General features: G+C 46.8%; 1 long non-coding RNA gene and 1 pseudogene across 1 annotated transcript; one reads left to right on the top strand and one right to left on the bottom strand.

The window, feature by feature from the left end:
* Positions 1-16927: 16927 nt before the first annotated feature.
* On the bottom strand, positions 16928-19948 carry LOC144368208 (carnosine N-methyltransferase-like; annotated as a pseudogene).
* A 686-nt stretch (positions 19949-20634) lies between these two features.
* Positions 20635-26950, top strand: LOC144375170 (uncharacterized). The gene is made up of 3 exons (XR_013434651.1): positions 20635-24491; positions 24817-25794; positions 25892-26950. It is a non-coding gene; the product is annotated as an uncharacterized LOC144375170 (long non-coding RNA).
* Positions 26951-60948: the final 33998 nt, after the last annotated feature.

The raw sequence follows: 60948 nt of genomic DNA, 5'->3' as shown, positions 1-60948 counted from the left end.
AGTTTTGATTTCTCAAGGGACAATTTTTCACCTTGAGCCCCGGCAGACACAGACATGCTTCCTTGTCACCCAGCTGTACCAGTGCACAGGACTTTTCCTAATCTATATTCTCCCTGGGGGTGTGACCTCCAGCATACCAGCTAAAAGGTCTAGTTCCAGCTGACTTCCCTCTACAGGGCCCAGGACCCTTCTCCTGCTACTGTGTGAGTATGAAGCCCTATACCTGAGTTTCAGGAGCTGTGATATCATGACCACCATATGCTTCTCCATCATCAATCTCTCCCAGCAGCTCCTCCCAAATTCTCCAGGAATAGGCAGATCTCAGTCATGTCTGGAAGAGCTATCAATTCCCTCCTTGCTTGTGGTGCTGGTGTTCTTCCTTTCTGACTTATGCACTTGTCCATTTATTTTTAATAACTCTGGTAATGTCTTATCTAGTTATGTGGGCAGAAGAGTTTATATTATCCAACATTTCCTATGGTCCTTTTTCTTCCTGGGCCTTATGGTGATTTATATCACCACTCTAGCTTCTGTCTGTCCAGGACATGTTTGAAAAACACAAGTTACTATTCCTTATGAGAACTGTAGGGATGTAGGCTAGTGGAGAATCTCACTGATAGTTAAAAAACACATGAAATGTTAATTTTGGTGGCTGTTATGGTTCCTCTAGTTGGACCAGAAATCCAATACATCTATTTTCTCATCTCATTTAGCTACTCTGTCCTCCTTCTATGATTCTGGTTAAAGAATCATGTGGATTGTGGCTCTTTTACTTAGTCATTCAACATCCATTGTCAAAACATCCAAGGATGATATCAGTAGAGAGATACTCATTCAATCTCAATGTTTTCAGAGGGAACAGAAGGTCAAGAGGGTGTAATGAAATACTTTAGGCCACATTGGTGGGGCTGACCTTCATCAGAAATGAGGAGCTCTTTTTGGCCCTGACTTCAGCAGATTGGGGTTTTGATGAACAGTTGTGCCCTTTCATTCTTTATCATGATGTACCCAAGTTCACTGTATTCAACAGGACAAAAATCCCTGTACTCCTAGAACATTTGACTCTCAATGGATGAGGGACTCATGCATTGTTGCTATCTCCTAGTTTCTGATGAGGACTGAAGTATTCATTTCTTATTCTGGAGAGCTTTTGGCGGCCCTGTTCTGTGTGAAACATGTCAGGGTTTGGGAGAAGTGACAAGCCACTTTAGAAAGAAGAGGGCTTAAACCTCTCCTCATGGGGCTGGAGGGCTTATTAATGAGCCGATGCCTCTCATTTCTCCTAAAAAAATCAATTTCTGCTGGTCAGCAAGTGAACTGTTGTTAGAGTGATGGAAGTAGTTGGCAGGGGCAGGGGTCACTGAAAATAGAATAAAATTGCAAACTGTTCAGTGATCATGTGACTTCCAAAGTGAGCCTTTGTTGTAATGTTACTCTGAGCCAGGCTGGGGTCACCCAGTATGAAGCAACCTCATGACATTAGGAAGATTTTTCTTCCTCTCTCTCTTTCCAGAAAAAATGGGATATACAGTACTCAGATGTGGTGCTGTTATCAGGAGAGGCTGTGGTACCTCTGCAGTGAGGGCAATCCAGGGCATCTCCAATCTTGCTTTTTGGTAACTTTAGAAAGCTGCTTGTAAGATATAAAAGCAATATAAATTTTTTTTAAAGAACACAAAATTTTAACAACCCAGAGTCAACAAGGAAAATGTAACTTTAATAATAGAATTTGAAAAGTTATTTGCATACCAAAAGAATATTCACCAGAATGTTGCTGCTCCCTGTTAGGTTTCTCCATCATGTCTGCACAGGAGAGATAAATACTGAGCTAACTCATCAGTCCTCACGATAAGGAGCAGATGTGCCCTCCAATTATCCTGGTACTTAGGAGAACCAACCTGGAATGAGAGTATGACATCCGCATAATCAACTCTGAGTGCTCAATGTTCTTAAATCCACTCCCTCTGGGAAGCTGAAAGGCAGGCCACTATAAATTGAATAAGATGGAAGTCATTTGATTTTGTTAAGTTCCTTACAACACATGGAAATAAAGAATCATAAAATCTTAAGGTTGGAAGAGAATTTAAAGGTCATTATTCCCATCTCATTAGTGATCTTCTTCATTATATCCCTGCCAATGGCCCTACCAGCTCAGCCTCACCAGCTTCAGTGACAGGGCCCACCCCTCCTCCCAGCAGGCTGGAGGGATTACCTGTTGCTCACCAGACCACAGTTTCTCGCACATCAGATTCCCTATAATTTGATGCTGAGCTATTGGCACAGGCTTCTCTGCTTTGTTCACCATTGACTGATTTCCTGGGAGTTCCCCCAAACATTTTCCCTTTGTCTCAAGTCCCGTCACATCACTTTGTCCTGCCTCTCACTGGGCACCATTATTTCCAGAGGAAATTAAGACCACAAACAAAAGTCATTAGCTCTCTTTCCCTCTTGCTCTCATCCATTGTTCATCTTGTACTTTCCTACTTATACCCAAGTACTGTGATCTGTATGTGTCCTCCAAAGTCAGCTGTTGAAAGATCATTCCCAAATATGGCAGTGTTGGGATGTGAGGCCTTGAAGAGGTGATGAGGGGACTAAAGCCCTTATAGCATACATGGGCTGAGTATCACAGAAGTACATTCTCTTCAACCCTATTTCTCTCTTGATCTTTTTCTCCCACTTTCTTGACTGTTCTCTGTGGGATGGCACAGCAGGAAAGCCCTAGCAAAATAAGTGCCCCTTGACCTTGAACTTTCACCCTCCAGAATCCTAACAACTGTCTCTTTTTTATGAATTACCCAGTGTCAGGTATTCTGTTATAGAAGTACAAAATAGACCAAGACACCAAGAAAGAAGTGTCTCTCTTCTTAAGGCAAAGTAACCATTCCTCTTTGGGGGGGAATTGTATACCTGCTGTCATCTGTTAAATTTTCATGACCAGGCAAGCCTTCTTCTCCATCTCTTGCAGATCATTCTCAGTACAGAAAAATTTTCAAGCCTTTCCTATACTTAAGAATGCCTCTCCTAGGGAGTGTGACAATTCAAATGGCTTCTCTCAGGGAAAAGGAACAAATAGAGAGGTAGAAATGGTAACTAGGAAGGTTGTTTTCATTCTTGCGTGTTCTTCAGGTGTGCTCACTCTCCCATTCATCACCTCCTCCTTCCCTCTATCCCCACTGCTCTACTTCCTGTCTCTGTTAGTATGAATATTCTAGGGATCTCAGATAAATGGATAAATTATACAAGCTATCCTTTTGGGTATGGTTTATTTCAATAGTATAATAGTAGTTTTTAAAAAAAGCTCTTCCTCATCCTATTAATCCTCTCAGCAAGGCTCTGTCTGCTTTAGTTAAAATAGGCTGCATTATGCTGCTATGTCAAACAGCCCCACATTGAGCACAGAAATGCCCCAAATCTTTCTTCATTCAGGCAATTTCTTCTATAGACTAAAGTTACTCCTTAGAGCAACTGTCCTTGGCTCAGGCACCCAGAGATACAAGCTACTTTAATCTGAAGTGCCCACCATCTTCTCAAAGCCAGGCTTCCTCCTCTTACTACAGAAGGAGAAGAAATAACCACTTCTAAGTCCAAGGAGCTAAGAAATGTTTTTCCTGTGTGCAAGGAGCAAGAAAAGAACAGAAAAGAGATTAGAGTTTTACCAACAGCCTTAAATGCACATCCATTGTCTGCTGCCCTTGCTTTTTACTTCTACCTTAACCTCCTCTGGCTTTCACCCCTTGTTCATCAGAGTGTGCTCAGTCTCCCAGTGACTGATGGTGAACCTGGGAAACCTAGCTTTTCTTCTGGGATCACAGGAATTCAGTCATCTACAAGATCTTCTTCCTAGACTATGCTTTAATGTTTTACCTTGAGCTTTTTTCTTTTCCTTTCCTTTTTTTCCTTTGTTTTTTAAATTTTTATTTTAAAATTTTAATGGCCAGGCATAGTGGTGCACACCTGTAATCCCAGCAACTAAGAAGCCTGAGGCAGGAGGATCACAAGTTAGAAGCAAGATTGGACACATTCTGGTGTGGATGTGCTGGGATTTTCTTTTCTTATCATGGTAAACATATCTAACATAGAATTTACCATTTTAACCATTTATAAGTGTCTTGTTCTGCAGCATAAAGTACCTTTCCCTTGTTAGGCAACCATCATCACCATCTACCTCCAGAACTTTTTCATCACCCCAACAGAAACTCTGTGCCCATTCATCACTTCCTCCTTCCCTCTACTTGCACTACTCTACTTCCTTTCTCTGTAAGTGTGACTATTCTAGGGATCTCAGATAAATGGGTAGATCATACAAAATATCCTTTTGGGTATGGTTTACTTCATTAGCATAATAGTTTTTTCAAGTTTGTCCATATTGAAGCATAAGTTAGAATTTATTACTATTCAAGCTGAATTATACTCCTTTCTATATAGATGAATACAATAAATAACATTCCATTCTATATCATATTTTGTTATCCATTCATCTGCCAATGAACATTGCAGTTGCTTCTACATTTTGGCTACTATAAATAATGTTGCTGTGAACATTGATATGCAAACACCTGTTCAAGTCCATGCATTTAGTGCTTTCAGATGTATCTGAAGAAGTGGAATTGCTGGATCATATGGGAATTACCTGCTTAATTCTTTGAGGAATTGCCATAGTGTTTTCCATGGTAGCCCTACGATTTCATATTCCAATTACCTATGCATGAGGGATACCATTTCTCCACATACTTGATAATACTTTTTGTTTCCTCGTGTTGGTTGGTTATTTGATAAAAGCCATTCTAGTGGTAGCTCATTGTATTTTTGACCTAAGTATGGGTTTCTCTTTTTTAGTTGCTGGATCACTTTTTATTTTAATAGTTTTGTCAATTTTTTCAATTGTTTCTTTTGATTCAATTTCATTGATTTCAGCTCTGATTTTAATTATTTCTTGCCTTCTACTACATTTTCTGTTGTTTTACTCTTCTTTTTCTAGGGTTTTGAGATGGAGTGTGAGATCATTTATTTGTTGTTTTTTTACTTTTTTTGAGAAATGAACTCCAAGCAATTAATTTTCCTCTTAGAACTGCTTTCATTGTGTCCCATAGATTCTGATATGTTGTAACTGTATTTTCACTTATCTCTAAGAATTTTTTTATTTCCTCCTTTATGTCTTCTGTAACCCATTGATCATTCAGTAACATATTGTTCATTCTCCAAGTGATGTAGGATTTTTCTTCCCTTCTTTTATTGTTGATTTCCAGTTTAATTCCATTATGATCAGATAAGATGAATGGTATTATCTCCATTCCTTTATAATTTCTAAGAGTTGCCCTATGGCATGATATATGGTCTATTTTTGAGAAGAATCCATGTGCTGCTAAGAAAGAAGTATATCTGCTTGATGATAGTTGATATATTCTCTACAAGTCGGTTAAGTCTAGGTTATTTATTGTGTTATTGTATTCGATAGTTTCTTTATTTAACTTTGGTTTGGAAGATCTGTCCAATGGTGAGAGAGGTGTGTTGAAGTCACCCATAATTATTGTGTTGTAGTCTATTTTACTCTTCAACTTGAGGAGAGTTTGTTTTATGAATGTAGCAGCACCATTATTTGGTGCATAAATATTGATAATTGTTATGTCTTGTAGGTGAATGGTTCCCTTTAACAGTATGTAGTGTCCTTCTTTATCCCTTTTGATTGACTTAGGCTTGAAGTTCATTTTATTCCATATGAAGATGGCCATCCCTGCTTGCTTCCGAGGACCATGTGAGTGGAATGATTTTTTCCAACCTTTCACCTTCAGCCTGTGTATGTCTTTTCCTATCAGATGAGTCTCCTTAAGGAATCATATTGTTGGATCTGTTTTTTAATCCAGGTTACCAGCCTATGTTGCTTTATTGGTGAGTTTAAGCCATTAATGTTTACGGTTACTATTGATATATGGTTTGTACTTCCAGTCATGTTTGTTGATTTATTTATTTAATTTGGTTTGTTTTTCCCTCTTTGATTAGTCTCCCCCCCTTTACTGAGGTACTTCCCACTGTTGGTTTTTGGTTGTTGTTTTTCATTTCCTATTTGTATATTATTTTGCCCAAAATGCTTTCCAGTGCTGTTTTCTGGCTGCAAATTCTTTTAACTTTTGTTTGTCATGAAAGATTTTTATTTCATTATCAAACCTGAAGCTTAATTTTGCTGGATACAATATTCTTGTTTGGCACCCATTATCTTTCAGCTCGTTGTTCCAGTATCTTCTTGCTTTCAGCATCTGTGATGAAAAATCAGCTGTTAACCTAATTGGTTTACCCCTGAATAAAATCTGCCTCCTTTCTCTGGTTGCTTTCAATATTCTCTCCTTGTTCTCTATGTTGGATATCTTCATAATAATGTATCTTGGGTTTGGTCTATTGTGGTTTTGTATGTTCAGCATCCTGTAGGCTTCTAGGATTTGAACATCCATTTTATTTTTCATGTCTGGAAAGATTTCTAAAATTATTTCACTCAACAGAATTCTCATTCCTTTAATTTGGACTTCTATACCTTCCTCTATCTCAAGAACTCTTAAGTTTGTTTTTTTCATAATATTCCATATATTTTGGATGTTTTGCTCATGATTTCTTACCAGAATTTCTGAATTGACTAGACTCTGTTTGAGATGATATATTTTATCTTCATTGTCTGATGTTTTGACTTCTACTTAATCTACTCTACTAGTAATACTCTCATTTGAGTTTTTTTATTTTTTAAATGTTTTTATTATTAGTTGTTCGAAACATTACAAACCTCTTGACATATCATATTTCATACATTTTATTCAAGCAGATTATAAACTCTGGATTTTTACCCTATATACATATTGCAGATTCACATCGATTCCACATCCACTTTTTTACATACTGCCATACTATTGTCTGTTGTATTCTGCTGCCCTTCAAATATGGTTTATAGTTTTTTAATTTCTAGGATTATTGTTTGATTTTTTTATAACCTCTATATCCCAGTAGAGTTGTTCTTTTGCTTCTTGAATTTATTTATGTAATTTGTTGTTGAAGTGTTCTTTCATTGTTTGCATTTGCTGTATAATGACCTCTTAAAGATTCCATTCCATCTGAGTCAGGTATGTCTTGCATTGTTTGTAATCCTTTTTTCCTCTGTTTTTTTTTTTTTCATGATGTTCACATTAATTTCCAGCTCTGTTTGACTGCTGTGTTACTATTTACTCCTATAGATTTGTTTTGGTTTGTCTATCTCTGGGATCTCTCCTTTGTGATTGGAGACTATGTCTAAAGATGGTGGGTTTTATTGTACTTTAAAGCAAATACATTTATTTCAGAAAAGGCATACAGATTCTAAAGGTATATAGTGATCTGTGGTTTGGTTTTAGGAGTTTATGTTTAGGTCAGATTATGTGATGGTATTGGGGTTGGTATACCTTAGCAACTTTGGAAGATTGCTCTACTGAATGGGGATATAAACAGGAGAATGGACCGAAGTATTTGGGGGTAGCTAGGTACTTGGGAGCAGTATAGACTCCCTCTGAACATTCACCAATAAGCATTTAGTAAATTACACATAATAGAAGTCATAATGCTTGGGAGGAAAGGTAGGAGAAGGGGAAGGACGAAGTCACTAAAGAGAAAGAGAGAAAGAAAAGTAGGAAAAATAAAAGAAAATGGGAAAAATTAAAAAGAAAAGAAAAAAAGATAAATGCAGTATTAGAGTTCCATTATCTTTTCTTCCAGTAGGTGGAGCTGTGCCCTCTGGGCCAAGCTTCTGCCTTCAATACACAGGAAACAATCCCTGTGAGGCAGCTATTGTTCCCCCACTGGGCGGGTCTCCAATCCTGGTCTCCAGAACCCCCTCCCGCTTCTCCTACCAGCCAGGCCCCACTCCCCAATGGTGGTCTCCACAGAACTAGCTACACTTCTAGCCTGCAGCCCCCTGGGTGCCCTGTTCTCTTGAACGACTGGGCACTCTCTCTGTTTACCATTCACCCAGACCCCAAGGTTGTGGACTGTGGGGGCTGGGGGCCATCAGCCTATTTTGCCTGATTCCCCCCTGTAGCCACGCCCCGAGAGCTGGCGAAAAAGGCCTACTCAGCTGTCAGTGCTGGTGGGAGGGGGAGTTGGAGGTCAGGTGTCCCTCCTGATTTCCTCGGCTCTGATAATCATGCTCATGGAGGGCTAGGGAGAGATTTTTGAGATTTCCCAGCTTTATGGAGAGGGAGAGTAGAGGGTCAGAAACCTGTGGTCACCAATTTTGCTGCGGAGCAATCCATCCACAGAACTCTGGTGACATCAGTTCTCTGCCAGGGTGTATTTCGGTCTCCTAGTTGGGCTGTCCAATGGGAAGGATGAGTCTGGTCTGCCTACATACAGGCCCAGCCACTGTACCTCAAAGAAGGACAATTTTGAAAGGCCATGTGACTTTTGGGTGTCCTGAGATTTGTTGTGCCCCTACCTCAGGTGACTCCCCTCTGCTCAGTCTTGCATCTTCCCATCCCCTTTCCTTCCTTCCATGGGTGTTTATCCCCAAATCATTCCTTGTAAATATCCTGAATATTAAATTCTAGGTCTGTGTGTGGATGTTTTGTTTCATTAATTTATTGATCTTAGCATCATATATTTTAAATTTTTTTGTAGTTTTCAAATACAAAAAGTTTTTTGAATTCTTGGTTGTTATCATATGAATTCATAGAGTTATTATGTTATGTAGTAAACAAAGCCCCATACAAGGACTGTGTCATACTTAAGTGGTAAATCACTTGCCAAGCACATGTGAGGCAGGATCTGGGTTGGGTCTCCCTTACCACATTAAACCACCCCCTCCACACACACGTACAAACCATAACATAAAAATACTTGTCAACTCAAACATTTTCTTTCATTTAAAATTTGCATCTTGAGCCAAGAATGGTGGCTAGGCCTATGATCCCAGCTACTCAGTGGCTCAGACAGGAAGACCACAAGTTGGAGGCTAGCCAGAAAAGTATAGTGAAACTCCATCTCAAAAATTAAAGCAAGGGGCTGGAACTGTAGTTCAGTGGCAGAGCACTGCCTAGTATGTGTGAAGCACTGGGTTTGATCATTAGCACCTCATTAAAACAATAAATTTAATACAGGTATTGTGTCCATCTATGATTAAAAAATATAAAAAATATATTTTTGAAAGCAAAAGTAAAATAAGCCAATCCCAGAAAACCTCCCATAAGAGGTTATGATGAGCAAGGAGGAGGGGGAAAAAAGGGAGAGAATTAAACAACAGCAGAGGAGGCATAGAGGGAAGATGAGAGGGGAGGGGAGGGGGGATAGTAGGGGATAGGAAAGGTAGCAGAATACAACAGTCACTAATATGCCATTATGTAAAAATGTGAGTATGTAACAGACGTGATTCTGCAATCTGTATTGGGGGTAGAAATGAGAGTTAAAAACCCAATGGAGTCAAATGTATGAAAGATGATTTATCAAGAGCTCTATAATGTTTTGAACAATCAATAAAAAAATGACAAAATCATAGAATTTGGAGGGAAATGGATGGCATTAGAGCAGATTATGCTAAGTGAAGCTAGCCAAGCCCTAAAAATTAAATTCCTAATGTCTTCTTTGATATAAAGAGAGTAACTAAGAACAGACTAGGGAAGAAGAGCACAAGAAGAAGACCAACATTAAACAAGGATGAGAGGTGGGAGGGAAAGGGAGAGAGAAGGGAAAGTGCATGGAAATGGAAGGAGACCCTCAGGGTTATACAAAATTGCATACAAGAGGAAGTGAGGGGAAAGGGAAAAAATAATAAAAGGGGGAGGAATGAATTACAGTAGAGGGGGTAGAGAGAGAAGAGGAGAGGGGAGGGGAGGGGGGATAGTAGAGGATAGGAAAGGCAGCAGAATACAACAGACATGAGTATGTCAATATGTAAATCAATGAAAGTGTAACTGATGTGATTCTGCAAGCTGTATACGGGGTAAAAATGGGAGCTCATAACCCACTTGAATCAAAATGTGAAATATGATATATCAAGAATTATGTAATGTTTTAAACAACCAACAATAAAAAAATTTAAAAAAAAGAAATACTCCAGATTTTAATCAACAAAAGTGGCCTGTTTGTGATCTTTTTATGTGTGTGATGTTTGATTTATTCATCTTTTAAAAAAGCGCTTATGGAGAAACAAGCAGATTTTTGTTTCTAAGAGTTAAAAGTACTCTTCAAAAAATTAAATAAAAGAACATGGATTACATGTTTTTCTCATAAGCACTTAAGTGAGTGAATGCACCACAAGGAAGCTATCACAGGTATATTGGGATACTCAGGACTGCAGCTTAAGCCAGGTGATGCTCACTGTGGGTGGGGGTCTGCACTTGGGTACAGAATTGGGTTTCTGTTTATACCCAGGGGTGCAGGAGGTGTACAAGACTCACATCCACATTAGAATACCAACAGCATCCTCTGGATACATGGTAGACTCTGCCTCACAGCTAAATCAGAGTTGCAGAACATTAGGTGACTGGAGGACATCAGTGGCCAGTGTACCCTGTTCCCTCAGTGACCATGGATAAATTAGTACCACAGGGCAGAAGGTAAGAAAACCAAGGCAGCAACACCTGGCCTTGACTCAGGGGACCAGAGGCCATAACCTACAACCAGCACCTTTCTGTCCCAGGAGGTGGGCTGCAGGAGGCATTGACAGCACTGGCTCTGTCAACGGTCAGAGCCCTGACTGGGCTGCAGCTCCTGGATGGCAGGTGTGGGGATATGCAAGGCAAATGAGCACTGAGCTCTGGCCAAGTTGTCTGTGGAACAAACCACCCAATTGCTGTACTTATTCACTTCTGTGCACAAATCAAGAAAAGGACAGTTAAAATGCACATGCGGTGTGATCTCTTAGAATCATGATCAAAAGAGGAGAAGAGCAGCTCTCCTACAAAAAGAGGTTTTTGTAGATGTTAGAATCACCTAGTGACTGCAGGAGACTGGACACAGAAGGACTGGGCTGCAGAGAGAGCCACTGTCTCAATGGGGTCTCAAGAGGCACACACTGGCTGGTCAGTTTGCTTTCTAGTCACTGTGCTTAGAAAATTTTACTAATCCAAGGATGTGATTACAATTTTAAGAGGAACTGCTCTGGCTGCCAGGGACCATCGTGTCTTTTATTAAAAGCATTGTTCTGGGAGCTTCTGACAGACACTAGGGCATTTTAGTGCTTCCTAGAAGGCGGCCACTGCCTCCTCAGCCTTGAGCATCTGACCTACCAACTGACCAGAGTTCCAGCCAGGGTGACCCTCACTGTGAGGTTAAGAATCAAACTGCATGTCTAGCAATGGCTCCTGAGTGGACCACAGAAAGCTGCAGTTAGGAACACCCTCCAAAATCAAAATACAACATTTTCCAAAAAATATTTTTTACAGCAGTATAACTAATTTACAAAAGCTATAAAAATCATATTTACCCGGACACATCTGTTAAATAAAAACATCATGTTAGTGTTCATTTGTGCAGGGCTATGTACAAGGATTCTGGTTCTTGTTCTCTTTAGAACAATAGCCCATGCCCAATGGGGCCCAGCCTGGCAGGGCTGCAGGGAGGACAGCGGAGGCAAAACAGACCCTCCACACCGTGGCACCCTGCCCACCCTGTGTCCCCCCAAACTTACCCCAGCATCATGCAATGTTCCTGGCAGCCCCATGGAGGCCGGCGGGAAACAGGGCTCAGCCTCCCCAGTCAGGGTGAGCAATGATGACTCCTTTGAGCAGAGCATCCAGGCAGAAATAGAACCATTTCTGAATGAGAAAAGACGACATGAAAACCGAAAGTGTGACAGGTCTGTAGATAAGAAAGCAGACTCAAATGAAAATTCTGCCCAATCCACACTGAAATCCACCCAGGAGCCCCCTGTCATGCGCTGCCTGCCACAGTCTGATGGAGCCTGTTAGGAGTTTGTCTTCCATGAACTTTCAGGTGAGCAAAGATGAGCACAGCACCCAGCAGCCTCAGGCCTAAGGTTACCACAGAGCTGAGAACCTGGGCAGCACAAGGCCTGTTGTCCCCAAATCCCAGGCAGCACAGAATAGGGACACGGGCAATAGGAACTGTGGGGCTGATGGGAGGGCTGCAGCAGCTCCAGGACCCTGGACCCCCAGCACAAGGTCTCTAACTCCAGCAGCAATGATGGCATCTAAGATGCCATCCAGCTGTGTCAGTTGGAGAAAACCAGGAAGGAGGCCAGCAGAAAAGCCACAAAGAGCCCAGCTCAGCAAGAAGGGGCTGAAAGTTGCTAGAAGCCTGGGCACCTCACTGAAAAGTGCCTTCCCTGAAGCTCCCAGGAGAACACCCAGCAAGAGGAACTCAGCAGTCCCCAGGGACACAGACCTCATCCCAAGGAGCTTGGACTCTTACCACCTCTCCAAGCCACCAAAGGATGCCACAGCTGCTGCACCTCCAGGAAGCACCACCACCAGGAGGGAGCCTATGGAAGTGACCTTGGCGGGGCAGACACTTCTGCTGAGCAGATGTGCACTGAAGCAATCCAGGGTATTTCCACGACCACCCGTGGAGGGCAGCAATGGACCTGCATCTGTGAGCACACTCTTCTGCTCCTCCAATATGCCTTCCCATCTAATGGGAACAGCAGCTTTGTGGACCATTATGACAGCATAGAGCAGGAGATCCAGATGTTTTTGGCTCTGAAGGCACATTCAGGAAGCCTGCTGCTGAACTGGAAGAGATGCCTTCCCACTCATCCCTGGCCTCTCCTTCCATGGCCACTCACATCATCCCTTAAGGCTCTTTGATTATGTTCAGTAACAGGTGGAGGAGGGGAGAGTTGGGCCCCTTCCCTGGATGAAGCATGCACAGCCTCCTTGAGGAGACTCTGCAGAGTGCTCTACAATCTTATTTGCCTCAGGGCCTCAGGTATGATCATGGGCCTGAACTTGCTTAAGTGAAAGGATCCTCTTTGCTTAAGGGATATTTATACACCTACCTTCCAGAGATCCCTTCTAAGGTACTGCACCTCAGCTTTGTGTCTTGTGTGATTTTCAGCCCTACAAAATTTACTGAGGCTGATATCTGAGGCCAGGTTCCTCCAGTGCCTTTCTTAGGTGAGTCTTGTTCTATGTCCTGGGCTTCTTTAAATGTCCTGGAGAGACCCAGAGATCTGGCCCTCAGACTCAGGTTATAGTCCAGGGCATAGGATGGACTGTCCTGACTTCCAGTTCAATGCCTGACTCTTAACCTTCTGTTCTAAACCCCCACCCTGGCCTCCTCTTTGTCTCTCTTGGGCAGCTCTATCCTCTGACCTGGAGTAGTACCTCTGCTGCTATCTGTTGATGGAGGAGACCAAGAGCTTTCCTTTCCCTCTAGATGACACCAAAAGCCTCTGTCACCTGCAATAATGTGGACAGGAGTGCTGCCTCACTGTGCCAGCTGCACCCTGTCCTGCACAGCACAAAGAGGTAGCTTCTGTCCCATGCATGGAGGAACACTGGTGTATTTCCTGTAACTGAGTCTTAGTATGAAAATCTGTCTCTCAGCCTTGTGTTTAATAGAAAGTGGAGCCTATTGAATAAACTATAGCTATTCTTTAGTGTATCCAGGGCTACAGAAATTTTTGTGACACATTTTGGTGCATTTACCACCTTCACATTTTATGCAGGAATCAAGACTGATGCTTTCCTCTGCTCCAATAGCAGTAGTAGCAATGTCATCAGAAGAAGTGTTGCTCTGGCACAGCAGGCCAACTGTGTGTATATCACCATCACCATCACCATCACCATCTTCTTCCTCCTCCTCATTATCACCTCTGCTACAACTATTTTACTCCACCACACACATTTGCAGTGCATAGTGGAGGACTTCCCCATCAACTCAGTGTGTCCTTTCTTCAAACTGGGGACTTCCTTCCCATCTCTATGGGGGAAGTGTTCTCTCACCACACATAAAAACAACTATTTGTTGATCCCATTTTCCAAATTTCTCTAGAAGAAGGTCAAGACTCCAAAAATCATCTCACTCACTGAGATCTAGGGGAAACTTTTCTCAATTAATGAGACCCTTTCTGTTATTATATCATTTAATTTGAAAACAAAATTAAAAAGCCATACATGTAGATATAGTTGAGGCTCAAGGAGACTCTATTGACAGGATAACTGAGAACATTTCTTTCAAACTAAGAAAATTATGCTAAACATAGGTATTGATTTTGTTGTAGCAGGATTTGTACAGGTCATCTAGGGTAAGGGGAGGGCATGAGGCCAGGATGGGAGGCACAGCTGGGCACACACTTTATAATGATGCACACATATACATATATGCACACACTCAGATGCACACAAGGGCAGTGATGGTTTTATTATGTGCATAGGCTAGAAGAGGGTCCCTATGTCGTGAGTAGATGGTTTTATGTTACAGGGACCTGGTCCTAGTTCTAGAGCCATCCCCAGGATGTGTACAAGAAGACCTATAGCCAACTTCTTTGTCTTGTCCACTCTGTGATGAGTGTGTAATTTCTCTAGTTGCCTCACTAGACTTGATGCTGCTGTGACATCCAGATTCTGGGAGGAGGAACTTACCTATGCAGTAAGTATAAACATGGTTAACACAGCCTTAATAAGTTATGTCCTCTGACCTATTCACTTGGGCGAAGGGGTGGAGAATCACCACCTTTAGAATCCAAGATCATGATCACTGAACAGATGTCTGCCCCTGATTTTCCTTTTGGTCAGGTTGTCTTTTGTGCCTATGCCCCAGCCTAGAAAATACCAAGACAGAATGGTCCTGCCACCCATAAATCAACACCTCATCATTTTGAAAATTATTCATTTGTGGTTAAAGCTAATTTAAGAAAGAAATGTTAAGGCTTACAGAGTTTAGCAGCTAGGACTAAACTTAAGAAATACAGAAGTAAGTAAGTCCTCCAATGACTCTTCTATATACCACATTTTTGAGTTTAGAATATCTTAACTGAAAAGCTACAAGAAAAAAAGTGATGCAAATATTTATAGAACATTTAAAATCAACACTCATGAGTGAGAAATTAAAACAAATAAAATATCTAACTTCGGAGTTAACTAATATTTAGTTAACTAATATCTATAATTTGAAAATGTAGGTAACATTATTAAAGGACAAAACCTGATAGTAAAAAAAATTAGGTAACAAAAACAATCCATCAGTTTTGATCTGTTTTTGACTTTGTGAGAAAAAGATGTTTTGCTTTGATACAAGTTGAGAAAACACTAGTGAGCGAATAAAAGGCATTTTTAAAGTTATTCAAAACCAGCATGCATTCCTTGCTGTTCAACGGATGTTTTTAAATATATATGCTCCTTATTTTTTTCTTAAAAATAATTTTGTTTTTTCCCATTTTGCAGTTAATTTCAAGTTTTTTTTCGAATAAGTGATAAGAATTTCTACCAAATATATGCCTGCCAAGTACTGAGGGACATAAAAATATCATAGTTTTATTTTGTTTTGAAAAACCTCAGGTTTCAGATTTCTCTAAATTGACAAGTCAAATTAACTTCGTGGAACCCTACCCTGCATACCAGGAATAAAGATCAAAGTGCTCCCTCACTCTATACAGAACCCGCCCTCAGATCTAATGATTCACAATTAATTTTCTTATAAAAACCATGACACTTATGTTACCAGCACATTAAGTCCCTCTAATCCAACTGCCAAAGAGATAATTTAAAGCAATCATAATCGTCTATAAATATATTCAATAAAAGTTCTTTCTTTTCTCCAAGAAAAGGTTAAAACATTTTTCACATTTACTCTCCAAGAGATTGAAAACAGAATTATACACATTAAAATTAAAAAAAGAAGAAAGAAAGGAAGAAAGAGAGAGAGAAAGAAAAACTCCACCTAATAAAGATCTGCTAAAGGTAGTAATTTATGGCAGCATATGTAATTTTTAAGCTCCATCTATCAAGGAACAAAATTGTGTTAATATGAAATGACATGAATGCCTTCTTCTTAAGGACACACCACAGGGGATAATTGATCCCTGAATTTCATAGTCAAGATTTTCCACATTAATAACATTATGACAGTTTTTACTAGTATATGATTAACTAAAAAAGTGCTTCCTTTCATGATCCTGGTAATCCAAAAATTTTAAAAAATCCATTATTGTAAACATCACACTGGACAAAGTGTATTCACTTTTAGTTTGAAATCATACATTTCGAATGGGCAGATGTTTATTTTCCATTCTTGTAGTGCTACTTTTAAAAAGACTTTTGTGCCTTACTTGGAATGTTGAGATCATTTCAAAGTGATCCATGATGAGTTTGCTTTCATAAAATGTTCTATTTAATGTGCATAGAAGACTTAATTACCCAATTATATTTTACTGATTAACTTTAATATTTCCTACAAATTAAATAGCTGATTCTTCTCTAAATTCAGGTGAACCAGAATAAAATACAATCAATTAATTTGGAAGAAAAATGAATAAATTTATATTTTATATATAGATTGCTCAGGAAGAAAGCAAATAAAATGACAATTCCACATGTTGAATGTAACAGAATCTTGAACTTCCAAAAATAGCATATGAAATGCATATAAAACAATAGAAACGCGATTATTATAGACTTCAATACAATAAGTCTTTACAATGGCAGACTTGTGACAGTTTCATGAAGACACTGGAGATTAGTTTTTTTCAACTGAAAGACAATTGTGGGCTTCAGTGAAAAAGTATATATGAAGGTTATTTCCTCCATTTTTACTTGTGCAATGGAAATCTGCATTGCATACTTTATTTAGGAACAAAAGAATTGGTAACCTAAAGTGAATAGACACTATTTCTACATATTATTAGGAATAAGAAGGCACCACTGATTTGATGTCTTATAATCACTGATAGTTGATTTTGAGTTGTTTATCTCAGCATTTGTTCTTATTAAACTTTTCTGAGTGATATAACCTAAAACCATTATTGTGGCTTATGAACTACAAATAAGACAAATTCATAATAGTATTTCATCATAGAGAAATCCTTCACAGTCTATGTTGACAATACGGATTCTTTGTCCACCTGTACCTGGAATCTATTTTGCAGAACAACATTGTTTATATCCTCATAGCTCAATTCTATGGAAAATTTTTTGCCAAATTTTCAAAGTAGTACAGCAGAGAACCAAGATTTATCAAAATTCACCTGGCTTGAATGTGTTTCATATTGTGTCAATATAGTCAATTACATTGTGAGCTGTGCCTATGCAGAAACAGGGGGCAATATAGTGCCACCTACTGCATTATGAATAAATCTCCTGAAAATCTTCTGCTGTCAAACAAAATTTAGAACCAGGAGGAAGACTGTGGGGGTCAATATCAGGAAAAAAATGGGTGGCATCTGATCTTCTGATCTCCCATTATTGCTAAACAGGTAGATCCAGGAATAAAGTGTATGTTTATTAATTTTAGAACATGTGTTCAGAACAAGGTTGAGATAAAAGAGCCTAAAACAACAACAACAACAACAAGAACACTTAATTCCTATCCTTGACAAGGATCACCTAGCACAGCTAATTCCCAGTCCATATTTCCTAGTTCAGCAACAGGTATCAGAATAAGTTCTTTAGTAGGATCCCATCGGTCTTAGAAAAACTCAAAATTTCTTTAATGATTAGCTCAAAAGCCAGGCAGAGAACTGCACTTGCATTTTTCTTACTCTCACGGAGGTTGCCCAAGCCTCTGGAGCAGGGGTGGGGGGTGCATCCCTTCTGTGCTTGTCCTTTAGCCACCCCTGGAGCCTGCTAACCCTGTCAGTCTTCCAAGACAACCCTCTTTGATTGCTAGCTGAGAGCCAAAGCATGCTATTAATACAGCAGTGCAGAATTGGAACCAGAGAAGTTAAGTGACCTGCACAAGGGCCCCTGGGGTGTTCAGCAGACCTCAGAGCATGGCTGACTCCGGGTCTAGAGCTCTTTCATGTTCACAGCTCCCAGATAAATAAATAAACACTGGGGGTCCAGGGGCAGCTAGATAAGATGTCTTGATTTACATCCCTTCCCATCCTCTCTGACCTCCTGTCCACTTGACAGAATCAGATGAAATTCCGGCTCAAGTGTGTGATGCTTCTTCTCCAGGGTTTGAGGCCTGTTCCCATGGACTGGCTTTCAATGCCCCTGGCACAGCTGCTGCCCAAGTCTCCAGTTGTCCCTTCCCCAAACAAACCATTTACATTTGGGACCAGAAGTTTCAGATTCCAGATTCTTCTGGAATAACAATAAGCCAGCTTCTCCATGACCCTAAACCATCCCCTCTTGCCAAAGAGCCCTTCCTGCCTCCGTAGTCCTCTGTCCTGCTCCTCTTTCTGTCTCTTTCCTTCCTCGTTTCCTTTGACATCATGGAGAGCTACTCTGCACCAGGCCCGGGAACCCACCTTGGAGGGTGAAAACCACAGCCGCTCCCTGGGGAGCTCCCAGCCTGCCTGGAAGGGGTGGGCAAGTGTGAGGGCAGGGGAGCAGGGGGTGCAGGGCCCCTGGGAGCTCAGGGGCCACCCTCTGGTAAGCCAGAGAAAGGGGCCTGGACCTGAGTATCTAAAGGATGAGCAGGCTAAGCTACGGCAAGGGGACACGTGCATAAAAGGAAAAAAAATAAACAACAACAACAAAAATAAGCAAAAACCAAAAAAAATGAGCAAGAGAGCTGAAGTGACATTATTATAAATACCACATACAAATGGGTTCGTTTGTGCATCTCTGAGGCAGAGGGCTTGCCTGGCATTCTTGAAGCCCTGGGCTTCAAGATACAGCAGTAGTATTCATTCAATCCCTTAGCACTGAAAAGAAACAAAACGAAGAAGAAAAGAATAACCACACCAGTGGATTCTCAGCACAAGAAAGGTGTTCACCATCATCAGCCTTCAGGGAAATGCCAATCAAACTCACCATAAAAGGCCACTTTCCACCGATTAGTGTGGCTGCAACCAAGACAGCTAGTAGCAAGTGTCGGCCAGCACCTGGGAAGCTGGCACTCCCAAACGCTGTCAGTGAGGACATGAAATGGTGCAACCACTTTGGAAAACGATTGCCAGTTCCTTAAAACGGGGAACGAAGTTACCGCAGGACCTAGAAAGTGTCCTAGGAATATAGCTGACTCAACCTGTTTTCTGTTGTCATAATAAAGTATCTGAGGCTGGTACTTTATAAAGGAAAACAGTCTATTTATCTCATAGTGCTGGAGGCCAGAAGTCTAAATTTGAGCAGCCTGTTCTGGAGCCTCGGCTGTATTATAATGTGATGAAGGCAACGTGTGTGTGTGTGTGTGTGTATGTGTGTGTGTGTGTGTGTGTGTGTGTGTGTGTGTGTGTGTGTATGAAGGCAAAACACCAGGGGCAGCCTTGTTTTTCCAAACCCGCTCTCAAGTAACTAATCCAGTTCTATTAGAGCGAGAACTGAATCACAGCGCTTAGCAACAGCCTAATCCCATGAGAAAGGCATTAGTCCCTTTGAATGTTCTGATCACCTCTTAAAAGCCCCGACTCCCAACACCCCCAGAGGGGCAAATATATTTCAAAATGGATTTCCAAGGAGACAGCTCGTATTCGAATTATAGCAATAGTTAAGAGAATTGAAATTAAGTGTTCACACAGCAGTAGTATTCATACTTGCCCAAATGTGCAAACAACAGACCAATGGATAAACAGAATGTGTTCTATCCATACAATGGAATATTATTCGGCCATAAGAAGGAATGAAGTCTGGATACAACATGGATGAGGCCTGAAAACATGCAAAGTGAAAAAAACAGTCACACGGGATCCCATAGTGTATGATTTTATTTATATGAAATATTCAGAATGAAAAATATTTAGCCAGCATTGTATGAGTGCACTAGAGATTGCCAAGAGCAGCCGATGGAGATGATAGATAAGAGGTATAGGATTTCCTTTTCTGAGATCATAAAAATGAGTTCTAAATTTATTGCATCCATGAGTACACAACTCCATGTACGTATAGGAGTCGTCGATTGTATGCTATACTTCGGGTGAATTACATCACATGTCAGAAGTTTTAAAGATAACAAATCAAATAAATTTTAAGAAAAGAAAAAAAATAAGCAATAAATCCATTTAAAATGAAACATGACCTTCCTAACCGGACTATATGCAGAAGACTCTAGGACACCACAGGAGAGCGGGTTTAAGAGTGACCGCTGGAAACCAGCTGTGGCAGTTTGGATTCTGGTGACCCAGGACTATCTCTCAGCCTCTGAGGGCTTTCCACACTTGCCAGATGGGAGGTTCCTAGAAAGTGCTGCATGCTGACCCACAGGTCCCAACTGATGGACTGGAAAAGGGTCACCCTAAAAGCTCCAATGGATTGCAGAGAAAGCAAAGGCGTATATAGAAGGAAAAAGAAATGACATTATCTGGAAAAAAAATCAGTCTCAGGTTTTCTTTATGAGAATAAGAACACGTAGGAAACCGATACACCAAAAGTGGAAAATAACCTTAATTCTCCTCTGACAGAAGAGTCTTTTGAGATCAGTCACAGTTGAACATTCTTAAGGAGATTATGGAAGTAGAGGTGGTGGAGCCGAGTTCTCAGGGACAGGGATTAGCCCAGGCTCATGCTGCCAGGAGGAGGGCAAGCTGGGCTGACGTCCATGCCTTCCTGTGGTAGTCAAGGAAAAGCAATGAGATCATGGAGACAAGTAGGCAGATTGTAGGAAAAAGAGAAAGGAGGAGAGCAGGGCATGGCTTTGGGGTTCTGCAGTTTACCCCGGGAGCCTGCCACCTTCCCAGGCATGAGGAGTAACCTCAGTGCTCTGATGGCCCTACCTGCCTACCTCTGTGTGGGCGACTCCATTGGGTCCTACCTACAGGATGCATGCAGAACGTGCCCAATGCTCTGCCTCCAGGGCTCCCCTTCTAGACCAAGCCATCCGCCTCTGTTGCTGGAAAACAGGGGATAGTCCTGCCACATCCCTACACCTGCTGTGGCTCTGTCACCTGCTCTGCTCACAATGGCCAGGTGGCCTCATGACTCATGTGTCAGGTGGTGGTGATGAGGGGGGTGATGGTGATTGTGGTGGTGTTAGTGACTGGTGATGAGGGTGGTCATGGTGGTCATGGTGATGTTAATGATTAGTGATGAGGATGGTCATGGTGATTGTGGTGGTGTTAGTGACTGGGGATGAGGGTGTTCATGGTGGTCATGGTGATGTAAGTGATTGGTGGTAAGGGTGGTCATCGTGGTCATGGTGATGTTAATGATTAGTGATGAGGATGGTCATGGTGATTGTGGTGGTGTTAGTGATTGATGATAAGGGTGTTCATGGTAGTCGTGGTGGTGTTAGTGACTGGTGATGAGGGTGGTCATGGTGGTCATGGTGATGTTAATGATAAGTGATGAGGATGGTCATGGTGATTGCAGTGGTGTTAGTGATTGGGGATGAGGGTGGTCATGGTGGTCATGGTGGTGTTAGTGATTTGTGATGAGGGCTGTGGTGGTCATGGTGGTGTTAGTGATTGGTGATGAGGGTGGTGGTGGTCATGGTGGTGTTAGTGATTGGTGATGGTGCTGATGTGGATGGCTGCTAAGGTTGGCATGTTGTTTCCTCCCAAACTCATGTTGAAATTGAATTGTTATTGTAACAGTATCAATAGGCAAACCCTAGGGGGTGGTCAGGGCCAGAACGGTTCTATTCTTATGAGTGGACTAACGCCACTGAGGGAGTGTGTTCTTTAGTAAAGGATGAGGTCTCTCTTTTCCTTTCTATCTCTCTCTCTGCGTCTCTGTCTCCGTCTTGTGGGCCCGTGAACTCTGTGGAAGCACAGACATGAAGTTCACAGGCTCATCCTCGGCATCAAGAGGAGCAAGGGGCAAGCTCATGGAACATCTGGCCATTGAGTGATTAGTTGGAAGTCCACGTGGGCAAGACAGGAATGATGGACTGAGCTATGAAGCAGGTGCATCGAACCCCGATGATGTTGGGGCCCGGCAGGTAAGGTAACCTCTGGAAAGTCTGCTGTATGACGCAGGGGCAGGAGGTGATGGTACAATGGGGCATGGGTAACAGACCAAAAAAATTAATTTTTAATTAATTAATTTATTTTAATTAGGTCTATATGACAGAAGAACGCATTTTGATTCATTGTCCAAGATTGCAGCACAACTTGACATTTCTCTGGTTGTCCACGATATAGCATCACACCCTATGTGCAGTCACACATGTACCTAGGGTAATGATGCCCATCTTGTTCTACCATCTTCCTGCCCCCTGCACCCTCCCTTCCACCCTCCCCTTTGCCCAAAGTTCTTCCGTTTTTCCCATGAGTCCCTCCTCCCCATTATGGATCAGCATCCACTTATCAGAGAGAACATTCGGCCTTTGGTTTTGGGGATTGGCTTACTTCACTTAGCATGGAATTGTCCAACTCCATCTATTTACCTGCAAATTTTATTCTCTTTTAATGCTGAGTAATATTCCATTATGTATATATACCACAGTTTCTTTATCTATTCACCTATTGAGGGACACCTAGGTTGGTCCCATAGTCCAGCTATTGTGAATTGAGCTGCTATGAACATTGATGTGGCTGCGTCACTATAGTATGCTGATTTCAAGTCCTTTGGACATAGACAAGGAATGGGATAGCTGGGTCAAATGGTCGTTCCATTCCCAGTTTTCTAAGGAATCTCCACACTTCAGCTGTAACATTTGAAGAGTAATTTAGCCCTACAAAGCCAGCCTGAGAGGCTCAGCCCAGGGGCCACCAATCTGCAATCTTGTCCTAAGGGATCAGCCTTGTCAACCCTGGAGACACGTCTGTCTTTCTGAAATGAGGCTTTATGGGTCAAGAGCTTGAAGAACCCCTGCTCTTCAGTTTGAGTTGGAGAAGTAAAAGGGATCTTGGAGAGAAGTCATTTGTGAATGAGAACTTCAACTCTCAGAGGGAGGACGTGCTGCCAGTCACAGAGGCCCCCCGGAGGAACCGGGATCCTGCCACTCTGTGGCAGAGCCTGGGGATGCAGAATCTGCTACCGCAGTCCTCCATACAAACACTGAAAAGCAGGGGAAGACCAAGCATGTGGTTTTGCTTGAGTGGTGTTAAGTATTAGATGCAATAACACCAAGCAGCAAATTAAAAGTCGTGTTTTAGAAGAATCTTTGAATGCATAGAAGCATGTAAAACGCCAGTCCTGTTTTATAAACTAGCCTGTGTCCAGCTGAGCCTGATCCTCTGGAATTTAGACATGTCCTTACAAGGGACATCAATTCATCAGCTAGTGTTTAATTGGTTTGTCTTATCATAGCGAGGAGGAGGACACATTAAAGAAGACAGATTGGAAGAATAAAGAAGGGGATATGGAGCACAGCAAGGTACCTGGGGTTTCCTGGGCAGCCCTGGCACAAACTTGTTGGGCACCACAGGGCTCATGGAGACCCTGAGGGCTGTGCTCCAGGACTGCCTGGAAGGGCGTGGAAGAGGAGCCTCCCCACCTCCGTGCTGGCCTGGGTCTGGAGGGAGCTCCCGGGCCACAAGACGCCTTTGGTTTCATCAGGGACATCAGGAGATCACCTCTTGGCCCAGGTGTCACCATGTCTCTGTGGTCCCCAACATGGACTCATGTAGACCCTGCTGCAGCAGAATGCAGACCATGTGGCCCTCTGGGGCCCTCTGGGACAACTCGGGAAGTTTTCATGGAGACACAGAGGACAGCTCTATTGGGGTTCATGTGACCTCATCTGAAAACACACACTGGCATGGAAAATTGTAAAGTAACATTTATGTTTATAAATATATCCAAATACCAGCAGTTTCCTTGGGTGGTAGGATAGCAACAGATTTTCATTTCTTCTGGATAGGTTTTGCATTTTGATTTTATCTAAAATGAGTAGATGCTACTTTTATAACAAGGAAACCCAAATTGCATTATTTTGAAAATATTTGTTTAATGATCTTAGACATTTTTGGAAGGGACCCAGAGAAATGGCTTCCAAAATGTGGCTGGGAGTCCTGGAAGGTGCTCAGATCCATTCCAGGTGTCCAGGCCAAGCTCCCAGGGGGGAAATCCATAAATGTTGTGGGCTATAAAAGTAACAAAGGTGGTAAGATCTGAAAGCTCCCAATCCTAGCTGGTCCTCAGAGGCCCTCTTAATAGCTATGTGGTGATTGCCACTTGTGAACAGAGAAAGTGGTTCTCAGAGGCCTGGGGGACCAGGTGGGTGGACAGGTGCTTTATTTGGGGGGGTAACCACCTAGTCAGGGATAGGATGTTTCTTTTGTCCATTATTCTCCCAGTGATTTTCTGAGACAGGTGTTGGTCTCCAAACTCTGGCTTCTAGAGTAAGATTACTACCTGACTCCCGAGCCTGTGAGTTCCGCATGCAGGTGTGTTTTTCTGAAAGGATAAGCCCTCGCCCCAGTTCTACCACCGCCTCCAAGATTTGAGACCTGTTGTTGCACGTGGTTTGAGAAGGACGCGCTTCAGATGAAGGCTGGGACACACAGCCTCCCAGGCAGCGGCACTGGAGGAGCTAACGTGAGCCAACGAGAAACATGTGCATTAAATTGGGCACAAACGAAATAATATAAATATTTTGGTAGCTTTTGCTTGGGGTTTTCTCAAGCCCAAACCATTTGAGGGGGGAAAAGAGAAAATGTTGGTATTTTTGATGAACTCCAAAGAGGGCAAGCCTGGGGACAGAGACAGGGGATCGCTGCCCTGTGGGCTCGATGTGGCGAGCTCTGACTTGGGAGCGCTAGCCCAGGGGGTCTGGTGTTGCTGGATTGATGGCCTTCAGGGGTGTACAGTGGCCAGGGTGAAAGGAACACTCCACATGTGCCCCGACCATGGTTTATTCCAGGTTGTAGAATTTTGCCCACTGACACCTTCAGAGGCCAACGGACACTAGGAGCTGGCGGACCACAGCCCCCCCACCACAGTGGGCAGGTAAGGCACATCTTCAAGGAAGCAGGCATGCAGAGGGCCTGGCCGTGGGAGTGAGACCCCTAAAGGCCCTTCTGCAGAGTCAGTAGGAAAGGGAGACATTTTCGGAGCTCACCATGGAGGGATCTGGCAACAGCAATTGCTAATATTCTAGTAACACATTGAATATAGACTAAGGCCCTTATTACCCTCAGTACCCTTAGTACTTTTAGTACCCTTAGTACCCACAGTACCCTTAGTGACCTTAGTGCCCTTAGCACCCTTAGTACCAGCATGTCTCCTGGGCGGAGATGAGCAGCAGGGCCACCCAGACACCCTTCAAGGCAGAACAGGCCAGGCAGCTGTGACTGATGTGGCCTCCTGCTCTCATCTTCTTCAGGGTCCACCTCAGCAGCAGAGAGCCTGGTCACTGGAGGTCACAGCCTTCCCAGTGCAGCCCACGGTGGCAGAGCAAGGCAGGGGTCAACAGCTAGACATAGGATGCTCTGATGGACAATCTGCACCGAGAGCCCCCGCCCTGGTGACCCCAGCTTCCTCAGGCCGGGGCACAGCGGCTCTGCTCTCTCTACCTCGTCTGCTACCCCTCCTTCCTGTCCCAGGTGTTGATTCCTAGAGAACATCTTGCATCCAAGATCTTGTTCTCCAGAGACACAGAGCCGGTAGGATGCATGTGGGGAACTCTGTTGGAGGTGACACCACCCACGATCCTGGAGTGCAGAGGTCTCCTAACAGGCCATCTGTGATCTGAAGAATCAGAAAAGTCAGTAGCATGGTCAGTCCCAGCTGGGAACCAGCAAAGGCAATGGATGGGACAGTCCCCAGCTGGACACCCGCATCCTGAGAGCCACCTGGAGCTGCTGATCTGGGACTCAGCGTCCAGAGGCCAAAGAACCTGGTATCCTGGTGACCAGGGTCAGGAGGAGATGGGCTTCCCACTCAGGAGACAGAGCCAGAGGGTGTTAATGCTTGTTCTTTGCTCCATTTCCATCCAGGGCCACATTCGTTGAGGACAGATCCTCCCGCCCACCCTGCTCCACAGATGTCTCCAGGACCAACCCTCAGGCAAGCTGACTCCAGAATTAACCACCGCACACCCCACCACTCTGCCTTAGCCTTTGTTCCTGGAGAACTGAGTCTAGACCATTCTACATGCTCACTGCCTTCACTGTGGTCTTATGAACTGAGAGGATCCCACTTCACAGAAGAGGACACTGAGGTTCAGAGGGGCAAAACTCGCGGAGGAAGAGGACAAACACTTTGGAAGTCCGATGTGGTGGCCCTGGGTCCGTTTCTGCCGCTTCTGTGGTCTGGGATAGGCTTCCCCCACCTCAGGGACTTTTGCTTCTGGATTTTCCATGACCCTGCATGCAGTGGTGCATTCTTGTCTGATTAGGTGTGCTGGTAAACAAGGTGCGGGCAGCAAATTGTGTAAGAAAAGAACCTTCGACACTTATCAACAATGGGGGTGGGAATTCTATAATTTATTGGGCACTTACTAAGTGCTGTGAACTCTGTGTATGTAACTTCTGTGGATGATGATGATAGCATCTGAGGTTCAGGGATGCTGATGAGGAGGCAGGCACTGTGCTGCCTATTTGGTGTTTTAGCCCATCCAGACCTGACAATAACTGATAAGCCTGGTGCTGCTAACATTCCTGCCGAGGAAGGTGGCAAAGAATTTGGTCTCCAGCATCTAAGAGTCAAGCTAGGGCTACGTACCCCAGAGCTGGTCTGCTAGCCCTCTGGGCTGCACAGCTCTGCTACCAAGCCTACAGTGACCACTGCTATCCCCACTGGACAAGGTGAGCTCTTGAGGCTCAGAGTATTGGATGCAGTAGCCCCTCGTCATCGCAGTTTTATTTCCCAGTTTTAGTTGCCTGAAGCCTGAAAATATTAAATGAATAATTTCTGAAATAATGAACAATTCCAGTTTAAAATTGTGCCCTTTTCTGAGTAGTGAGCTAAAATCTTGGGTGGTTGCTCCTTGCCCACTTGGAAGCAACTCTTGTGCAGTGTGTCCACACTGTATGCACTACCTGCCTGTTAGTCACTTAGCGGTTGTCTCGGTTATTGTCATGTTATAGCAGAACTTGTGTTTAAGTAACTCCTATTTGACTTAATAATAGCCCAAAGCCGAAGAGTAATGATGCAAAGCGGCACCGGGGCATGGCATATGGAAAGAACTATGAGCTCTGGTGCCATGTAGCAGTGCTTTAGGACATCCAGAAGACCTAGGTCAGAGGAGCCATCACAGAACCCCCCAAAAAAGTTATTTCTCCATCTCTGTGTGATTATTTTGTGCAGCCCAGTTCACCTGGGGTGACCCTGAGTGTTTAGTCGTGGGATGTGACACCTCTTCATGTGGAAGGAAATTGGGAAATGTGTCTTGCCAGGATGGCTGGCCTCTCTCTGGGTTGTTAAAACATGTTCCAGGTCACCAGACAAGAACACACATCCACAAATGAGAGCTCAGATTAATTGCACTTTGTTTTATAATTGTTCATTGAGTGCAGGACTCTAAGATTTGGTCACCTTAGGCACATGCGCTGGGCTCCCCACGTGTGACATCTTGCAACTGCTCAGCAAGCATCACAGGCCCTTGAATGATGGCTCTGTGAAACAATATCATCCCCCTGTTTTAACAGACCTGTACTAGTCCATTTTCTGGGAGTATAATGAAATACCTGAGGCTAAGTAACTTTATAAAAAAAAAAAAGTTTCATTTAACTCCCAGTTCCAGTGGTTCAAGGCTGTGGTGCTGGCATCAATTTGGCTTTGGTGAGGACCTCACAGGGGATGGCCTCCAGACAGAGAGATCACAAGGTGGGACAGGGAATATAAGCATATGCGTATCGTGGTCTGAATTCAATCATGGGTCTTCATGATTGAACTCCAGGATTTGAACATGCGGCTCCATCTTGATGATCTTCCCTAATCTTAACCATCTCAGAGGCCCCACCTCTGAACACTGCAGTAGAATCACATTTCCACCCACTGCACGTTTACCCACTGAGGACTCAACTCCGTGAGTGTTGGGGGGGTACACTGTATTCACACCACTGCAGGTCTCTCTGCCATCCCTAGGGCCATGGTCTCCCTTCCCCACATCCTCTCTGGCCCAGGTGGAGGTGGGGCCAGCTCCTCAGGTGTCCAGACTCCTCCCCTCCCTCCCATCCCTGTCATTACCAAGGAAGCTCCATTAATGCTCTTCTAATCTGGTCTCTTGGCTCCCTCTCTGCTCCCACCCTCCGAGGGGCATGGGCTCTCTCTCACCTATTGAGGAGGTCCATGGAACAGGGTAGAGAAGAGTGGGGCTGCAGTCACAAATCAAGACCTCCAGAGACCAAGCAGGAAGCAGGTCTGATTTTATTGTGCAGTTACCATGTATATATACTCAGGCAGCAGCTAAGCTGATTACAGGCAGCCACCAATGCAATGTCTGCTAACTGTCCTTGCAGCCACCAATCGAGGAGTGGGCTGTGGAGCAAGCACAGGGACTGCAACACATGACCTCATGCCCAGGTCTGTGCCTACGGGATAAGCGGCCTGCTGCTCACAGCCCTAGCACAGGGGAGTGGCCTGCCACCCAGAGTCCTTACTGTATGCCATGTATAAAGTATTCTATGCACTTATCCCCACACGGAAGGTCTCCTGCCCACGGGACAGCTTCTTCACTAGTCCTCCTGCCTGAAGTCTGCCCGGCTCTCCACCCTTTTACCCAAGTCATCTCAAAACCCAAATCGCAGCCTGTCACTTCCAGCTCCGATGTTGCCGTGTCTCACTGATGTGTCCCTTGGCGTCACCACGTTTCATGTGCCAGACATTCTTCCTTCATCCTCCTCTCTGTGCCCAGGGCCCCTGAAGGAACGTCACAGTGCCTTTGCACGTGGGCTGTCCTCTAAGCTTCACCCAGCTCTCACCTCTGCTGGGACATGTCATTGCATCTCCCAGGAACCCTGCCTGCAGCCCTTCCTCAGTCCTCAGCCCCCAATCTTTCCCTTCACAGTCATTCTCGTCCCACGGTGTGGGGGTCCCTCCCAGGGCTGCCGGGGAATGAGGCTGTGCCCCTTCAGCAACAGTGAGTTCTGCATCCTGCACAGAGCCATGGGACGCCTGGGGAGGGAAGGCGGAACACACAGTCTACACTCCATGGGGAGGGGACACTCCTGAGCCCTTTGTCCCCACCCCTGTGCCAGCCCTGACCGTGAGATCTTATCTGGAAGTCTGCCTGGGTCTCTGTGTCAATCTTGCAGCCTGACATGAGCCTTGGGGACCTGCTGGTAAATCAGTCACAGTGGCCAAAAGCGCTCTTTAGAGGGTGAGTCACTGGGTCACTGCACGCACAGGCGGGTGACCCACAGAGAGTTTGTCTACAGACACCTTTGTGGGCAGCCGTTCGATTTCCTGAGCACGAGGAGGCCTTGATTTCAGATTCCAAGCTTTATTGCGACTCCAGAGCCGCTGCCCTGACCCCACTGGTGACCTCACCCGCTTACAGTGATTCATGGGCTCCAGGAAACTGTGGCTCCCCCAGGTCTGCCAGCCTCAGGCGCAGGAATGCGGGCTGCATGGGCTTGGCTCCAGGGAAGGGCACTGGGGCCTTTGCAGGCCCCAAGTGGCCTGTGCACACCTGTAGCTGCCTGGGTGAGAGGATTGGTGAGGGGCCAACCCGGAAGGACCATTCTGAATGAAGATTTTTGGACACGGGTTGCTGCTCCCCCTGCAGCCCCCTCTCAAGAAGCCCTGAGCCTCGGCTTGAGGCTGTTCGACGGGGTGTTTCTAGGGAACCGATACTTGCCCAGTGCCCCCACACTTACAGAAGAGGGGCAGCATGGTGCGCTTTAAAGGTGGCAGATGGGCCGCCAGCCCTAGGGCAGAGGGCCTCCGAGAGCCCTCTGCACTCAAGGGACACTTGCTGGGCAGCGGCTGAGAGTGGCTTTTGAGGACTGCCAGAGTGCTTAAAATGCTGTGAACTCTTGGAGATGCCATTTGGACGGCGATTTTTAAAAACTACAAAACCAGAAAATAACAAGTGTTGGCAAAGGCGGAGGAATAGGATCCCCCAGCTCTGCTGGTGGGGTCCAAAGGGTGCAGCCAAATGGTACAGGTATTGCCTCAGCATGGTTCAGGATTGATGTCACTCCTGGGCATGTTCACAAAAGAGTTGATACGAGAGCCTCCGAGACACATCAGAATACGCAGCTCGTCCCAGAGTTCCTCACAGAAGCTGGGAAGCAACCCAGGTGGCCATCAGTGGACAGATGGCCAAACCAAAGTGCCAGGCACATGCAAGGGAATATTATTCAGCCTTTAAAAGGGAGGGAATTCTTATGCTGCAAGGTGAGTGGACGTGGAGGAAGGGGAACCAAGCCCCGCACGCAAGGGCAGATGGCATCTGACTTCACTTAGGTGAGGCACCTAGAATAACCACGTTTAAAGAGGTGACTCTGTAGAATGTCTGTTGCGGGTCTCCTTCCTCAACTCCTATCACCCACTCCCTCAGCCCTCAACAGGAGCCTGGCAAATCCTGTCACCCTGAACCTTGAGCTTCTTGGAGGACTTGGAGCAACCAAGCATGGGGCCGTGAGCACTTCAAAGGTACAGCAGTGTGTGTCAAGAAGTAGGAGTGGCAGCCACCGCCATCTGTCCGGGGGAGAGGCTCGGTTGTTGAGGTTTCTCCGAAGACAGTTGCCACAGGAGGTCCATGTCCCGGCTGTCCTGAGAGAGTGTAGGTGCCATTGTGACTTGATTTGGGAACTTAGACAGTGACAGTCTGATTTGCACTTTGCAAAATTCTAACAGATCCTCAAACGCCTGCCCAGATTTACCCCTTCCCTTTCCCTACAGAGCTCCAGAGAGAATGTGGGTCTCCAAGGCTCCCCTTAGAACCCAGGCATTATCCGGTTCCAAGATCTGAGTCTTAGGAGAACAGAATTGCTCTCTGGTAGTTCAGATGGAGACTTCCCTGCTGAATTTCATAACAGGCACGTCGTGACTGTGTGTCCCTCCCACCACAGACCAGTCAAGTCACTGGATCAAGGTACTCAGAACTGAGAAGTCCTCTCCAAGGTCACCACCTCCCAAGACAGGGGGACTGAGGACCAGGCAGAGAAGGAGAGGCCCACGTGACAGGAGAGAACCACTTGGCGGCTGGGAAGGTGGCTTTCTGAGCCCCCAAGCTGTGCTAGGGCGCCTGGCACTCAAGGGCAGCCTGCAGGGTCCGACTTCCTATTAACCCAGTCTTGAGGGGGATCTGGGTGCACAGCCATGGGTGCTTCCTGGTGGGATTCCATGCTTATTGGTTCTTATTCTGCTTCAGAAACTGTGGTGGGCTTTCCCAACCATTACCTTGTCCAGTACCTGCTAAGAGCCATAGCCAAGTAGTATGATGCATGGCATTTTTGGTTGAAAGGTGACGCCAGCAAGCCATTGAGATGATATGATTATGTTAAGATCTGCATTCATATGGCTATTAGACACCTGCTGTCCACCTGGACCTGCTTTGGGACTACTGGAGAGTTCCCATTGGTTGGGGAAGTGTGGTAGGAGGGAATTCCGGAGGAGGGATTTCCTGTTGGAGGGTCTGGGAGAACACCACGTGTGTCGGTTGGCATTCCCCCAACTCCCCAGCATATGGGGCATTGGTGGGGAGTTTCAAAAATAAAGTTTGTTCCTTCTTAAGTGGCTCATGATTTTGTGCCCAGCCAGACTGCGGCAAGTATATCAAACCAAGAGGTCCATGTCATTGTGCCCTTTCTTTTCTTTTTTTTTTAAAAAAAAAAAAAAGAGAGAGAGAGAGAGAATTTTAATATTTATTTTTTAGTTTTCAGTGGACACAACATCTTTGTTTGTATGTGGTGCTGAAGATCGAACCCGGGCCACACGTGTGCCAGGCGAGCGCGCTACCACTTGAGCCACATCCCCAGCCCCTCATTGTGCCCTTTCTATGGATGAGAAAACTGAGGCTCAGAGAGGAGTGCTGTCTTGCTCACAGTGGTACGACCAGCAAAGTACAGAGTCAGGCAATGGGACTGGCCCCGTTCTTTCTCTTTGTCCTTGTCCTTGGTCTCTGGCCAGAAGATTCTTATGTCCTGGGTCCAAGCCCTTTAAACTGTGGCTACTGTTCAGGGCCTCCAGTTGGTGGGATCCCAGAAACTCTTCACTGAGCTGTTCCAATGGTTCACAGGTGCATGACACCTCTTGTCTAGGAGGGGCCAGGGTCCCTTCTCCTCTACTTCCTTCCTGGGAGGCCTCTGGAAGAGCAGGGAGGAACTGAGCAGGCACTGGCTGTCTCAGCCTGCCCGCGGCTCACTCCTATCCTGTGTGTGCGAAGGGGTGCGTAGCAGGCCCCGCACCTTCCTGGCACTAAGTGAGATTGCTTCCCCTGTTCTTCCTGACTTAAAATTGAGAAAACCGTGGAGCAGGAAGACAATGTAGTTCTTTCTAGGATTGCTGGCCAGCAGAGGCCGGCTTGGAGGAGCCCAGTTCTAAGTCGAGAGTCCAGGTTGCTTATCACGAGTTTATGTCCCCAAGAGGGGCCTGTCGGCTTGATGGCTGAAGTTACCTTCGGTGTGTCTGCCTGCTTGCAGCAGACGGTGAGCTAGCCTCGGGCAGCCAGTCCCAGGCCAGGTGTGTCCAGGTGTGGGGTACGAGGAAGCTGCCAGGAGAGAGAGCAGCTCCCCACACTGAGAAGGAGGCTCTGAAGACTCCCAGGCTCCTGGGGGATGACACCTGTGGTGAATTCCAGAGGCTCTGTGAGTGTCCTGCTCTGCTGAGGTCCTTTGATTTCTAATGGCTTTGGCTCATCCCATGGGCCCTTCCCTTGGGGTTATGTCACCCTAGGTGAACAAAGCATCTTTTCAAGGACCCTAAAGAACCAGATTATGTTATGGGCTGGCAAATTAGAGGCCTGGAGAGAAGGCTTCTTATTTGAGGGTGATCACTAACCTTTCCCTGTGAGACGACTCATTTCCAGATAGAGCTTCATTTTCCTGACTTGGAACAACCTTTTCTGCTTTCTCCTGCCCTTGCCTGCCAGGCCTGGTGCAGACTCTCCTGGCAGCCCTCGGTGAGGCCCGGACACCTGGACAGAGGTACTGCAGGTGTCTGGGCAGGAACATTGCAGAAACTGGCCCCAGTGGTCAGGGAGGGTCTGAGTGTGAACCTCACTCTCTCAGTGGCTGAGTGGACAGGAGCACAGCCCCCTTGCAGGGTGCAGGGCTATGGAGACCAGAGATGGTAACTGTGAAGACCGACAAAGGACACAAGCTTCACCCACCTGGAAAGAGAGAGAACTTCAGAAACAGAGATGTGTGTTCAGAAAACAAGCCCTCAGAGTCCATCATCCCCCTTCCTGGGCTCAATCATAGCAGTCAACAATGACAAAATCAGCATGACAAGGAAACATGATGAGCCAGATTCTGTTCAAGTGAGCATTCAATGACAGTGGCAAACCTGATCCTCAATCAGAACTTGCTGTCCAGAACCTTGGTTCACAGATCTGTAGGATCTACTCGTCCCTATAGGTCAACTTCTAGGACCTGAAAATTGATTTTGTTGGTATATTTGTTTTACACTGTGCCCTGGGGGAATAGGGAATGGGATTTTCATTAACTCACTTTTTGGTTGTTTTGTGTAAAATCCACTATTTAAAATACAATGACGATCATTATTCTTCCAGAACCTCCAGATCCTTGTTCCAAATATTCGATCATTATTTGATGCAAATCAATTAACATTTACTTCCACAAGGTGGATGAGAGCAGGGTAAGAAACTGATGTCTATGTATGTGTCAGGACTTGCAGTGGGCAGGAAGGATGGGCGCAGTCTCCAGAAGATCTTGAGAGGGAGGTGATTCTATTTCTGTTTGGTTTTCCCCTACAATAAATCTCAGTCCTGTCCTGGATTCTTTCCAGTCTAATGTGTAACTGTGTCAGTCAGTAGGACAGGGTACTTGGCCACCTTTAAATGAATGAATATATAGTTGCCCAATCAGGGAAAAATATCTTTGAAAATTCAGTTTGAAATTAGTTAGTTTACACCATCATAGAGATTTCAATACTCCTCAGAAGAATAAAAAGAATACAGGAGATCTGATCGGCCTGAGAACACAAACTCAAACTGGTGGACATACAGGGAACCTGGTCCCTGCAAGCAGCGGGCATGTGTCATTCACCTGTGCCTGGAATATTGACAGCTACTGAGCAGTAGTGGGCCTCGGGGGAGCCCCAACAAACACGGAGGGGTCACTACCATAGAAATGACATCCTCTAACCACAGCACAGTGCAGCTCAAAACAAAAAGCAACAAGGTGATTCTTCATGTGTATCTCACACTTTTAGAAACTCACAAAAACCATTGCAAACAATCTGTCAAAGAAGAAGTTATCATGAACATTACTAAATATTCATAAGAGAATGAAAGCAATCCTGAAATATGGGGACTGTACCTAGAGTGACACCTAGGAGGAAACTGACTTTTTTGGCAAAGCATGACTTCATATTTTTGAGAAAAATAGGCCTCACAACTTTCATATGTGTGTGTGTGTGTGTGTATACATATATACATACACATATATATATACACACACACTTACATATAATCCAAAAAAATTCTATATGCATAATAGTTGTAGTAGTAGTTACTGTATGCATTTAGTTGGAGCTGACAGAATACCTTTATTTTATTTATCTACTTTGATGCAGTGCTCTTCATGGAACCCAGTGCCTCACACGTGCTAGGCAAGCGCTCTGCAAAAGTATTTTTGAAAAACTGACACATTGTCAGTCAGCCCTGCATTCAATTAAACTTGAACAAAGAAAAGACACTAACTCTGAAAGAGATCACAATTGCTCTGGAGGAACTCAGACTATGCTAATGAGTAAGAGAATCTCCCTAACAGAGACCTGATCATTACCCCACTGCACAGCAAACCGCCTCACAGCTCAGCATCTTAAACCAAGGAGCCCTGGCTCTCGGTAGGTGGGAGTTGTTGCAGGGGCCTGGGCCTGCAGTTCCGTGGGGGTTACTCCTGAGGTTGCCACGAAGCTGTCATCTGGGTGCAGCCAGCAGAGGCTCACCTGGAGCTCAGGATCGACTTCAGGTTCTGAGTGTCCTCCCTGGCTGTTGGACACTGACTGGGCCTCTGCACAGGTGTGCTCACAGCCTGGCTTCTCTAGAGAGTCTGAGGGACAGAGACCAGACCTCAAGAGGGAGGCCACACTCTGTGGAGCTCTGAAACCACGTGTTGACCCTGCCAGATGCCTTTGGTCACGGGGCGAACCAGGGCATGGTTGGGTGGAGGCCCCAGGAGGTTGAGAATACCAAGGGGTGGGCAGCCCTGGGAACCATGTGAGAGGCTGCCAGCCACGGGGGGGGGGGGTGTCTCACAAAATGGATTTTGCTTGTTTGCTAACCTCAGAGGAGAACAGGTGAGAAAAATCATTTTCAAATGGATGGACCCATTATACTAGCCTCTGGGATTGAAATGACTTGCACTTCAAGGCCTGTGTTGGCTGCTGGCTGCTTCTAGGCCTATGGGTTGTGATTTGGGTGCACTCGGGTTTTGCTTTTACTAGGAACTCCTGAAAATACCTATTTTCTCCCTAAATAATTCTAGTCCACCAAGTCCCTTTCAATACTTCGACAATCTACTTTTCCCATCCTTTGAAGGTTTGTGTCTCCTCAAAAGGAAATTTGATTTAACTGTTTTTGATTCCATTACATAAAAATTTTGAAACTCAAGAAAACCAAGGATTTGATGGCCAAAAAATCCGATTTCATGTGAAAGTCGTGAGGCCTGTTTTTCCCGCAAAAATATGAGGCCAGGCTTTGCCAAAAAGTCAATAAAATACCAGTTCAATCAGGGCTAAGTTTAACCACCCACAAGTCAGAAAGTCTTGCTAACTTTATGTTAAGCAATTTGGGAGGGTTGGTTCAATACACCCATCCACCCTCCCACCCATCATCAATTGAACTGGATTGTGAAGTCCTTCTCTATTGTGTAGACATGGAGAAGGGAAAGTGGGGAATTAAGATGATCACATTTCTTTAAATACCCCTCTTCAGTTTGAGCCCCTTGTCCCTGGTTCCTTCCTGATTTTATCCGCGCTGACCCCCACACTGGTGTCATCGTATGGAGGCACAGCTGACCTCACTTACTTTGAAAAAGTCTCTTCACTGCTGCCTTCTGCCACAATCTGTCTGGGCACAATTCAGGAGCCACTTATCAAGCACAAACAAACTTTATTTTTAGAACACACACTCTGCACCACACAGCTCTTCAGGAATTCCCTCAGAGCCAAACTGCCACCACGGGCTTCTCACAAGCCTCTCAACTCCCCCACTCCTCCTGCTCTTGAGGCCAATTGGCTGGGTCATGTGGGCGGAGCAAAAAGAGTCCCCCAATGCGCAGCTCCGTGGTCTGAAAGGGCGGGGAAACAGCCCAATGAGCATCACCACAGAGGAGCCAATTAACTGGCAGCTGGAAATTTGCTGGGGCCACGGTGAGCCAATCAGCTGGAAGTTTGCTGGGGCCCCTTCGGCTGTGGCTCTCAACAGCCTTTGCCTCCTGCTTCCCCTGGGGTGGACCCCACCATGCCATTCATGAGCCTGCATCACATAGCTTGGCCCTCTCTCCCTCCTGTCTGCCAGACAGATTAAACCCAAGTCCTTCAAGAAAGTTGTTCCTCAACTGTAGGACTCCCACTCTGCCTGTGGTGCCCCACCACCGCGCTCTCTGGATCAATTCCCTTCCTTCCTCTAGGCACCCTTCAAATATCACCTCCCCCTGGGAGGCTCTTCTGTGATGCACGGCTGCCCCCCGACAGCCAATAAATCCTCCAGTTTGATTAGGGATAGTTGAAAATTGTCAGTCTCCACAGAAGGGCACCTCCCCCACCAAATCCTGCAGAACTTGCACATCTTATGGAGATACAGCTGATGTTCTCTGCGGCACCTTTCCCACTGGGTGGACCTCTTCAGAGGACCAGCTAGGAAGCGCCACCTGCTGCAAGAGCCGTCCCTTCCTTGGTAAAATAAGGAAGACAATACCTGCTTCAGGGGCTGCAATGAACAACACACAGGAAGCTGAATTCATGGGTCCTCTGCTGAAGGAGTTCTTCACTCCTTCTCTCTGGGTTCTTTCTGCCTGGGTTTCTTTGTCTCTAAAGAGCAAGATGGCCACATCTCGGTCCTTCAGAGACTCCATCCCTCTCACCATCCGCTCCTCCATTCATCCATCCACACAGTCTTTCTTCCATCCAATCACCATCCATCAACCCACACACCCTCCGTGCCCCCTGTCCCACTCTGCCATCAATGTCTGGCACTCAGTGACAGGTGAGGGTGGTAAGAAAAAACCTTGGTCAAGCCCTGCATGAAGGCTCACTCACAACAGAGGGCCAAAGTCTACCAGCTCCATTTTCTGGGCTGTGATCAATTTGAAGGCAGGGACTTGTCTTATTCTTCTTTATCTCCTCAAATAAACAAGCACCATGCTCTGCACATAGTAGGTCCACAGAAATATTTACTGATTTAGTTTCTGAGGGGAATTGAAAAATGATCAGGAAAAAAAAATAAAGGTAACTAATTCCTTTAAATTAGCCTAGTGGCATCAGATGGAGCATCTGAGAGAATGGAAGGACTGGAGATCTCCAAAACAGAAAAAATCAGAACCCGCTGGGCTGGGCTGGGCTTCTGAATCCTGCCCCTGCTCCACAGGAGCTGTGGTGACCCGAATTAGCTGAGTGGCACTTCTGCCACTTGCACCTGTCTGGCAGGGAGACCCTCACCCAGGATCTTACAGGACACAGCCGGCTCCTGTGCCGGGGGCTCCATGGTCTCCCTCCCCACCCTCTCTCCATGCTGCTTCCACCTAGAGCAAACCCTCCTCTCCCTCCCCCATGGTTCTCCGGGGGGGGGGGGTGCTCCTGAGTGCTCCTGGGTGTCATGCTGTGAATACCAAGAGGAGCAGAGAGACACACACAGATTTATTTTAAGGAGTTAGTTCGTGAGACTGTGGGAGCTGGTGGGTACGAACTTGGAAGGGCACTTGGGCAGGTTGGAGACCCAGGGGAGAGCTGTGCTGTACTTCAAGTTCCATTTCGAAGGCAGCTGGAGAAGTCTCTCTTTCTCCAATGAGCTCAGTGCTGTTCTCATAAGGCTCTCATCTGATCAGACCAGACCCACCCACACTGGGGAAGCTTGTCTCCTTGGCTCACAGTCCACTGGTAGTTAAATGTTCATCTCATCTAAAAAAAAATGCTTCATGGCAACATCTAGATTGGTGTTTGGCCAAATATCTGGGTAAAGTGACCTAGTTAATCAACACATAAAATAAACCACCACCACCACCAATCTTCTCTTTTTATTCTAAGATACTCATCTTGGAGACTCCTCTGCCCAGGAACTTTCCCTCTCTCTGGCCAGGCTGGGGCTTCTCCTGCTTCTTTCGGGCAAATTACTTGGTATCCCCTTCTCTGTCCGCCTCTCTCACTAGACTGTAAACATCTCAAGACAAAGATTGCCAATTGATGCTTATTAAAAAGAAATCAGAATGCGAATGCTCTGAAACCGTGGGCAGATTCAGGTCTAAAGACTTGGGATTGAAAAAAAAAAAAGTTCCTCCAAATTGAGAAAAGTGCATTTTTAAGATACTTCTATCCCCTCGATTCTCTGCCCATCCATTCAATTTGTATTTTCAAAAGAGCCCGTCCTCAGGCACTTTCTCAAAGGTGCCATTGCAGTTTTATCATTGGTGTGCAGTCTGTGCTCCATCCTCTTGAGCCCGGGGATGCCTTTGGGTGTCTCAGCCGAGAGCATGGTGGGTCTTGCATCAGGTGGCTCTTAGGGCTGGGTATAGAATGCCACGTGCTGCCCTTTTCTGTGGTGGTGCTCACGGCCAGAGCTCAAAGGTGATGGCATGAGAAAGTGAAGCCACCACAAGGACAGGCCTGGACCAACAATGGCACAGGACAGTGAGAGAGTCTCCAGCAGCTCCCAATATCCAGCCTCCTGGTACTCTGTCCCCACCTCCAAGCTGCCCCAGCCCCTGAACTGCAGGCTTGGATCCGAGCAGATGATTGCCGATGTCACAGGGCATCAGGTTTAGGGTGGTTTGTTACTGGAAAACAGATAATGAAGCAGAAGGAAGGCAGGACTGCAGGACATTCAAAAGACATATTGCTACTGGATGGGCTGTGGAGGCATGGGCCCAGGCCCCAGGCCCCAGCTTCTAAGGAGGCCAAGGGGAAATGGATCCCTTGAGCCCACTCATCTGAGGGCAGCCAGGATGACACAGCAAGACTTCATCAAAAGGAAGGAAAAAAGGAAGAAAGGGAGGAGGGAAGGAGAGAAAAGGAAAGAAGGAAGGGAAGAGGGAGGGAGGAGGGAAGGAAGAGGAGAGAGAGAGAGAGAGAGAGAGAGAGAGAGAGAGAGAGAGAGAGAGAGAGAGAGAGAGAGAGAAAGAGAGAGAGAAGAGAAGAGAAGAGAGATCTCTGGTCTCAGAAATCAATCCCCAGGCCCAGTACAGCTGGGCCTCACCTTCCCTCATGGCCCAGTTCCTATTTTCACTGCATGCCATGTGACCTTTGGATTTCTTTCTGATGCTATTAACGTCTTGGTTTATTTGCTCTATAAAACTGTGTCTTTGTGTGACCTTGAATAGAATCTCCTTTTAATCTAGTGTCCCATTGATTTTAAATACAAAAAGGAGTGGGTGATGAAATCAGGCACAAGAGACTGAAGGACAGATGGACAGACACAGAGGAGCACAGGCAGAAAGACAGTGGTTTGGGGGTGACTCTTCGAGGTCCACACTTGTTGGGAGCCGTGTTTCCTGTGGCTCTGGAGCTGGGCAGGAAGGGCTTTTCATGCATCCGCTTTTCCACATCTGCCCCCCCTAATCCTTTTGTGCTGCTGCTGTTAGAGTTCCTATTACAGACAAGGAAATGGGGGGTCAGGCTGCTGAGGTCACATGTCCCAGGGGTTACATGGGGTGACCCAGCAGCGCGACTCCACAGCCCACCCTTCTAACCCCTGCCGTCCCACTTCCCCCTGGAAACCTTTCCAGACACCTCCTGGACCGAGATCTTCATCCCCGGCCTCTTCTCCCTCTGAATGGCAGGAAACAAGCGCCTACCCTCAGGGCAACAGACGCCCCTGAGTGTCTGGCTCAGTTTTCTGTGGCCAGCAGAACGAGGGTGTAGTAGGTGTGCAGCCAGCGGGTGGCTGGCTCCTCTGCTGCGGCAGCCTTGGCGTGGGGACCCCCAGGGCAGGTGGCAGAGGGGAGGTCAGGGCTAGTGACCGGAGCTTCAGAGACAGCAGAAGGAGTCTCCTTTGTGGTTTTTTTTTTCTTTTTTGGTGGGGGTGGGGGGCTGCACATCTTGAACACATTAAAAAACAGCATGGAAGCAAGGGACACCTCTCATTCTTCACTGGGGACAGCCTTCCCTGCACCATGAAATGAGAAAGAGCTGAATGAAAGCCCATGGCCAGCACCCCCCGAGAAGTATGCCCCTCCGACAGGAAGGAAGGCATTTTTCACCAAGCTCAGGGACGACAAGGGCGCAGTGCTAATGTGCAGTCCTGGTCCCCACCACCACCCCCGCCCCATAGTAAAGGCGATATGAAACAGAGGCCTTTGGAGACACGCGCCCAGGAGGCTGCAGGTCCTGGCAACTGCTGCGAGGCCAGCCAGAGCCAGTCAGGTCCAATTAGTGTCAACCAGGAACATCTGCATCTGGGCACCCAGGTTACTTAGTGCAAACATTTTGTAATTACAGGCTCTTGCACGCGGCGTGTTATGGGATGTGGTGTCCCAGAGTGAATCGCTGCCGCATTTTTCAGAGCCCTCAGCAGCCCTGGTCTGGCCGGGACGCCGTGCACCGACTTCTCATAAGAGCATTTCTCTAAAATATTGAATTAAGCACAGTTCGGCTTTTTCTTCTTATCTGTGAAATCTTGCGGTTGGGGCTTGACTGTTTTTATAAAATGAAATATAGAAAACGTATAAAATGCAAATAAAGTTGAGGTTAGAGTGGTGTGCTTTCTCTCTCTCCTCCTCTGAGAAAGACATTTGTTCCCCCCTGCCTGCCCCCATTTTTCCCATTGGTGTTTTAAGCCGAAATGTAAAAGGTTCAACTGCCAAATGCAGTCTAAGGGCTCCAGTTCCTACTGTTTTTCACCTCATCGAAAAGCAAGTCTGGATATAAGGACCCAACTGGTCTGGGAATATTTTCCCATGTATGGTTTCTCTTGAGAAGAGCAATTGATATTGGCTTTGGAGTCACCAGAAATCCAATAGCCCCGGGTTCAAAGTTGAAGATATTTTAAAATTCTTATGGTGCATTCAATGGGGCACATGGAAATAGAAGCTGTGGATTGGGGCGAGGAGGCCATTACAGACCTGTCAATAAACTTGCAATGGTAATAATGTGGCCAGGCCTTTCACTGGTAGTCACCAGACCCAGGGAATGCGAGACTCTGCACTCCACAGAGCCCAACTCGGGGCCTGCCGATCCTTGTCTTCCGACAGGGTCCCCGATTTCATTATCACACAGGCCCCATGACTGCTCTCCTGACTGATTTTTCTCTCCCATCCTCAGGCATAATTCCTGGTCCCCTTTGTGAAAGCCTCTGATCCTGACGTATGGCTGGGATCCTCCCTGGACAGCTAAGCACCTCTCAGGCCATCCACATGTAGGACAGAAGGGAGTAATGAGGTTTCTGAGCAAGAGATTCGGACTTGAACTGAAGCTGCCCTGGGTTCTGAACCAACCCTAGAGTTTGGACTTGCAAAGCCTCTAAACAGCATGCATTCAGTCCTTAAAATAAATACCTTCCCTCCCTCCCTCTCCCTCTCTCTCTCTCTGCCCCCTTCTCTCTCTCACTGTGTTGATGATTCTCGACTTAAGATGGACTGTGTCCTCATAACCCCACTGTAAGCTGCATACATCAAAGTTGCAAGTGCACCTCACCTGCCCACCAAAGCTTAGCCACCTACCTAACATGTGCTCAGGACTCTTACACTAGCCTAGGTTGGGCAAAATCATCTCACAAAAAGCCTATTTCATAATAAAGTGTTGACTGTCTCATGTAAGTTACTGAATACTCTACTAAAAGTGAAGAACAACTTGTTGTGTGGGTGTTTTCACACCAATATAAAGCTGAAAACTCACAAGTCCAGCCATTGTAATGTGAAGACCATCTGTTTTACACACACACACACACACACACACTCACACACACACACAGTGGGTTGTGTTCCTGGGGAGAACCCTGAGTAATAAACAAAGGAGAACTATGAAAGGTGGTGAAGAGAAGACAAGCTAATCTGGGACCCCCAGACTGGATGAGCACTTCATGTCCCCCGAAACGTCCACTCAACAGAGGAAAGCCACCCAGACACAGCACTCCCAACCTCCAACTCAGCAAGGGAAGCGGCCATCCAGGTCCATTCCATCCTGTGTTGAGTGGGGGTCCCTCAGAGAGCATCAGAAAACCCCATCTCCTTCACCACCAGGCCTGGAACATTCCTTTTTATTGGAAAATGCTGAGGAAGGCAGGAGGAACTGGAGGGGGAGACCCAGTAAAGGGGACCCCAGCCTGTCCTGGGAGCCTCGTTTTCCTTGTGGGTCCAGGATTCTCCTCTCTCACTGTGAGCTTCTGTGGCAGCCAGGGGACAACTGTAAGACCTTCCACCACAGGCCTCACCACTGAGAAGCACCGGAGGTCCTGCCTGGGGAAACCCTTTCTGTCCCCTTAGGTCGTCCAAGTAGGGGTCAGCTAGAGGTCCCCTGGCTCTGGATAAGCCAAGAACACAAACTGCACTGTGTGTGCTCTGAGAGTTCAACTGGCACTAGATCCAAAGTCCACAGAGGAAAACTCACCAGATGGCTAACTGGGATGGCCACTGCAAAGATAAAAGACTGAAGTCAGACCAGAGTCTCTGGCAATCACAGGCACCGTGTTTAGGATGTGCTCTTAATGATCACCAGTCAGACCAAGAACTATGGAAACCAAAAGCTGAATGGGAAAAGACAATCAAGGAATGCTGATGCCAAGAGGAATGAGGTGCTGGGATCCTGCAACAAGGACGTTTGGTGACTGTCACACCAGCACAGCAACAATCACAAGTTCTTGAAACACATGAAAAAATGGAGCTATCTCAGCAAAGAAATAGAAGTCATAAAAAAAGAACCACATAGAAAATATGGAACAGAAAAAATGTAGTAACTAGAAACAGCGTTGCTTATAGGGACACATCAAGGTGAATGGCAGCTGACTTTGCATCAGAAACCAGGGGGACCAGGAGGAACTGGCCAGCACAAGTAGGCTTCATGTCCCAGGTTCTGAATCCTTGGATCAAACCAACCAACCCAGTGCAGTTTTATTCTGAATATGTTGAATTCCTGGTTGGTCTTCTTTCTTGTCATTTTTCCCTAGACAATACAGTGTGACAAATGTTTATATAGTATTCATCTGGCCTTAGATATTGTTTGTAACCTAGAGATGATTCAAAGTGTCTGGGAGGATTGTGTCCTTATATACAAATACTGCACCAGTTTGCAAAAAGAACTTGGGTGTTCATAGAATCTGGTACCCCAGGGGCAGGAGGTCCTGGAACCAATCCCTTGTGGATATAGAGAAAAGAATTGCTGAGAAGAAATTTCAGAATTTGTTGGATGTAGTCCAGGGAAACTACCCTTCGGGAATAAGGAAGAAATAAAACATTTTGAGATGAGGGAAAACTAAAATAATTTTTTCTAGCTTTACGACTGACAGAAGGAAATTCTTCAAATGGAGAGGAAAAGATAAAAGGACCCTCGGAACATGGTGGAGAAGGAAGAAACAACAGAAAGAATCTGGGAAATGGGTACATGTGATGGAATACCCTTTTCCTCAGGAGATTTCTACAACTTATGTTTGATGATTGAACAAAAATCACAATTCCTTCTGATATCCAAGTCAAGGACATTTAAACATGGGGAAGAGAAAGGGGTTTATATGATCATAGCCAAGACTTCCATTCCCCAAACCAAAATGGAATTAAAGTTTCCCCATTTCACCTGGAGAGGCAGACTGTGGACACCAGTAGGCTGCTGTAGTAGTGTGTGTGTGTGTGTGTGTGTGTGTGTGTGTGTGTGTGTGTGTTGACATCTAGAAACAACTATGCCACCATAGACAGAGTCTCCAAAATGCTGAAAATATATCAAGATGGGATCCTAGAATATGTCCCAGTACCCCATAGGGAATCAAGAAAAGCAAAAACAGAGATGAGATCCAGGAAACAAGTGATAAAATGTCAGAGTCAAAGGCTGGCATAGCAACAAGGACCTGCAATGATACATGCATCAGAGATAACAGAGATCAGCACAGTGGTAGGAAATCACAGCCCGACTATCTGTTGCTGGCAGGAGACTTACTTTAAATTCAATGGCGCAGTTAGAATGAAAGCAAGAGAATGGAAACAATATGCCATGAAAATATTAATCAGTTGAGTTACTGGTTTTCTTGCACATGACGTGAACACGTCATGCTCCCAATAGCTTCCATTTTCTTCTTGACTCTGAGCAAGAACTCCAAGTGGCATAGCCTGTGTAAGGCTCTAACCCTACACAACCCAAGGACATGACTTTGCTGGTGGAGCCTCGTGGTGGGAGGAGGGGTAGAAATAAAATAACTCCTAAAAGAAAGAAAATTAGAAAGCAAACACCAAGAGCTGTCCATTAACCAAGCTTCTCACTCCCTCTTTATGTGGGTGCTCAGCTACCCACCCCCTCCAAATCAAAATAAAGGAAAACTAAGCCGAGCTATTTCTCTTGGAAGAAGAAAAATGTGCACAGTGCATCACCACTGCTTGACCTTTATCTATCTGTTCCCTCTATGCACCTCCAGACCAAGCAAGAGAACGGAATATACCTCATGCAAGCCAGAGCCTTTGGCCAAATTTTGGTGTTTAGTGAGTCGGATTAAATTCTAACATCTCATTAGCTCAACCCATGAGTAGGCAGGTATATTTGGGGGAGGTTCTCTTTCAATTTAACCAATATTTGCAGAAGAAATTCATTGACTTCTGTGAATTAAAATCAGTTACAAAAATGCAACCATTCTCTTTTCAACTGTGGAGCAGGAATTCCACCAAAAGTTATGTTTGTGCTTGGTTAGTCAATCCAGAGGTTGTTAGGAAATCCAGAGTTTGTAGTATGTAGGTAAATTTCAATGAATGCTCTCTCGGCAAATTTCCCTGAGCTGCTTCATGTGCCAGACCTTCTGCAAGGTTGTAGATGCAGGGAGAATAGGGTCCATGGTCATAAGGGGCTCACAGACAAGTGAGCGGATACCTAAAATATAACTAAGCAAGGAAAGGAATAACAGAAAGGAATTCCAGCCCTCGTGAGCTGAGAGGGGCCAGGGTGAGGGGAAAGACTGCTCAGAGAATTCAGCACACTCTTCTCCTGCTTCTTTCTCCTTCCCCCCCCCCTCCTTTTCTCCTAGGAGAAAACCCAACCATGGCGCAGATCTGGAGGGTATCTGACTGAACTGTGGGTAGGATGTGAGCATCTCGTAGTAGTGAGGAAATGGCAGGAAATTCTTTTCTGGGAGGAAAACTTTGCTTAGGAGAAAACCAACCTGTGGTGTGAAGAGTCAATGTCCGTCAGAGGAAAAGCAGGTTAAGAAGGTCTGGAAATCAGTGTAGTTTTCTTTGAGTTGAAAGGGGAACATTTTCGAGGTCAGAAATGGTTATTTGCAGGGGAGGGTGTTTGTTGCTGGTTTGTGTTTGAGGTGGGGTTTTGTTATGTTGCCCAGGGTGTCCTGAGCTCAGGGGATGGAATGATCCTCCCATCTCAGCCTCCCGAGTCGCTGGGATTACAGGGGCAGCTGGACAGAAGTGGCTCCTTCAAGGACTTCATACTGGTATCAAATTCCTAGGAATTCCACGGAGATGGTGAAGAGCTCCTTTGGTTCCTATTTTGTTCCAAGACAAAAGAACCTGCAGAAAGAGCAAAATGGCCGAGGGCTGTGTGGCGGGACCCACACGGAATGCCACGTATTTAGGATGAGTGGAGATCTGTTTCCAAATGGGCTCCGGTGGCAATCTCTCAAACCAGAGCCGGTTCATCTTGGGAGGTGGGAAGGAGCCGCACTTGCCTTGCGGGTTGTGGGGAGGTGTGTGCCAAAGAAGGCTTCACCTGTCATGTTTCACCTCTGAGAAGTGAAAGATCTTGATTTCTTCTGCTATTTTAATGTTTCTAAGGGGACAGGAACCCTGCGCTCTCTAATCTGACCACTCAGACCTCAATCCCCAGCCTTCCTTCTCACTGCCCATGCAGCAGACTGAAAGTGGCCCCCAATGTCCTGTCCCTGAAATCTTTTAATGTCACCTCACGAGGCGAAAGGGACTCTGCAGCTGTGGTTAGGTGTAACATTTTTAAATGAAAAATCATCCTGGATAACCAGAGGGGACCCTGAGTGCCATCACAAGGAGGCAGAGGGGGTCAGTCTGCAGAAGAGGAAGCGAGAGGGCGAGGAGAGTGGATCCCATCACCGACGGTTTCCAGATGCTGTGAAGACATGGCCACCGGGGGTCCTCTAGAGCTCCTGAGGGGCCACGTTCAGCTGTGATTCCTTGACTTGGGCCAAGGAAAACCTGGTTGGGAATGCAGAATTGTAAGTGAGTCAAGATGAGCTGCTGTCCAGCCACCACACTGGTGATGATTTGTTACAGCGGCAGAAGAAACTCATACAGTATGTGCTCCACTCCCCCAAGCTGTTTCCTCCTGAAGTAGAGTTGGGTCCACCAATTTCACAGGTTGCTGTGGGGATCAGCGTTCACACTGGTGGGCTCACTAGTGTCTCCCTGTGCTGTTGCTTGAAGGTCTCCTCCAAAACCCGTGTTGACATCTGATTGCCTTTATAGCAGGATTAAGAGGTGGTTGGGCCTGGAGGACTCTGTCTTGGAAGGTAGGCCAGGGATGTTATCAGCAAGTCAGTCATCACAGGAGTGGGTTTCTGTTAAAGCAAGGTGTGTTCTTTGTGGCACTCTCACTTGCCCTCTACTTTTCTGCCATGAAACAACACAGCCTGAAAGCCCTGGCCAGATGTGGTCCCTATACCCTTGGACTTTACATTTATATATATATAAATCATCCGGTCTGTGGTATTCCATTATAGCACCAGAAATTGACTAAGACACCATTATTGCTACAAACACTGAGAGGTATCTTCTCTCGCCCTACCATTACTGGTCCCACCAAGGTTTTGAGGAGGAGGTGACTGCTAGACACTCACTGCCGTACCAGCCCAGCTCAGGAGACCAGAGCTCTCCAGCCTCCACCATAGACTGTCCTGCTCAGGAAAACTCACGGAAGTAAGGACGTAACGGTTTAAGCGGTCCGGGCAGCAGTGCCTGAGACACCAGGGCAGCATGACCACTTGGCACCCACTGTCCCCAGGCCTGTCAGTCCTGCTGCAGACCCCTGCCACAGTCTGGCTGGGCACAATTCACAAGCCAATTGTCAAGCAGAAACGAACTTTATTTTTAGAACCCACACCGCACCACACGAGCTCTTCAGGAATTCCCTCAGAGCCCAACTGCCACCACCAGCTTCCAGCAAGCCTCTAAACCCCCCACTCCTCCTCTCTTGAAGCCAATTGGCTGGGTCGTGTGGGTGGAGCCAAAAGAGTCCCCCAATGAGCAGCTCCGTGGTCTGAAAGGGCGGGGAAACAGCCCAATGAGCATCACCACAGAGGAGCCAATCAGCTGGCAGCTGGAAGTTTGCTGGGGCCACGGTGAGCCAATCAGCTGGAAGTTTGCTGGGGCCCCTTCGGCTGTGGCACCCTTCGGCTGTGGTACCCTTTGGCTCTCAACAGACCCCTTACATTCCAAGGCTGTCTGGTTCTGATACAGGAAGTCAGAGTCAGTCTGATTGTGGCTTCCACAGCTGGGATGGCCTGGTTTTTCCCTCTTCAGAGACTGTCATGACCTGGTGCAGCATGAACTCAGTTCCAACGCTCAGGGAGACACGTCCCTCTCTGGAGCTATAAGAGCACTGCATTCAGGGAACCTGGTGTACATTTCAGGCTCATAGCCTCTGGCGGGACCCACCCCTCCTAAAAACAGAGAAGAAAGGCGCTTCTGAGTCTCGGGGAGGTAGAGAGGGTCCCAGGAGCCCCCTGCAAGTTTCACTGCTTATTGCTCATGTCATGCCAAAGGCAATGTCAAAGTCATTTCCTCCCAGATCACTCACAACCTTCCGGCATCAGAAGGGCTGGGCTCTGGGGGACCAATACCCTGGAGACCTCCAACTGTGAGCTCAGACAGGAAACCATCATCTCAGGTCAGAAGCAGGCCATTGGCTTGGACGCACCTGTGCTTTATCAGTGAGTGGCTTCATTGCAGGCACTCAACACCCCAATTTCCTGGACTTGGCGGATCTTTGACCAGTTTCTTGCTACGCTGAGCGCTCATTAATTAAATAGCGTTCATTTCTTTTGTGCACATTCCATTTAGCCCAGTGTTCACGTGAATTCAAGGTGATTCCAACGAGGAGCAAATGACTTGTCTTAAACAAAAATATGCTGGATGGCTGGGGAAGACAGTGATGGAGAGGAGGGTGAGGAACCCATGTCCCAACTCTGGGTGTGCATTCAAAGGCACGGAGGCAGTGGTGGCACAGTGTTTATTCTCACTGTGGCACTGTTCTCAGTAGCCAGGAGGAGGGAGCAACCCACGTGCCGTCAAGGGACAAATGAATGAACAGAACATGGTACATGTGCAACAGAGTCTCATGCAGCCTTACAAGGACAGAAACTCCCATACACGCTGCAACATGGGTGAACACCGAGGATGTCATGTAAGTGAAATACGCCACACCCAGCATGGTGGACGCTGCATGATCTGCCCGTGGGAGGTCCCAGCAGGCAGACCAGAGGCATGGCGCAGGGTGGCAGTTTCCAGGGGTGGGAGGGGTGGGAGTTCCGTGCACAGAGCTCAGAGCTCTGAGGGGGAAAGGTGAAAAGGTTCTGGAGATGACGGTGGCAATGGTCCCACAGCAGTGTGGATATCCTCAGTGCCACCACGCTGTGTGCTCAAAGGCATGAGGTGGCCAGGTTTATGTTATGGACACTTTACCACAAAGAGGAGGGGGAGAGCATGTGTCATGGGTAGGGTAGAGGAGTGAGGGCCAGAGCTGCCCGTCCTGGCGCAGGGCTCCTGCCTGGTTGTCCCAGCTGTCACCTGAGGAGTGGACAGACACTATGCTCAGGTGGTGTCTGACACCAGTTCCACCAGCATCTGTGGTTTTTCAGCTCCTTGGTGCATCCAGTGGCAGCTGGGCTTGTGAAGGCCATGGCTTGGGGACCTTGCCACCCAGCTCCAGCCATCAGGGAAGCACAGAGGACACTACCTGTTCCCAAGCCTTCTCCAAGCCCAACTCCTGCTCCCATTTCCGGCCCCCAGGGCGCTTTGGAGTAGGGCAGACTTACTGGGCCACAGGATTTATTGAACACCTACTACGGATCAGGTGATGCTGTCATTGGTGACAACAAAGTAGTAATGGAATTATCCGTGACCCTGGTGGCGTGTGAAACTGGCAGGAATGGTGACCTATCCCTCATGTCAAGGCTGTGGAGGAGGAAAAGGGGGCTGAGAGAGAAGGGGCAGGGCCAGCAAAAGTTCCCAGGAGAGGTGGCATTTCACGCACGCACACCGGAGGAGCAGAAGGAGCTAGTTAGGCAGCCTCTCTTCCCTTCATCCGGGACCTTGTTTATCCCCCAGTCAGAGCAGAACTGATCCTCCAGTCACCGGGCTCACCTCTGGAGAAGTGGGTCTCATGCTGCAGACGCTTCTTGACAAAAGCCTGACTCTGAGTTCCTGTTTCAGCATCTCCCTCCCTTCCTGCTTTCTTCCTCTCTCTCTCTCTTTCTCTCTCTCTCTCTGCTCCTCCTCCTCCTCTCTCTCTCCCTCCCTCCCTCCCCCTCCCTCTTCCTCCCTCCCCCTCCCTCTTCCTCCCTCCCCCTCCCTCTTCCTCCCTCTCCCCCTCCCTCCCTCTCTGGATTTGTGGCATGGAGGGCACTTCCCATCGCGGAACCAGCTTTGCCCATTGCCTTTGCCTGCTTCCTCCTCGCTGGCTCATGCTCTCCCTGCAGCTTCCTGGTTGCAATAGCTTTGCACACTGGGGCCTCAACTGTGTCTCCCTGAACTTCACTGGCTGAAGTCTGACCTCAGTGTGGCACAGTCTGGAGTTGGGGTCTTTACAGGCATTAAGGTTAAATGAAGTCCTAGTGTGGGACCCTGGTCCTCCAGGACTGTGTCTTCAGAAGTGGGTGAGACGGGGAGAGCTCCCTCCTCCACCACCACAGGGGGGGAGGACACAGCAAGAGGCAGCCTCTGTGAGCCAAGATGAGAGCCCTCCCTAGCACCTGTCATGCTGACCCTGACCCAGACCCAGGAGAGGTGAACTTCTGAGGTTTACGCCCCAGTCTGTGGGACTCTGTGACAGTGGCCTGGTGTGACTAATACACTGACTCTGCCAGAGTCTCTGTTTCCAGCCCAGCAGTGTCCCCTGAGCCTCACATTCCTCTTGCACTGCCCTTGACCTCCTGACTCCATGTCTAAGAGATGCTTCAGGTTTAACCTGTGCAAAACTGAGCCCTGGTCTCCCCTCACCACCTGTCCTGCTCACCACCCTGCCCAATGACCCAGGATCCCCAGGCACCCAGGAGGATGACCCAGATGGAATCTCTGCGTGACTGGCCTACTCTCCTCCCTCCCTGCCCAGGCTCCAGGTGTCCTGTTCGCTCAGCCTTCAGACTGTGCCTACTCCAGTCACAGGGTACACCTACTGCCATCCCTAGTACAAGGTATCCCCATGTCCTGCCTGGATGGTGCAGAGCCTCCTACCTGGTCTCCCTGACTCTGCTTGGACCTCCTATAGCCTGCTGATCAACAGCTGCAGACAGATCCACTTCAGACAAAAACCACACCTTTCCCTTTCCTCCTCATAGGAGAGCAGTGACATCAGTTTTGTCCCCAGCTGTCCCTCAGTGCCTCTAACTGTACTTGGATAGCTTCTATTAGTTGACTAACTCAATGGGTGCAATTCAATATGTGGCAAATCCCTCTGTCCCTTCCTGGTGGGTCTGTTTTGGAGGTCATGCCCAGGAGTACTAGGGGTTCTTGGGGATTCTCTCAGATTATGGCTGTATTGGGCAGGCTTAGAATTCTAATCTACTTGGAATTTATTTTTGGTATGAAGTAGGAAAATAATTTTTGAAAACCCATGGTTTGTCTGTTTTCCAAAATCTTTTATTTCTGTGATAATTTGAGTCTAATTTTTATGCATACTTTTTAATATACTCAGCGGTGATTTGGAACCTTCTATTACAGTCCATGGATATGATTATTTATTTTTACTCCAGTTAGCAAATTCCTAACGATGTGAAAAGCTATATTCCTTTTAAAAATTAGAACTTCCAGCTGTTATTTTCTTTACTGCCTCTTTGGAAGAACTGGTTCTGATGCATCAATTCGGCTGGGAATTGATTTCTTTTGTATCTAAGTAATTCATGCTTATGGCTTAGTAATAACCTCTTTTTCAAGGCTTGCTTTGTTGTTTTCTTTCAAGTTCTTTTCAGGGGGTTAGGAATAGATGTCTGTTCATTTATTTTCACTCATTCCAGAATCCAAAAACTCTTTTCTGAGTCCAGTTTCGACCACATCTCTCAAGAAGTGATGTTTTCATTGTTATTGTCTAAATACTTCTAATTATACTCTTCATTTCCTCTATTTTAAAGAGTTTTTTAGGCTAATGTTTTTAATCTCCCACAAATTTACTCTTATTGTTATTTGAGTTTTATGGTTTTGTTTCAAATCTCTATTATTGTGGTCAAAGGACACGTTCTATAAATTCTCTAATTTTGAAAGAGAAATTTTTTGAGCATTTTCATTATGCTTTAGAAAGTGGTGATTTTCTGAAAATGTCCCAAAGAAACTTGTAGAGAAGGCATATTCCGTTTGTAGGAACGAGGTTTGGTACATGTCCATTAAATTGAGCTAAACAACTGTTTTACCCATTTTGTTCCATTTCATTTTTGATGCTTGCATGATGCTCAGAGAAGAGAGCTTGACGATTCCCTCTACTGGGATTTCTGATATTGTTGTTGATTTCTCCTTGTCTTTTAAATTTTTTTTTGACTAGCAGATGGTGATGTCCTTGGTCTGTTTAAATGTATCTTTGTGGTGAGCTCCTATTTATTGGCCTTTTCCAGGTTCTCTCTTGGAGCATTTGATTTCTTATTGACCTACAAGAATTTTTATGTATTAAATATAATTAATTACCTCACATATGTTACAAGGATTTTTTCCAGCTTCTTGATTTAAAAACAATGCTATTCATGTTGTATTTACAATATAGACATTTTTTAATTTTTCCATAGTCCAAGACCATGTTTTTCTTGTGTTCTAGAAGCTTCACAGGAAGGTCAGGGCAGCCCCTTGGTGCCTCTCCTGTTCCCCCTGGAGTTTCTCCGGCTGGTGAAATGCTGGAGCCCGCCCCTGTTTGCAAGCTATGCTCCTGTTTCACCTCCTTCCTCTCCCAACCTGGATGTTCCAGGGGCATATCCTTCCTCAAGGAAAAAGGGAACCCCTTTTTCTTGCAGGGTCCAGGCAGAGGGAGGCCAAAGGGCCCAGGCAAGGGGCAGGGCTACATTTTCCCAAAGGGATCCCAAAAAGATAAAAGACCAGGTCAAGTCCCCAGCCCTAGTGTGCATCCTAGTAAAGGGATCAGGAAAAGAGGCAGGGCAGGGACAGGGACAACAGGAGTTCCAAAGGAGGGCACAGAGGAATAGGCCAAAGGATGGGTGTGGTTGGGCTGGGGGCCAGGACCCCTGCAAGGAGACCAGGCTAGGGATCTAGATGTGGTCCTATGCCAGCGCAGAGCAGGGAAGGGCAGAACTGGGCAGGCTGGCAGTACTAGGGTTCTGCAGGGAAGGGAAGTCAAGGGAAGCAGAAAATAGGCCCAAGTGAGGGGTGCAAAGTCAAAGACCAGGGACACAAGGAGCAAGAAGGGGCACTGGAGGCTCCAGGGAGGAGCCAGGCCAGGGAATGGAGAGAGGATGTAGAGGGGACTCACCAGTCTAGGCAAGAGACCCCTCCCACCTGGGTGAGGGGAGGGGGCTTTTATACCACCACAGTCAGGGTAACAGGGACTCTCCTCTCCAGGGGAGACACCCTTCCCACCTGGGTGTCAGGGGAGCTCCTATAACTCCTCAGCCAAGGTAGAGGGGACTCACCCCTCCAGTCGGAAGACCACTCCCACCTGGTTGTCAGGGGTAGATCAAATACCAATGCAGCCATGGTAGAGGGGACTCGCCCTTAGAGGAGGAAGACCCCTCCAACCTGGGTGTCATGGGGAGATCCTATACTGCCACAGCCAGGGTAGAGGAGACTTGCCACTCTAGGCGGTAAACCCCTCCCACTTGGGTGTGTGTGGGGACTTGTTTACCCCTGCAGCCAAAGTAGAGTGTACTTGCCACTCCAGGCGCCATACCCCTCCCACCTGGGTGTCTGGAGGAGCTCCTATACCACTGCAGACAGAGTAGAGGGGACTCGCCCCTACAGGAATGAGACCCCTCCCACCAGGGTGTCCAGGGCAACTCTTATAGTTTCCCAACCAGGGAAGAGGGGTTCATCTCTGCAGGCGAAAGACACCTCCCACCTGGGTGTCCAGGGAGCTCTTATAGGGCACCAGCCAAAGTAGAGGGGACTCGCCCCTCGGGATGGGAGATCCCTCCCACCTGGTTGTCAGGGGGAGCTTGTATACCACAGAAGCCAGGGTAGAGGGGACTCGCCCTCCAGGGGAGAAACCCCTTCCATCTGGGTTCAGGGGAGCTCCTATACCTCTGCAGCCAGGGTAGAGAAGAATCGCTCCTACAGGCAGGAGACCCCTCCCACCTGGGTTCTGGGGGAGCTTGTATACTGCATTAGCCAGGGTAAAGAGGACTTGCCCCTCCATGCGGAAGACCCCCTCCCTCCTGGGGGTCTGGGAGAGCTTGTATATCTTGGCAGCCAGTGTAGAGGGGACTAGCCACTCCAGGCGAAAGACCCTTTCCACCTGGGTGTCAGTGGGTAGGCGGTTGTTGAGGCCACTGTTGGTGTCTGTGGGACACCAGGCATCTGGGCTGCTGGAAGGACTTCACACCAGCTCTGATCCCCTCCCTTTTCAGCTTCTAGCCAGCTGCTTGGCACGGGGTCCTGAGGCCTCTGCTGGACTTGACAGTGTGTCGGAAAAGCTGTGTTTATGCAACTGAATGCCTCGAGATGGAGCATAGCCGGGGCCGCTCTTAGAGACACCAGCTGTTCACCAGCCTGGACCAATCGTGTGACCCGAGGACAAGGGAGAATTCAGTCATGGGCTGGCACAGTGCAGCAGCAGCCCGAGTTGAACTTGAGAGGTCTAGGGCGATGTGATGCGCCTGGCTCTTCATGCCACAATGTTGGCACTTGCCAATGTCACTTTAGTCTACAGCTATGCCAAAGTCTGGTTCACAGAGCAGGGGATTGGCATGCCCTGGAGCCCCCAGGAAAGGCAGTGTAGGGCCCCTCAGTATTGGTCAGGGTTCTTCAGAGAAGCAGAATCCACAGCATTTAGATGCAGACAGACACAGACATAGACATGGGTGCACAAGTTACAGGTAGATTCCCTTTTTGGGGTACTGTTGGTTGAATACAGGAATGCTTACTGCCACTGAGCCACACCCCGGTCCTTTGTATATTTCATTCTGAGGCGGCAGTGTCTTGGTAAGTTAGTTGCCCAGGAGGACTTTGAACTTCCAACCCTCCTGCCTCAGCCTCCTGAGTTCTTGGCATTACCATTGCACTCACTGATAAGATTTTTCAAGAATTGGCTCATGGGATCAGGGGGCTGATAACACCAAAATGAGCAGGGAAAGCTGGCAGGCTGAAGGCCTAGGAAAGAACTGGTGTTTCAGCTTTAATCCAAAGGTAGTAATGAAGCCAGAATTTCTTCCTCCTCAGAGGACTGCAGTATTTTCTCTTAAGGCCTTCAACTGATTGGACAAGGCCCATCCCCATTGCAAGGGATAAGAATTTGCTTTACTCATAATCTGTTATTTAAAAAGTAATCTTATCTTTAAAAAAAATCATCTACATCTTGACTGGTGTTGGACCAAATAACTGGGTACCCTGGGCTAGCCAAGTTGATCTATGAAATTAGCCACCACATTCTTCCCACCTATAACAATACTGAACAGGAATCTGTGTTTTAGCAAGATCCCCACTGTAAGCACCTGGAGTCAAGAAGCAGGGTCTTTGAGGCTTGTCTGGGACATTTCAGGTGGGTCTCTCCTGGGTGTGCTGGATGTCCTTCCCAGGCCCCCACTGCTCCTGCCTCTCCCAAGCTCAGAGTTGACCTTGTGGGGAGGGAGGGAGTGGGAATCTCTAGGCACTATATGCTCATCTTTTTAGTTTGACCCCAGAGAAAAACCAAAGACCCAGGAGCACAAGCAATTCCTCCTGCGCTCTCAGGACTTCCTGCAGCAAGTCAGATCCTTGAAGGTGAGGGCCACAAGTTTGGATTTCCTCTTTTTCTGCAACTCCTGACGTAACACTTAGCATGCGCTCAGGTCCAATAGATAGCAGTGAATACTTCAATGACCCAAGCCTCGGTTTCCCATCTACAATATACAGATACTCTCCTGGTTGTTGGTAGAGAAGCAACCAGGTATGAAAAGCATATGGAAGCTTGGACCCTGACCTGCCCAGGGTAAGCTCACAAGGTCATTGCTGAGTGTTTGAAGGGCATGCCTTCTGCCCAGACAAATGAAGCTACCCTTCAACATACAAAAACTCAGAAAGCAAGAGTTCCCTTCTCCGAGTGTATGGAATGGATGCAGATGAACAAATATAGGAGGCCGGAGTTTGCAGAATGGATATAGTTGAATTGAGCTTAGAGAATGGACGTAAGTAGACTAAGTTTACAAAGTAGGTAGATAGAAGGGGCTGCGTTTTGGAATGCATGTGGGTGGACTGGTTGCAACCAACAGCAATAACACTGGGTTCTTGAGAGTCATAAAGTGCTCTTAAGTGTAGAGATTGCCATCGCTGATAGCCACTTCATCACTCTAGTGAATGTAGTTTTCATTATTGTTTTATGGAAGAGGGACACTGAGGACAAGAAACACTCAGTGTCTTCTCTAAGGACTTTCATCAAGCAGGACTAAGCCCATCTCCTTCCGAACCTTTCTCTTTGAAAACAGCGCACATGCATGCACACACACGTAGCTCTTTCCTTGATGTGCTTGCAGGTGTGCACATGTGTGGGGCAGGGTGTGCACACACAGAGAACACAGGGCTGTAGGGCGGGGAATGGTCTACGCTACTCCTGAAAGTGCCAGAACTCTCGGGTGTCCCTGGAAGTCAAGCTTCTTTCCAGGTCATCAAAGTTTACACTTGGGTAATAACACACGCGTAATTAACTGAACAAATACAATGAATCTATCTGCAGTGACATGATAGTTGGTGCTGAATCCTATTAAAGCACATTTAATTAAAAATGCATTAAACCTTCAAGCTGCTGAACATACCCTGCGCGTCTTCAAAGCCGCCCCTCCATGAAAGCCTTCCCCGCTATTAAGTGTGAGTCACCGGTGACCCTTCGGGCATGACCGGGTGAGGTGAAGTGGCTCTTAAATGCCTGTCCCAGTATATCACAGGCACTAATGGATTTAAATCAGGGAGATTAATTCCATTTATTCGGCTTCTTATTTCAGAAAAGTCTGACACACTGAACTTTATTGCTGGAGGTGGTTGAAGACACCCGGAGTCTGGAGCCTCCTGAAGCTGGTGAGTGGCCTGCCGTCAATGATCTGGGCTGCTGTGCAGTGGGGGATGAGGACGATTAAAGTCCACAGACAGCCCCATGGTCCTGTCCACCATTAGCTTCCGTCTTCTCAGCCAGCCGAGCTGCTGCAGACCCAGAGGCGGAGTCGAGTTGCACGGGAGGGACCCTGCCCGTCTCCAGATCTCTGCTCTCAGTCCTGTGCACCCCACACCTTCAGCGAGGGCCCTGGCATGGCCCTCACCCTTCCTCTGCCTGGTTCCTGCTCGCTCACTCTCTAAACACCAGCTGAGTGGGAAAGTCAGGACATGAGAAAGCAGAAAGTCTCCAGAGACCAAGTGCCAACAGCCCCTCTGCAGAGGCGCACACCTGCCTCGCCCTCGCTGGCTCCTCACGCGATCTCTTCTTGCCCAAAGGTGCATTTCCAACGCTTTTGCCCAACTCAGGGTTCCTAAGCCTTGAAAGAGGTTTCAAAGCTGCCCATCATTGTTGAGAGAATTTCAACTCCCAGGCTCTTCCCACAAATGTACGCTTCTCCTAGATAATCCCTGGCACGGTGCTTAATCCACGCTGACTCAGGAGAGCTGGCAGAACCAGTGTTCTTCCTAGACAGTGCAGGAAAGGCCTGTCCTGGAGCAGTACCCAGGTGGGGGTGGAGGGTGCTAGGCTCCACCTGAGGGGTTCCACAGAGGGCCCAGGTGGGTGCTCCTGCAGAAGGGCCACGCTGCACTGTGGCTGGCTTCATGCAGCTTGGGAGGCCCTGGCCCTGCTCCCATGCTCTTCTCTCATGGTCTTGACTTTCTCAGAAATATTTAAACAAGGGGCCCCACATTTGCATTTTGCAGTGGTCCCTTGGAGCTGGTTCTGGTGCCATGCTGAGAGTTGGCCCCTGGGTGTAGGTCCTGCTCAGCCCCCCACAGGGAGCTCCCAGAGGCTCCCCACTCTTCCCAGAGCTACCAAACGCCTCTCCAGCAAGGTTTAACATAGGTTCCTTCACTTTTCTCTCTCCTAGCCAAGAGGGTCTCTACAGCAGAGCGCCAGCTCACTGGGGACACTCAGTAAGTGAGAGACTCACAGGGTTTCCAGTAGCTGTGCCCACAGCCTGCTGCATCCTTGGAACCCTTGCAGGCTGCCATGGTCTTCTGAATTTCCCTTCCTTCTAGTTCCTATGGTGCAAATGCAGGGGAGCATTTCCCAAGCTTCATGCTGCAGAGCTCTAGCCCAGCTGTCAGAAAGCGTTCTGGGGTCACATTCATTTAGGGGACACCACTGCTTGGTCCTCCTCAGTAAGAATCAGAGTGCACAAGCTCGAGGCTCTGAGAAGTCCTGTAGCAGACACGTGTTACCCTGTGGGCTCCAGGCATCCTCGCGTCTGTGACTGGGCAGCCTCTCCCCCACACTTATTCACATCCATGCACGCTCAAGAAGCAGTTATTTAGTCCTAACATCATGGAGATTAACACATGGGGAGGGAGGCAAGAGACAGCAGGAGGACTGAAGGCGCACGTGGAACCGGGGTCTCTGTTGCCTGAGTCCCAATCAGCAATGCCAACAAAGCCAGGCCCAAACTTTGCTCGTACGTGTTCTGTTTCCTTCTTCTCCCTAGTTATAACAAAAAATTCAGTGGGCCTCTGACTCACAGGCCAGACCACCTTGGGCTCCCCATCCAGAGATGGGACCAACTGTGTTAGAAGACATGGAGGTGAGAGGACGGGAGAGCAGAGGGTCCTGGAGATTTCACAAAAGCTCATCCACAAATGACATCACTCTGAACAAAGTGATCAGAGCATCAGATGACATGAATAACACGTCGGGCAGATGAGAACCCTCTTGAGGTTACACACGCGGACCAGCTGCAGCCAGCAGCCTTGTTCTGGGGACCTCGGCCATAGTGCCTTGGGAGGGACACACACAGAGGACAGGAAACCCAGGCACTGGCCCTGACAAGATGGCTGTCGGTGATCCCAAGTAGCCGTCTTCACACAAAAAAGAAATCCCAGGGTGGTCACCCTGTGAATGGGGGAATATTTAGGGACATCTTGATGGTCAGGGGCAGAACCAGGGTCAGGTTCTAGTTTGTGAAGCTGATTTCACATCTTAGCAGCGGATGCCGTCTATGTCTCTCCCCAGCCCCCTCGGCTCTCAGGATCTGTCAGGTTGTCTGTCTCTGGCTGCAGCAGGACAGAGGCCCAGGAAGTGCAGCCCTCGAAGACCAGGAGCCTGGTGTAAGTGCCACTGCTGCTGTGCTGTATAGGGGAAGTGACTCTGAGACCGGTTCTACAGAGTTCCCATGACTCTGTGCTTCATGGCTCCACTCAGTCACCTTCTCACTAATGGGACCTACACTGGCTTTCTTTCCTGGTTTTCTGTCCCCCAACCATGCTTCCTGGAACCACCTCTCAAGTAATCTGCTTGCACTCAGATCCTCATCCTAGGGATGTCTTCTGGGGGACTCTAGCTGCAAGTGACTTCTTTGTTGTTGTTTGCTGTTTTACTACACTTATGTGACTCGAGGAATTTCTGGCTTGGAAGCACACTAAGGGATGACATCCCAAGTGTGGAATCTCCTGGGCCCAGTGGGTGCATATCCTGTCGAAGACATTGAAGCTGAACATATGGCAGGCAGAGGGTTTGAGGAATCCTCCTCACCTCCCATGTCCCAGCTGGGCAATAGACCCTGGAGAGTGATGGCAGTCCCCTGTGGTCACAGGGCTGGCTGGAACAGGAGGTCATGTCACTGCCCTGTATCAAACCACATATCGTTAGCCCAGAAAGATCAGAATTCAAACTTCAAAGTGCAATTCCTACTGCATGCAGATTGAGAGAAAGTTGAAAAATCTTAAGATGAACCATTAAGTCAGGGTCTGTAAACAGCTGGCTCCTGCAAACGAATTAACTTAAATCTTTCCACTTACATCCAAAACATAACAACAGCTGAGAGTCCTAGGCAGGAAAACGCTATACGGTCATTCTGTTCCTCAATGCACGCCATCTGTTGAGTTTCCTATGGGTCAAGCCATGGTCTGGACACTGGGCATGCTTAACCAGAGGCTTCAAAGCCAGCAGGATGGATAGGTGTACATATGACAATGGCAGTATTTATTCACTCATTCACTTATTTATTCATTTGTTTGCAACAAAACTGTATTGGGGGTCTTATTTTGAACCTATCAATACTTAGAAATATAAAAGAGAAAACACACATCCTTTCTAGACTCCAATCACCATCTAGAAAAAAGATATCTTGAACAAATGAATACAGTTCTGTTTCACAAGCCCCATGTAAGAAGAAGCCTATGGTGTTGAGGATCATACAGGAGGTCTATGCCCAGGTTTAAAGTTAAAGGGTTAAAGCTACTGTTAGAATTACAGTCACAACCAGGACATTCATTCAGAACACAAACACAGAGGACGGCTGAAATCTTTATTTGAGAGAACTGGAATCTCACGAGTCAAAGTGTAAATTTTATGCAAAGATGAAAAAATACCCATTGACCAACAATCTAGGCCACCAGAATAGAATAGGATGGAGCACTTAGCAGATGGCACTGTGAAGTCAGTCACATGGAGAGAGTGTCAGCTCACCAAGTTCCTGAGACCCCAGGCTCAGTGTGCGGGCACCTGCACATCTGATTCTCCTTTGACCCACTGATGGGACACAGTTCCATTTACACAGCCTTCCAAGACAGGCACAAGTATTTCCTCCTCCTGATGATACCCTCCTCTTAAATGAGACCTGAACCCAGTGACTTCCTTATAAAAAACAGAATATAGCAAAAACCCTGCCTTCTCCAAAAAAGCTCAGGACCAAATGGCTGCTGGCAAATTCTATGGAGTATTAGAAGAAAAATCAACACTAGTCTTCCTCAAACTCCTCCAAAAGTTGAGAAGGAGGGAATACTTGTACATTCCTAAAAGATAACACCATACATATACATGGTCCAGGGAATTAAACCCAGAAGGGCTTAACCACTGAGCCACATCACCAGTTCTTTTTATTTTTATTCGGGAGCAGGGTCTCACTAAGTTGCTTAGGGCCTTGCTAAGTTGCTGAGGCTGGCTTGGAACGTTTACTCTCCTGCCTCAGCCTACTAAGCTGCTGGGATTACAGGCCTGAGCCACCATGACACCTGCTTTCCTGATAAATATTGATGCAAAAATTCTCAGTGACATACTAGCCAAAGTATTC

This window comes from Ictidomys tridecemlineatus, chromosome 2 (assembly GCF_052094955.1).
Source record: "Ictidomys tridecemlineatus isolate mIctTri1 chromosome 2, mIctTri1.hap1, whole genome shotgun sequence".
Classification (NCBI taxonomy): Eukaryota; Metazoa; Chordata; class Mammalia; order Rodentia; family Sciuridae; genus Ictidomys; species Ictidomys tridecemlineatus.
Note: the sequence above shows the minus strand (reverse complement) of the source record. Positions and strands in the feature narration are given on the sequence as shown.